Consider the following 67207-nt stretch of genomic DNA (forward strand, 5'->3'; position numbering starts at 1 on the left):
CTTAGTGAGTTTTAGGCTGCCCTGAACCAAAAAGAAAAACTCTTGTCTCAAAATGAATTAAAGACAAAAAATGATTTGAGAGGATTTGTAGGCAAATGGAAGTTACAATCTATTTTAAAACAAAGTTTGAGTCTAAAAATTGAAAAGTAAAATAAAGTCAGGTGTATATGAGTGAGACTACTGGAAAATTTGAGAAGGAAAACATGGTTAATATTTTATAAAAATATATTTTATATAAGGGTAACTATAATAAACATATCGACCTGCATGTAGTGAACATCAATAAGAAAAGTGGAAGACAATGTTGAACAGATTACCCCTAATGCAGTGCAGATGTGCATTCCTCACTGATTTCAGCATGTCCTGAACTCGTGTGTCAAGAGCCTTTACCAGATCTAGGCAGGGGAGGGTTGGGTCAGGGAGGTGGGGAGAAAAGTAGAGGGATGTATGCGTGAAACTAAGGCTGTCTGAAAAGGCTTACTTTGTAAGCTAAAACAAAACAAACCCCCAGTGTGGTAGTGGCGAGGTGGTGGCTCCCAGCACTCAGGAGACAGACAGGTGGATTTCTGAGTTTGAGGCCAGCCTGGTCTACAAAAGGAGTTCCAGGACAACCAAGGATACACAAAACCATGCCTCAAAAACAAAAACCAACCAACCAACCAAATAAAGAAGTGAACCCTTGAACAGTGGTAACCAGAGTAGGACTCCCAGAAGCCGTAGGCTGGAGAACTGCAGTGTCGGGGTGAGTTATCCTCCCCAAGTGCTGGGGTTAAACCTGGCCCTGTAATATATCCTTTTTTGAAAACCCTTAGTCAGTTTCAGCTGTGGATGACAGGTCTGAATGAGGCTTACAGGTCAAGGGTGTGGCGGTAGTGTGTAGGCTGCATACATTCAACTGTAGTCAGTGTCACAACACAAATGAACATCATTCATTCCTCCATCCCATTAAAATTAAGGTGAAGAAAAACAACGACTACTTTCTAAACCTTCAAATGCTCATCAAATAGATTCGATACCTCTTATTGAGGTCTGGTTCTCGGCAGCCACCTGTTGTGATGTCAGTGAGCATCAAAGTAACCTCTCCCCTGAGAATCAGAACAAAACTCCAGGCTGCCGGGGACTGCAGTAGCTAATAAAATATACAGGACAGTTGTGACGCTAGAAGGAAAAACCCACTTTAGTTATGACCAGTCACTTAGAAAATCCCTGAGGCTCAATAAGACCCTCCTTCCTCCCCTACCCCCCACCCCCCACGTGTTAGATTTGGACTCTTTTGACACCTGGGAGCCTGTTAATGTCTAGGGGCTACACAGAACTGGCTCCATGCCTCAGCCGCTGCAGCATATGGAAGTGGGCCCAGCACTTCCCTTAGGCAGCACAGTAGAGCCAGCCCCGAAGGCATGAGAAGTAAGAGCTGGCACTGGCCCCTTGCCAGCCGCAGCACTGGATGAGCTAGCTGGGGCAGTCAGTGCTGGAGAGCTTGCCCTGGTGGTGTGGGGTGCAGGAGCTGGCGGGCTGAGCAACTCAGCTACCATCCAAGCCCAGATCCAGGGCTTTGAGCTGGCCATCCCAACATCTATTCCATCTATGAACAGCTAGAGCACATAAAGGGGCTGGTTCTGTAGATCTAAAGTTGCAGGACCTTCATGACACAGGATAGCTGAGGAGTGCAGGTGAGGATCCAGTATTGATAGTGTAGCAGAAGCCAGAGGCCTCGAACCAGATCAATGATTTACTGCTGTGAGCATTTGCAAATAAAGATGGACAAAAGGATATACTAAGTGACATACTACTGCAGCTTCCGAGAGACTTATTTTCTTTTGGGGGTGTTGCAAGGGCGGAGGGCAGATAAGGTCAGGGGGATAAGTGGGATTGGGGTACATAATATAAAATTCACAAAAATCGTTTATGAAAAAAATCTTCAGAGTAGCTGTTAAGATGTAGGAATGAACTTTTAAGTGCTCTTTCATCAAGCTAATGTAACCAAACCCATTACACTGTAGATGACACATGCAGTGACAGCTACAGAGAAAAAGGCACAAGGGAAATGATCTGTCATCGTGCATGACTGGCAAGTTGCCCTGCACCACACACAAGTCCAATGAGCTCTGTGTTCACAGACAAGAGGTCAGACCAATCCTTACCACCACCTCCATGAGGGAGCTGTATGCCTTGCCTCCATACTGAGCAGAGCTAGTATAGGGAGCAAATGCCAGAGAATCATAGAACTTTCCAGAAAGTGTAAAATAATTTAACATTAAACATCTGCATGTAATAACTGACATCAATAAGCTATCCCAGTGGTCATAATGTAAGCCACTTCAAAATGTGCTTTCATAATAAATAAATACATTTCATTTACTGTGGAAATAAAAGTAAAGTTGGTAAGATGAATGCCAACTGTGTCTCTGGAATGTCCCAAGGCTCTGTAAGATCACTGGTAAATGCAATAAGGAGTAGTAAAATATTCAAAAGTGTTGGCACTGGATAGTTAGATGAGGCAGCAAGAGTGTGGGCCAGTTGATGGGGAAGGTTCCAAGCAAAGGACATATAGGCACAGATGGAGTGGTGCAGAGCTAGTCACAGCATGGCTGAGTAGAGGAAAGGTGACAGCTAGTGACATGGAGGCACTAGGTTAGCTCACATAGTCTAATCAACTAGTAATGGAGAAGACAGTGGTCAGGCTCTATGGTACACTAGCCTAGCTCTTCTCAGCAAACTAAACTGCTTGGGCCCAGTCCCTACCAAGTCCTCTGTAAGATGCACCCTTGTGCTTTTCTTCTGTCCTACACACAATAATGGAGCTAGGAGGGAAAATACATGGGAATGGCCACAGAACAAAACTAGAGAGGCAAAGGGAGCACACCACACGGTACACAGGTCTATGAAGAAAGTCAATTACATTTTCTGAAGGTACCTGATTATGTGGAAATGTTAAAGATTCATTCAACATGGGAAAGTATATAGAAATACCCTTGTAGAAGACCATTTTCTAAACTATGCTCCACTAAACATCATGTTACAAATACAATACCATAGGGTTTCTGACCCCATCTCCCCACAGTGAAGAACTGACCCAAACCCCCATTGTTGCACTGTTAAGAACAAATCAGGAAGCCAAAGGTGGTGGCGCATGACTTTAATACCACTTAGGAGGCAGAGGCAGATGTATCTGAGAGTTCAAAGCCAGCTGGCTTACACAGTGAGTTCCAGGACAGCCAAGGCTACACAGGTTGTGTCAAAAATTGAAAGAAAAAAAAAAGTACAACTTGTCATCTCAAGTCTTATGTTTTTAACTTCTGTCAATACATGCACAAACTGCCTCAGCAGGAGCACTGAGAAAGTGTGGTGAGTCGGCCCATACAAGCAGAATAAAATTTCTATTTGTAAGACAGAATACCATTATAAAACCATTCTACAAAATACCTTCTTGAAATTTCATTTTAAGATGAGGAAAAAAATAAATCTGTCATTTTATTTAACATTCATTCTGAAGTTACAGTTTTATCAGTACAATCTGCTTCTAAAGAAATCTTAGTATAATCCTAAAAGCATGCATTTATATACAGTAAGATCTACATTCCTAAATAAATTACATACATGATATATATTAAACAATAAAGAATACCAATTTGAGAATTCAGGACATTTATTTTTCTGCATGGGAATTTAACTACTATGCAACACACAGCAATTATGTTTACTAGGTAGTGAGACACTTATGTTTACTAGGTAGTGAGACACTAAATAAGCATACTCAAAGTGTCTAAAACAGACTTTGTTTTTTAGGCGACAAAATATTTTATGTCCTTAACATCTCCCTCACCTAGCACCAGATGCAAGGACTTAACAGTAAACATGTACAATCTCATGCTTAAAACCTAAAGCATGCATTGAGTCAAATTGATACCTTCTGATCTACACTACTATATATGCAATATATACTTCTTACAAATACTTTATACATTAAGTTACCCTGCAGCATTCTGGAACTTTAATATCTTTGAATGGTTTATGAGACAAGTTTTGAGGTTCATCTGCAGGCTGGCTTGGGTCAGGTGAGAAATGGCAGCAATCTGAGGTTTATACTAAAGGAAAATGGTGCGTGTTCCTATCAACCATGTAAAGATACCTATGTACATGGATGACACAGACCTGTGCAGCTGGAGCCACCAGTGCAAATGCATGCATTGAGGTACTTAGTTTTTCCATGGTCAGGTATAATTATGCAATCATTTTTCTCAAGCACTGAAGATTTAAGACTTAATCAAATGAAAAGCCTGAACTTTAAGTATGAGATATTTATATCGTTAATTTCCAACTTTTAATGAAGATTCACCATTATAGGCTTAGATATCTCACTGAAATGTTTAACAGTATATTTTCTTATTGTACAGAGACTGATTGGTAATTATACCTGGACAAGTGACAAATAGCATACTTGATATTCTTGCGGGACCTGTAATGAAATAGTAAAATACTTCATTATTGCTTCATTGGACTGAAAAACCTAAGAGGCAACAGCAGTGCTCGATGGTGAAAACTAAACATGAGGGCAGCGGTGTGCCCCTAAATGTCCTCTGTGCACTGTGAACTAAGCGTTCTCCACACTATCAATGCCGTTGGCATCCACGTGGATATCAGGCTCCACACAGAAAGAAGAAGGGATGAAGTGGCTAACAGTGGGACACAAACAGTTCTTAAGCTCTGGCAATTCTTGCTTCAGGCGCTCCAACTGCTCCACTTGGAATATATTTGGCTGTTCAGGCATCCAATCATATATCCTATGGTGAAAACAGACACACAATAAGAATAATGTAATTTCATGTTTATTAAGGACTGTCTGACTTAACTTTTTAAGAAAATCCATTTTAAAACTACCTGGAATATTCATTCTTATTGTATTTTATTCTACTTTAAGATAATGATAAAGATCAAAGCATTAGGTGAATTAATTCTCAGAATAGACTGTTCTTTTGTAACCCCGGTCATAAAACAATTCCTTGAATCAGAAAATGGAATTTGTAGTGCTCTAGTGATTCTTGAAGTATACAACTGGTGATGCCTTAGTTTACAGGAGGAAAACCTCCTGAGCCCTGAAACTTGTCCCCAGTGACTTAACTCACAAATGACCAGAGATCAGAAAGAGCCTCTGGTAGGTGAGGCCTGCTCACAGACAAAGACCAGCTATATATGCAATGAACGACACAGGGTCATGAGAGGGAAGACAGCATATGAAGCTGATCCTGCTATCCCCACCTGAGTGCTGGGATTACAGTCATGGGCCACCACACCCTTTAAACATGGTGCTGGGGGTGTGGCCAGCCCCTGTGTATGCTAAGTAGACACTAGAGCTATTCATCCCTGCAGCATGCATTTTTAACGATGAAAAACTACTTCTCAACAACAAGGTTAAAGCACAGACTATGCACATGGTACAAAGCTGTTACACTTTTCTACTTTATTTTCTAACATTTAGTTGGGAGTGGTTAATTTAGCTTTATCTTGCTTCTGTGCAAGCAGAGACTGCAGTCATGCCCCTCAGAGCCCAGCTTGTTGACTCATACTAGGGGCTCAGGAACACAGGCCAGGGACAGAGAACTTGAGTGGCATTGGGAATGGCCCAAGTTTAGTCCCAAGCATCACGATCAACTCCAAAAAGGAGCAAGAGAGAAGGGGAAAGAACAGACCCTTGCAGTGAGTGTAAGGGCAAGTGATCTTACGTTCTCACGTGCTCCTGTATAACCCCAGCTCTTCCCTCCCTTGCATTCCATCAACTACTTATTTTTTCTCTTACAAAATTTTAATCCTTAATAGGCCTTAAAACATTTGATGTTTGTATGAATTTAACCATTATACTGTTATGTTCTGAGGCTACAAAACAAAAACCAAACCAAACCTACACACTTCTATCACCATTCTCTCATAAATGCCCCTAAAGCTCCAAGTCACTCATTACTCAAAACTTTCTAAACTTGTCTATGTAAAAACACACTAGTAAATAGAATGAAAAAGCCCAAGAGGTCAGACAGCTAAAGGACTAAAGGCTTGTGTTCTGATTGCCTTAGAGAGCTATTGTTTATGTTATATGCTTACCACTACAACCTCCCTAAGTAGAGCCCATGTCAGGTTGGCCCTCCAAATGCCGCTGGGCCCATGCCTGAAATGCAAGTCCCACCAGAGCAAATCTGAACATCTGAAACTTTCACCTCTGCTCTTTCTCTTCAAAGAAGCGGAGCCAGGAGGAATCTACTCTCAGCACTTGTTATACCATCATCCTACTATTACATGTCAGCATCCCATCCACTTCAAGCATGAAAGCCCTCGAGAAGAAGATCTGTTCTGTAAGGAATTTGTATTCCTTAGCAGAGTCATACATGGAATTACCTTACACATTCTTTTCTTGTCCCCAAATATCTGTAGTCATTTCTTCTTCTGCATACTCACATAAAAATTCCCAATTTTAATGAAGTCGGTATTTTTATTAAATTGTTAATATGAAATTTAAGTTTTTAATTTTGTTAGTTGAAAACACCTATTTTTTTTTAAAACTGGCTAGTCACTCTGTTTTAGTCAAAATTAACCAACTGGTTTAAAAGCAGGCAGGTAGTTAAATAAGACAGCAGACCAGCTAGGCATTGCAGCACTCAACTGTAATGTCTTTGGGAAGCTGAGACTGGAAGACTGCAAGACTAAGACAGCCTGAGTAAAACCCTATCTTCAAAATCAAAAGAAGTAAGTGAACAAACTAGACCAGACAAAATAGTGGGAGTAAAATCTTTATTAAAGAATGATATAACTTAGTAGGACAAAGGGTAGTATGAATTAATCCAAGGAAAGCATATTTTTGTTTTCCCTTAAAGCAGGTCTGGTCAAAACACTGCTTCCATCAAGTCAATGTTTTTTTTAACAACCTAAAACATCTATATACTAAGCAACTTTCTAAGTATTAGCAGCTATTAAACTTACATCTTATATACCAATTCCTAGGAAGCTGGTTTTTATATCAAGTCAACAAGTATTTGATCCCAGTCTTTCTCTTACTGACCTAGCCTCTGAAGACAGTAAACAAAAAAAGCAAAATGTCCTGTCCTTGTGCAACCTACACTCTGTGTATGCATTAGGAAACAGGGAGGTACTAGTTCAAAGAGGCCAGGAAGGAAAAGACACATGGTATAAAGTTACATACATGTATGTTTGTTGGTGATAAATGATCGTGAGCAAAGTTGAGAAGCTCCCTGTGAACAGAAGCTACTATTTAAAATAGTGTCGTCCTTGTGCAAGTGACATTTCAGTGTACAGGAATTATTCTCTGAAGCAAAAAGAAATAGCCCATGGAGGGATGTTCTGAAAGGAAAGATCTCAGAGGAAAATGGGAGTGAGAGGTGAAAGACACTGCTATGGAAGATTCAAGGATTTAACTGGGAAAGCAGAATGAACAGTGAGGCATTTATGCTGAAATCAAGATGGTAAGGGACATAAAAGTTTTTAAAGTCAGGGAAATGTCCTGAGTTGGATACATAAAGTACTGTTAATGCATAAAGATATAAAAAGCCACAGAATGCAATGAGATCACTGAGAGAGTATGGTCCCCAGTTGGTAGACTATTTGGGAAGGATTAGGAGATATGTATGGCCTTGTATGCCACAAGGCAGTAAACTTTGAGGTTTCAAAAGTCCACACCAGGGCCTGTCTGTCTGTCTGTCTGTCTCTCTGCTTCCTGCTTGTGGATCAGAAGTAAGCTGTTAGCTACTACTCCAGTGCCATGCCTGCCTGCTGCCACACCCCCATGATGGGCATGGGCTCACCGTCTGGAACTGCCAACTGTCACCTTGGTCATGGTGCCTCTAGAAAGGAACTAAGACAACTGCAGAAAAGTTTTGACAGCAGGTGTGGGAAAGGCAGGTATCCTCACTCCAGGGGAACTACACATTTGGGTTAGGGCTTCTTAAGTGACTTTTGACATATCTCAACATCTGGGACAAGATCACAAGTGTCTGAATAAACTTTATATAACTACATAATTTTAACTTAACTAAATTTAATAGTTTAAAAGATAAAAACTACTATACTTTTTGAAAAATTCCATGGAAATTTTTTATGAAAAACAAATACCTATCATATATTAGACCATTTACTCCAAATTCCTTCAGTTTCCTTCTGTTTTCAGGATCGTTGGTATCATCACCCCAGCAGAATATGACCAATCCCTTAGCTTTTGCCTCTTGGACATAGGATGGGTTTCTAAGGAGGTCTTCAGTATGGGCATTTATCCCCTAGAACAAGAAAAATTCATTAAAGAAATGTAGTCATTACAGATACTAAATGATCAGGTTAGTGCTCTCTAAAGGAGATGCAAGAGGAAAAATATGGACACATTTTTCCTATAATTTCCCTTATTAATGGATTCTCTATATAAAACATTAATATATAAATGTAATTTATAAGCACATATTGAATGTGCAATCATTATCAATTCTCTACTTGATATTAGCTAAACCTTTTGCCAGTTGTTAGAATAGGAAATCTTATTTAATACTGTCTAAAACAAAATGAGAACTTACATACAAGCAACACACAATGTACTTAGCCAGCTGTGTTAATCTGTTCATCATGTATATGCATGTAACAATAACAATTAAACAAAGATCGCACCTTTGTGAGAGAGCAGGGGATGAGAGCACTTGAAGGAAATACAAGGCATTCATATGAAAGAAAGGAAACTGAAACACAACTTACCAAAATATTTTCAAACTGTGCAAAACTCATTGCAATGGGTGTTGTCCGAGATCTGAGGTCCATGAGTTCGGGGTAAATATCAGACTTTCCTTGGGTCAAAAATAATATGGGATATTTGTTCTGCTTCTGCCGAACCCTAAATTGACAAGATAAAGGTGAAAGATTGCTAGGATGATAACAAAATTACTTTGAAACTTTAAAAATTACTAAAAAGAAAACAAAACAGAGAAAGAGCTAGGCATCATGGGTCCAGAAGGTTGGGGCTGGAGGATCACTGTAAGCTCAAGGCTGCCTAAACTACAGTGAATTCATGTTCTACAGATTGAGAAACTCTAGAAGGCAGAACAAGAAAGACCAATCCATTACTCAGATACAACCAAGTCAAACAAAGATGTGAAGTTTTTACATTTAGAAACTGAATGTAATGGGAAACCCCTGGGGCTTACATCTGATATGGAGGATAAATGCCAGATATAGGGTTATAGGTCCCTAAAGGAGTGGTGGAGTGCACTTGACAAACAAGTGCCTCTCCCTTTTCAGGAAGAAAACAAAACATGGGCAACTGACTGAGAGGATGCCATCTGGATAACCTCCCAAAACTGCCTCCCAAATCCTAGCTACAAAGAATATAGAATCAATTTTAAAAAACATGAATATTACTTACATTGTACAAATATCTGCATCAAAAGAAGAAAACACTATTCTCCTCTTCCCAGAATTTTCTAAAACAGTTTTTAAAATTATATCCAAAAACACATTCATATCAAAATATGTTGATAAGTTGCCATCCCATACTCCATCCTATAAGAAAGGAAATTGAGGGGCTGAGATGTGCTAGAGCTGCAGTGTTAGAGAAAGCTTCAGCAACAATCAGCCCAACACTTAAAAATGTAATAATGTGTTTCCCAAAAGCATATACAATATTATAGTTACAGACAGTTAGAAGCAGTCGTGAGGAACTGGTGCTTAGAACTGTACTTGTATACTCTGTAAGAACAGTAAGTGCTCTCCAGTCCCAATAGTTCATTAACCAGTGTTCTCCTGGACTAGCATAAAACTCCAGAAAACCAGGACCTTATCTTGTCCTTATTCTACCTATGTTCTCAGCACTCAGAAAATGCCTGGTCTTTATTATCTTCCTTGTAAATATTTCTGGATCATGAATGACTAAACCTAGGATTCACAGACATTTCTCCTAAATTTGTATTACAATTTAAAAATAAATGTGTTTAATAATTCTAACATATGATTTGATGTAAAAAAAAAAAAGAAACAAAAAAATTAGTGAGAGTTTGACTATCTATTATCTACTTTTTAAATATACCCAGAAACTGTTTTTATGATGTATACTCAGGTCACTTAATACATCAAAACTTGTATAATATATATTTAGCAATTAAAAGTATTCATACTAGATTTATTTTGCTAAATAGCAAACTAAAAAAAAAAGTTTTTAAAACAGCAACAAGTTCAAGTAATGTCTTTGACAACTCAATTGTCACCACAAAAGACCCTTAACCTATTTATTAAAACTGTGCAAGGCTGGTGAGATGGTTTGGCAGGTAAAGTGCTTGTTACCCAAGTCTGAATTTGATTGATTCAAGTCCACAGTGGAGGACAGAAGGACAGGACAGTCCTTCCCAGCACACATACCCACATTCACAAATACACACAATAGTTTTTCTTCTTTTTTCAACTCAATTTCAAGATGTATGTATATGACCTATACATACACATATGACCTATATGCCAGAAGAGGGCATCAGGTCCCATTATAGATGGTTGTAAGCCACCATGTGGTTGCTGGGAATTGAACTCAGGACCTCTAGAAGAGCAGCCAGTGAGAACTATTAACCGCTGAGTCATCTCTCCAGCCCTTCTTTTTTCAATTCTAAAAGATCCATCAATCAATGTGCTTCAATGAAACAAGATTTCAGTTTTACTTAATCCCATTTAAAAAAAATAGAGTAACAAAAAAAGTACTTACCCTGTGTTGGCAAATCCATTTTATTTCTATATTAAATCCTACATTTTCTGGCAATGATTCTAAAACCTAGCGTTGTTTGTTGATGATGAATTGCGTTGTTTTTGGTAAAATGAATGGCAAAATAAGAAAAAAAAAACACGTAATTACAAAATCAGCTAAGACTATATTACCTACATTACCAATATGTCTTCCTGTCACTGTGAACTAACTTTTTTAACATCAAAAAAAAATTTTTTAAAAAGCAGCAGATTCAAGCAATGTCTTTGACAACTCAATTGTCACCACAAAGACTCTTAACCTTTTTTCCATCATTCCTTTAAAAAGAAATCTGAAGTGAGTTATAGGCAGTGAGTTATTGAAGAACCTGCCTATTCCTACATCTAACTCTAATCTTAACCCCCAACCCCAACCCTACCTATGTCATGTTTTCTGAATTATATTTAGGTATGTCAATAAATTAAGATTAAATGAAAACCATCACTTAAGCTTTTATTTAAAGGTGTTGTTCAACAAATACCATGCTGATTGATACTTTCCCCACAAAAAAATACACTATATTATTCTGAGGTTCATAAATCAAAAGGGCTAATACACACAGAGGGGAGCAGGCAGAATTTACAAGCTGCTCATCTTTTCTGAAGAAAATTATCTGGACACTTGGCATCTCACCAGCATCTACATGGACTTCCCTGAGACTGTCCAGATTGTCTCTAGCTTTTATATTATCATCATCGTTATTTTAAAAGCAAGGTCTCACTATGTAGCCCTAGCTGAAATAAACTATGAAGATCAGGCAGACCATACAGAGATCTGTCTTTGTCTCCCAGAGGGCTGGGAAGAAAGGTGTGACCAGCCAATTTTTAAAATCTTTACACTACTTTTTGCTTTAGACCTTTTCACGGTGAATTTCTGAAATGCCCTATTTTCAATAATGAAGTTTCTTATGTTCTCTCCAAACTATAGGTTTTAAATACTAGAGAAGCCTCTTCCATCATCACATCTCCCTTCCATCTCTTCCCCTGTGTCCTCTTTTTCCCTTTATACAGAAATATACAAACTTACTATTATCAAATTAGCCCAGTGAGAGGGAAGTCTTACTCAAGTGAACAGTTAAGCTATTCTTTAAATGCAGCACAGCCTCAAGGGTAATAGACAACACCCACAATCCCAGTTATCTGTGAGGAGGCAGAAAAATGAGGAGTTCCAGAATCTATGCAGCCTGAGCTATATGACAAAATGCTTCAATCACCCCACCCACCCAAGAGCACCTATAATAAGCTTACACTGGTGCTGACATTCACAGAGCCCTTTTAGTGCCCACTGAATATAAGAAAAATCATTCATGCAAACAGATATCAATGAAATAGCCCTGTCCAGGTGTCCCTCAAGGAACTTACCATCTTAAGAGAAGGAAATGGCTGATTTTCAGAAAAGAAATTTTCCTCCTCATACAAAGATTCTGAAATTTTAAATTATAGAAGTCTGGTAAGTAAAATGACCCTAGAGCAGATCTCCCAAACCTTAGGACAGCCTGCACACTGAAGTAATTACCAGGTCTTTTAGGCTGATTACTTCTGAAGACTTGCATTTGCTATCTTTAGCCATTAAGAACCCCATTTTCTAAATAAGCATCTAGCAAAAAGACAACGAGCTAGTTCATTTAAACACCATCCTTTGTGGTCCCAAAAGTGATTATTTTCATGTAAGTAACAGTTTAGATGACTCTGAATAGTAGCTAGTAGTAACTCATCTCTTGGTGGAATTTGGAGTTGTATCAAAGTCAGCTCAGAAATTACAAAGTAAAGAAAATCTAAGAGTTGGGGCTGTAGCCGGGCGGTGGTGGCGCACGCCTTTAATCCTAGCACTTGGGAGGCAGAGCCAGGCAGATTTCTGAGTTTGAGGCCAGCCTGGTCTACAGAGTGAGTTCCAGGACAGCCAGGGCTACACAGAGAAACCCTGTCTCGAAAAAACAAAAAACAAAAAAAATAAAAATAAACAAAAACAAACAAAAAAAGAGTTGGGGCTGTAGCTCAGTTGGTAAGGAGATAACCTGGCATCAATGAAACCCTGGGTTCCAGCTTCAGGGATGAATAAAACTGGGCATGGCATACACCTGTAATCCCAGCACATGGAAGGTAAAGATAAGAAGTTCAAAGTTATCCTTGGATATATGTGAACTCAAGGCTATCGTGAGCTACATGAAACTACCTTAAAAACAAAACTATAGCTACTTTTGTTATAATCTCTTAATCCAAAATAGATTAAGTACAGAAGTTTTTCCTAACACACACACACACACACAAAATCAACTCATGTGCAGTTCAAATGTATTTTAAAACTAAAATTAAGTAAAAACTTGAATTAAATAATTAAAGGTAAGCCTATGAAGTCACATATTAAGACAACCTTGGTGTCTAAAGCACTTACTAAGCCTTCACAAAGGCAGTTACTATGTGGTTTTCACAAAGGACATTTTTGAGTACCTGTCCTTTGTAGAACACTGTGAAAGTCAGTCTATGAAACCACTGTCCTACCTTTGAGAGATAACATATTCCAGCTAAAGAAGGGGGTTGCAAAAGCAATGGGTTTCAAGAGGTACATAAATCACAGAGCTCTGTTGGGAGTGGAATATAAAGTGGCACTAAACAGTGCTGTGGGAAGCAGGACACTCTGGGAAGACACTGAGGCAGGAAGTTGTTCAGTAAAGTGACTTGCCATCCAACACAGCTAGAAAGGATGGGGCTGATTCAACAACAACTGGCAGTGGAATCTGTACCTGAGAGGCACTCTACTTTGTAATGGTTAAGAATTTTTGGAAAGGGAGCTGGAGAGATAGCTCAGTGAGTAAGAGCACCCGACTGCTCTTCCGAAGGTCCAGAGTTCAAATCCCAGCAACCACATGGTGGCTCACAACCACTGTAATGAGATCTGACGCCCTCTTCTGGTGTGTCTGAAGACAGCTACAGTATATACAGTGTACTTACATGTAATAAATAAATAAATCTTAAAAAAAAGAATTTTTGGAAAGAACTGACATAAAACTAAGGAAGGTAGTAAAATGCTTATTTGCATGTAACACCTTTGTTGAAAATCAATTCAGATCTATGAAATTACATTCACATGGACCAATACTATAGCCATTAAAATGACCAAAGATACAAACGTATCTATGACAATCATAAAACAAAAACAATGCTTCCAAACTAGCACATACGTTTCCGGTCTTTGGTTTTTAATGCAGTCACATGAGAAAGCTGTAAAACAAACAACACAAAATGCAATTAGAAAAAAAAAATCTATAGTTGATGCAAGAAATTACATAAGGTAATTTGAAAAGTTAGCAAGCTAGAACAGACAATGTGAAATTACCAGTTTAATAATAAATACTAATACTTAGCTGTTTATTTAAGTATCTAGTAGGGATGAGATAAGGAATCTTACACAGTAAAGCAAATTATACCAAGATCCTAGTATATATAAAAACTATCCCATGCATGTTTAATGCAGTCATTCTTATGTGCAGAGAGCATTACTAAATCAGACAAACGTAAACCATACTAAAGCTGAAGGGATATTTGCATTTTGTGTCACTGTTAATACCTTCAATAACTGGAGTTGGTCAAATGTTAATTCTTTTACTGGGATTTCAAACAATTCAACTGGATCAGCTTCATATTTCTAGTAGAAAGGGGGAGAAATAAATCTGTTTTACCATTTTTGAATGTTTGCACTGCATACACCTACCTTCTCAACTTACTGAAGATGAGAGAGCTGGTAGGTATCAACCATTACCCCATGCAGAAAGGCCCACTACCGGAGCGCCTGTTCCAGCTTTGCTTTTTTTTTTCCTTGTAGTCCCAAAAAAGCCCACAGCCTTTCACATGCTGGGCAAAGGCTCTCATCTTTGAGCTTCTGTTTTTACTGCAGACAGCCAAAGCCACACCCTGAGCCCCTAGCTTCTGTTTTTACTGTAGGCAGCCAGAGCCTGGAAGAAAGAGGCATCTGACGGGGAGGAAGCACCGATGGCAGAGCATGATGCCAGGCGTTCCTCTTATTACTCTTAGTATTACTGCCTCCTTCATGCGGTCGGTATCCACTTCATCTGCCACTGATTCATGCTACATGCCTAGGAAATCAACATGCAAGTACTATAAGCAATTTAATGCTGCAAATCAATTTCTAATTTTTCTAAGCCTTTTAATATTTAAACTACACTAAAAGTGGCAGGTGCACACGCAAACAGTTCTATGAAAATGTGTCTGATTATCTATAAGCAATATTTAAGAACCATGATCTAGCATGTATCCTCCACAGGCAAATCTACATTTTAAAGCCATATCAAATGTTATACTGTAGGAAGTACCACTCTTTAAGGAAATGAATTAAGGTACCACCAATAAATCAACTCAACATTAAAAGTCATTGCGCAAATATATTCACTGATGAGCATTGATACAAACCTGTGTATGCACAAATTTTTTCTGGAAGGACACACAAGAAACTATTAAGAATAAGGGAATGAGATCAAGGGAAGGGGAAGGAAGATTTGTCATTCATTTCATCTTCTGAACTACTTGCATTTAACGGACATGGGTGAATTGTTTTTACATGAAAATGCTAATTAAAAAAAATCAAACTCAAGATAAAAATATATACAATTCATTAGTTTCATTCCCCCATTAGCTCATTTGGATTCAACTGCACAAGACAGTCTGCTGAAAACAAGGGATCAATAATACTCTTCAATGAGCTACGTTAGAAGTAACATTCTCTTGTAGCAAAGTAGATGAATCCTCTCCTTTTGCCCCCCTAAGACAGAAGGGTCCCCATCTGGGTCTGTTCTTAGAACCTCCTATCTGTTAAGCAGGGAGAGCCAGCTATCCTGTCAGATTCTATTGTCCAATAGCAGCAAACTGGCTAACTTTAAACCAGATCACTGAAAATGATATTCAATTAAAAAAAAAATCCAAGTTGAACCTAGTTTAAGTCCCTTAGAAAATACCAGTTTTGTGTACGTGCTCGCCAGCACTGACGAGCACAAGAACAGCAGCAGTGAATCTTCAGGACCCCACACGCGACTCTTCCCTGTATCATCACATGCTCCCCTCTCCTTACTGGTTCTACTGCAGCTGTGTCTCACTGCTCTGTAGTCCTCAAATTCCTGTATCTTCCATCTAGCCTGCCTTGACTGAAAGGCCTCTGCATACTGATGCCACAGCACTCCACCCCAGCTGTGCCAGCTGATTAATTTAAGATATGAAGCAGAAATAGATGGGAGTCATGGGGAAATGACCTTCCTCTTCTGCCTCAATACTGTACCAAGGGACCAATACAGAAAATACTTGACATGTCCATTCATCAGTAACATCAAAAAGAAAATCCAGTGGCACTGCTGCCCGACTCCAGGAAATCACTCCATCAAACCTATCTCTGAATACTATAAAGGCTTAAGAAGACCCGGTAGTAATTCACTAAGCAAGTGAATTCACCAACTGTAACAAATAATAAAAACAAACATCTTATCACAGTAAGCATAAACTACAAGGATGTCAACATACCCTCTTCATGGTCAGACAGCAGGTGAGGTCATGATACACCACGGGCACAAAGTCCTTTGAAAGGTGGACATCAAATTCTACAAATGCTGCGCCCTGACAGAAGAAAAGGAAGCAAGGAAGCAGACAACACATTTCTCATCACAGATCAAAATTTTTTAAGGTAAAATTATAATTTTGTACACAAAGCCATTATAATTTTGTACAATAAAACCACTTCATGAATATCTCGCTTCAAACTTCTCCAACATGGTTAACTGGTCTCTTACAACTTTCTGTTTTACAAAAGTACAACTTTTTCCTGGCCAAATAAAAAGATGTGTGTTGAGGTATTCCCATCCATTTGCAAACACTCACAGCACTAAAAAACAGTGAGAGAGCCTTCAGGGCAATGCCCCTGTCTGTGCACTGAGCAGGAGCACAAGACTCTCTCTCTATTACAGCTACACAACAGAGCGTCAGGAAGAAATGAGGGGAAGAATGCACTACAGAGCCTCCGCGCTCTGCTCCTGCAGTCACCTGAGCATAAGGAGTTAGGAGTACTCGCTGCTCTTGTGGAGAAGCCAGGTTCAGTTCCCAGCTCACAAGTCAGGTCACTCAGAACCATCTACAACTCTGTCACTCTTTTCTTGCCTCAGCAGGGGAGGAATGCACATGATGTGCATGCATGTGCACACAAACACACACACACACACATACATACATACATGCAAATTAAAACTCTTTTAAAAATACCATACTTTTCTAAAAGGGAACTACACTATTTCCTTGTAATTCCCCATACACATGAAGTCACATTTCCTTAGTTAAAATGGTTTATTTTACATAGTCACACATCTGAAAGAGAACTTTACCAAGATGCTGCTTAATTAGCAACAATAAACTAAAACTAGCTACAGATTATCAACTATGGATCAGTATGCCCCTGGATTAGTATATCCTTTCAAATAGAAGACAAAACGATGTATTAATTTTTTTGATACAGGATCTGTCTGTGCAGCCCTATCTGGCCATGAATTCACAGAGATCCAACCTACCCTCAACGCACAAGTGCTGAGATTAAAGATAAGTGGCACTAACAGTTTAAATTACTTTGGGAAGTGAAAGCCATTGTGAAAAACTGTGGGAAGAAATAAAATAAGATGCCCTCTCATCCCCCACCCCAGTTTAAGTGTAGAGCCTGAGTTTCTCTGGTGGAGGACAAAAAATAAACAATGATTGGATAAAAGAAAAAATTTAATATAATCGTTTATGTTTGTTTTTCTTTTAAAGTATAGAATAATTTATTTCAATATGGTACTTCATACAAGTACTGATATATTTTTTAAGTGTCATATAGAGGCAGCCAGATGATAATTCTGTGGGTAGATGTACTTGGCACCAAGTCTGATAACCTGAGTTTACTTTCCAAGACTCACATGATGGAAGTAGGGTACCAATTTCCAAGTTGTCCTCTGACCTCCACATGTAGACAGTGCCAGCAACTCCCCCACCCCCAAAGATACTAAAATGCAATGAGAGTTAAATAAAATCACTACCTTCTACTAGCATTGTTTCTAAAGTAAAACCAAGCATTAGGAACTTTTTATCTCAAGAAAGGAGAGAAGGGGCATGGTGGCTCATACCTGTAATAACTGCAACCCTTGAGAAACAGAAGCAGGGGACCCCCTAAGTTCAAGACCAGCCTGGCTGAACTAAATTTAAGCCATCTTCTGCTATTTTTTTTTTAGACAGCAAGAGTGATCACAAAGTGGGGAGAGTGGTGGGGCATTGTGTGCATGCGCAAGAGGTTTAAAGCTCTTATTTATTTTTTTGCTCTTTCAAAATATCTGTTTAGTTCCCAGCACCCACATAATGATTCTCGAATAGTTGTATCTCCAAGTGTACAGGATCTGACACCTTCTGGCCTCTAAGGAAACCAGACACACAAACAGTGCACTCACACACACGCAGGCAAAACACTCATATAGGTATTATTCTGTTATTTACATGTAAATCTTCATTATAAATCTAAATACAAATACCAAAAGGTATTTATTCTTCACTTAGAAACATTTTCACAATAGTTTTCTTTTTATCTGTTAGTACAAACTGGAAGAGATCCCTGTCTCTATCTCAACAATCTAAAGTTGTTTACAGAAAGAATACTTACATGACTGGCAGCATTTCTTAAAGAAGCGATAGTATTTTCCTGTACTTTAGCTAGCCTGAAATAAAGAAATACAGTCATCAGGGACTAAAGAAAAGAACATTGTAGGCAGCCAACTACATCGCATCTTCAACAGTGAAAACAGGACTATAATTTTACTATACTTAAAATATGATAGTGAACACTCTTGGCTGGTATGTGCACTTATTTCAAGCACCAGCTCTGTTACTTACAATGATATAGATTCCACATTAAAATACATAGCTTCCCTGTACTTGAATCTTTTCTTGGAAATAAGTGAGGTGCCTGATTAAGGAAAACAATCCTTTTCAAGGGAACAAAGAAACTGAAAAGAAATGTACTACTTATAAAGCCTCCAAATGACTTCATACTGGCAAAACATGGGGAACTGGGAATGACTGACACACCAACAGGGTAGACTGTATTAAAAAGGAGAGTAGATGAAGGAAGAGCTCAATAGGAAGTGTTTGCTGGGCTGGAGAGATGGCTCAGCGGTTAAGAGCACTGACTGCTCTTCCAGAGGTCCTGAGTTTAATTCCTAGCAACCACATGGTGGCTCACAACTATCTGTAATGGGATTGAATGCCCTCTTCTGGTGTGTCTGAAGACAGCTATAGTGCACTCATATACATAAAATAAATAAATCTTGAAAGTGTTTGCTGCTCAAGCCTAAGAACTTGAGTCCAGATGCAGCACCCATGTGAAAAAGCCAGACATGGCTGTACATGCCTAAACCCGTGGTGGGGTGTTAAGCAGGCACAGGAGGATTGCTGGGGCTTGCTGGCTGCCAGACTAGCTACACATTCAGTGAGTCACACACACATACATACACACACACACACACACACACACACACACACACACACACACGTATATAAGGAGAGAAATTATTAACATGGAACTTGAAAGTGCTTGCTTCTTACTTAAATGTAAGCTGACTTGGTTTGGAGACCTAAAAGATCATAACAGTAACCACAAGTCCCAGAGCACCTCAGAATCATTTATTTGTTTGTTTATTAGAAACCGAGTTTCACAACTGGTCTAAGTATGTAAGTGTAAGTAATAAGGGACAGCCTTGAGATCAGGCTGGCCTTGAACTCTAAAAATTCCACTTGCCTCTCATCCCAAGTGCTTGGATTAAAGGTATGTGCCACCACTGCCATGCCAGAATGATGTGGGGGCTGGAGATGTGAATCGTTGGTTAAGAGCACTTGCTATTCTAGAAACAAGTTTGCCGCCTAGCTAGCATCCACACTGGATGGCTCACAACAACCTGTAACCCCAGTTCTAGGTGATGTGACATCCTTCATATTCCATGAGCATTGCATACACATTAATAAATATATACATGCAAATATATTATATATATATAATAAATATATATTTAACATAGTTTAAATAGGATTACATTTTTTATTAGATATTTTTCTTTATTTTCATGATTTCCCCTCCGAAACCCTCTTCTCCCTATCTCTTCCCCCCTCCCCCTGCTCACCAACCCACCCACTCTCTCTTCCTGGCCTCACATTCCCCTACCCTGGGTCATAGAGCCTTCACAGGACCAAGGGCTTCTCCCATTGATGACCGACTAGGCCAACCTCTGCTACATATGTAGCCAGAGCCATGAGTCCCACCATGTGTACTCTTTAGTTGGTGGTTTAGTTCTGGGATCTCTGCGGGAACTGGTTGGTTCATATTGTTGTTCCTCCTATGGGGCTGCAAACCCTTTCAGCTCCTTGGGTCCTCTCTAGCTCCTTCATTAGGGACCCTGTGCTCAGTTCAATGGATGGCTGTGAGCATCCACTTCTGTATTTGTCAGGCACTGGCAGAGCCTCTCAAACAAAAGGATATACCTTCTTCTAAATTGGATTAAATTAAATTTTATAGTAGAAAGCCTAGAGCAATGAAATACAACACTGACAGTTTTACAAAACTGGGAGGGAAACACAACTGTATTAGGCTGGCATTTGTGTCTTATGAAGTCTATGCTGAACTCAATTCCTTGGACTTATACATGTCCACAGAAGCATGGCTATGGAGAAAAGAATCCCTAAGGACAGTCTTGACCAACCCTTCCATAGCTGAGGTAACCAAGAGCCAGAGGAAACAGAGCAGCCTGCAAGAGCAACAATCAAGAGTGATGACAAAGAGGCCAAAAAGCTTTCTGCATTGAAACTTTCCTCCTGGCTTTCAATTTTTAATGTCTTTTTCATTATGCAGCCAGTATATGGAAAAGATTGAACATTATCTCAGGAAAGCCGTTGTTTCTATTGAAACAGTAATTTCTTTCATCACCACTTTCATTTAATTCTACAGGTAATAAAAGGTACTTTCTGACATTTAGCAGGTAAAATTCCACCAAGTTTGGGCTACATATCCAAAATATCCAAAATCATATCCAAAATCATATCCAAATATAAATAAAACTTACTTGGCAGTCGTTGTTGAGTTCCCTGCACCACGATGTCCAACGTCCAATGGTATTCTTGGTTTCCAATACTTGGAAAATGAAGACTGCATAGAACAACTATATCCAGGTAATGGCTTGATGATGATAAAATCAACTTCCATAAGAAAAAGGGGGGGGCATGATTAAAAAGACAGCAAGACTATAGGCTCAAAGGCATCTGAAAAGTACTTAACCAGTTTTGTTAAAAAGAAAAAGATCAACATAAAATTGATTCAGAGTAAAAGCCGAAAATTCAGTAACTATGCTCCTTAAAGTGTTATTAAACAATGAAAGTAGACAGTTTACTTTTATCATTCACAAATAAAAAATTTGGCAGGCTGGTGAGATGGCTCAGTGTGTAAGAGTACTGACTACTCTTCCAAAGGCCCTGAGTTCAAATCCCAGCAACCACATGGTGGCTCACAACCACCCGTAATGAGATCTGATGCCCTCTTCTGATGCGTCTGAAGACAGCTACAGTGTACTTATGTATAATAAATCGGAGCGAGCAGGGACTGAGCAAGTGGGGCTGACAGGAGCGAGCAGAGGTACTAAAATTCAATTCCCAGCAATCACACATGAAGGCTCACAACCATCTGTATAGCTACAATGTGCTCATATAAAATAAATAACTCTTTTAAAAAATTGGCATAACCTTAGTTTAGCTGTAAGGGCCTAGCTGCTTCTCCCCAACTTACCTCTGACTTTGCCTATAGTTTTTCTGGAATTTCTGCTCATGATGGGAAGAGTAAGGATTCCAGCGCTTCTTCCACTCTCAGCAATGGTAGAAGACAGGAGGCATGCTGTGCCCACGTGTCCAGGAAGAACATCACCCTGAACTACATGCTCACTGAGATCTTCCTAAAAAAAAAAATGAGGTTCAGGATATCCTGAGTTAGTGTGTGTGGGAGAATGAGGATGTTTGGCAGGCAAACGTCATCTCATGTATGTAGAGGTCAGAGGACTTGTCAAAGGTGGGTCTCCTATTATGTGGGTGCCAGGGAGTGAACTCATGTCATCAGGCTTATTAGCAGCACTGAGCCATGCTTCAAACTATGCAAAAATCTATTACATTTTTTAATAGATTTAGTCATTAAATGAATGTGTGTGTGTGGGGGGGGGGGGTAAATATGCACAGTGCCTGTGGAGGCCAGAAAAGGAGGTCAGATTCCCTCAAGATGGAGTTCCAAGAGGTAATGACCTGCACCATCCATGCACTAGAAACTGAGCTCAAGCCACTCAAAGAATAAAAAGGGCTCTTTTAACCATTTACCCACCTTTGTGGGCTGCCCTGAATTTTTAAATATTGTTAATTTTCAGCCCCCTAAAACCTTCAAAGTGAACTTGGAGTCTACAGAAGACTACTGATAAAAAATCTAGGAGCTGAGCAGTGGTGGTACACGCCTTTAATCACAGCACTCGGGAGGCAGAGGGAGACAGATTTCTGAGCTTGAGGTCAGCCTGGTCTACAGAGTGAGTTCCAGGACAGCCAGAGCTATACAGAGAAACCCTCTCTCGGGGGGGAAAAAAAAAGAAATTAGGGCTAGAACTTAGTTGGTAGGTACTCGCCTAAGTATTCATGAAGCCCTAGATTTGATCCCCAATATGAAACCAGACATGGGTGTACATCTCTGCAATCCCAGCACTTGGGAAGCAGAAGCAGGATTGGGATTAGTTCAGGTCACGTCCAACTACAGCTAGTCTAAACTACATTTTAAAACCCTATCTCAAAGACAAATGTACACACCATAGAGTCAAGCATAGTGACACACATCTATAAGCAAAGGCAAAGCAGAGTGTGTATTTTTAGTAAGATCTTAAGGTAGACACTAAAGTAATGAAAATTCAACCTCATACAACATCTTTACAAATTCCCATCATCTTACAGTTAGATCTATAATTTTAAGAAATATGATCACAGAGTAATTACATTAGATCTTATGTAATAAGAGGCAATCAAAAAGTCTCTCACAAAAATATCTAAAATACAATCAAATTGAGTAATTCAAAGATTACAACTTTTAATTATATGTAACAAGTTGTACTTTAAGTCTAAGTCAAGTTTTAAGTCTACCTTGAATTCTGTTGCTAACAAGAAAATGTGGCTAAGTACTACCACTGGGCAGATGTTCTCTTACTTCAAAAACAGAAATCAGCAGAGGAGAAAGGAGGCTAAGAAACCAGTGCATATAATCTACAGGGCAGGCACACCTTGTAGGAAGCAAAGAGCTAAAATCTCTAATGTAAATGCCATTGGGTTGGGACATTAGCAGCACAGATTTTTCAAAACCTGACATTAAGTTTTACTAACTTTTTGGAAGCAAGATGGCTTAGCAGGTAAAAAGCCTGCTATGAAAGCCTAGTATCTTAAGATATTTTTCTATCGTTGAGATAATACACCATGATGCCCTGAAGTAAAGTAACTTGAGGGTGAAAGAGTTATTTCACCTTATAACTTGTAGTTCATCATCCAGAACTGTCAGGGTAGAAATCAACACTCGAATCTAGAGGCAAAACCTCAAGCAGAGGCCACACAAAAGCACTGCTTACCGACTTGCTCCTCACGGCTTTCTCAGCCTGCTTCCTTATACATGCCATCCAGGTCCACCTGCCCAGGGTGGCACAATGAACTAGATTCCCCTTATCTGTCAATAAGAAATACCCACAGACATGCCTACAGACTAATTCTACAGAGGCATTTTCTCTATAGCCTTCTTCCCAGGTATGGCTACATTTGTGTCAAGTTGAAAAAAATATTCAGCACATCTGGAAACCTGGGTTAAATAGCAGACCTACATACAGAAGGGACCAAATCTCTAAGTGGCCCCTGACCTCCACAGGAGCATGTGGCATACAAATCTCACCAATACACACCCCCACATATACACCATATACCCCACATACATACAATAAAGATTTTTATTAACTGTTGTTAATTTGTATTAAGTTATAAAATAAAGTTACCATCACAGGGAGTTTAATAAAGATAGGCTTGAAGCTATGGGTGTAGTTCACATGAGAGGCTAAAACATGCATGAAGCCATGCTCCCATTTTCAGCACCACAGAAACTGGGCATAGAGCTCATGCCTATAATTAAGGCCTTCCTTAACATCATACGAGTTCAAGGCCAACATGGAAGGGCTACAAAGTCCTCATTAGGAGAAAAAAACAGACCACTACCATGAAGGAAATTCGAAAGAAATTCCGTTTGGTTATCCATGAGTGGGTGCACAGCTGCCTGATCCTCTTTAATCAATCTATGGAAAGTTCTTTGGAAGATTTATATTATTACTTAATAGGCATAAACATCTTGTCCTGATTTAAAATATAATTCTACTGAAACTGTCTTATTCTGTTCTTCCAAATGTTTCTAAGAAGCAAAATCTAACCATATACAAAAATAAGTCCATGCCTTGAAGTCTCTGTCTGGTCCCTCACTGATATAACTACTCACCTCAAAAAAGTCAAAGATGAGCTCCAGATTATCTGGTTCCATTGTCTGTATGCTGTACTCTGTCCAACGATCGGGCTGTAAGCCATACCCACATTCTGGCTGTGAGTGCCTGCACTTGAACTCATTGTCACTTATTAAGGATATCTCCAGGCTGTTGGACATTTTGTGAAGAACAGTGGGAGAGACCTTATCGTCATCATCATCTTCATCTTCCTCCAGACCCTCGAGTGTGAGCTTTACCCTGTATTGACAAGAGAAAATGAGGCTAGTAAGAATGAGTCACATCATGTACATAAAAACAAAAGTATCTTAAATAACGAAAATCAAGGAATATCCACACTGCAAGTTTATTTACCATACTACCAACTCTATAGCTTGCTCTACATTTCTTAGCCAGGAACTCTTTTTTGGGAGATCTCATTTTAGGCAGATGATTTGAATGATGAATTAAGCTAAAGCCTATCAGTGCATTTTTAACTGTACATCATTCTGTGTTTCTATGAACAATTTCTTCATTTTTTGTTTTGCTCATTTGTGTGAAACAGGGTCTCATATTATGGTGGCCTGGTACTAGCTATGGAACCCAGGCTGAACTTAAATGCCGAGTAATCCCATTGTCTCAGCCTCCCAAGTGCTAGGCCTGAGCCAGGACTGGAGTCTCTATGCATGGATAGTACTATCTGCATGTGTATATTTATATGTAACATTTCTTCTTTTCTTTTTTTTTAAAGATTTATTTATTTATTATATGTAAGTACACTGCAGCTGTCTTCAGACACACCAGAAGAGTGAGTCAGATCTTATGGATGGTTGTGAGCCACTATGTGGTTGCTGGGACTTGAACTCAGGACCTTCAGAAGAGTAGTCGGGTGCTCTTAACTGCTGAGCCATCTCACCAGCCCTATATGTAACATTTCTAATCAAATAAACCAACCAAGAAAATATAATATAATAATAAGCCTCATAGCAAGAAAAACAAAGACCAGTTTCCTAATCCAAAGGGCCTCAAAGGCAAGTCTACTCCTTAAGAGAGGCAATTAGGGCTGGAGAGATGGCTCAGTGGTTAAGAGCACGGACTGCTCTTCCAAAGGTCCTGAGTTAAAATCCCAGAAAGCACATGGTGGCTCACAATCCATAATGAGATCTGATACCCTCTTCTGGTGCATCTAAAGACAGATACAGTGTACTTAGATATAGTAATAAATAAATCTTTAAAAAGAGAGAGGGGGGCAATTAGCTGCAGATACTTTATTGCCAAAAAGAACACTAAGGTCTGCAATATTTCTTCCATCAACTAATAGAGATTAACCAAATGAAGCACCACCATGTAGAAAACCAGTTATTGTAGAAGGTAACATTACAAAAAATGTTTACTCTATATTTGCTTTTACTTGATGAGAACTGAACCTAGGGTCTCATCCATTTAGCATTCTAGATTCAAATGGAATTTGACTTACAAATAGAACTTTTGCTCTCTCTGTCCCTGTCCCAACCACTTTTGCAAGCCATGTAGTTGAGGTCTCTTTGACAGGCTAAAGATGCAGATTACTCTACTAATAATATAATTCTGATATTGCATTATAGAATCTGTCAATAACTCAAAACAAAAACCAACATCTCCTCTCAGAAAGCAAATTCTGAGGAATTGTTCTAGACAAGTATTAAACACCCAGAGGTTAATAAACCAGGGGACCCCAGAAATGTACAAGCAGATAAGAGAAAAAAGAGGAGGAGGCAAGTTTAAGGAAAGGGATCTGTGATGGGAAAGAAAGGATTCCTTCAAACAGCTATACAATGCTGCAGTCCACTAAAGATAACAGTTTTCCACCTATAAATGAGGCAACCAGGAAGGGAGGGAGGGAGGGAGGGAGGGAGGGAGGGAGGGAGGGAGGAAGGAAGGAAGGAAGGAAGGAAGGAAGGAAGGAAGGAAGGAACCTTTATAAATTGGTGCTACTGAGTTGCATGTTCACTGTTATATTTAAAATGCAAAAGCTAAACCAAGTTTTCAAATGACTGAGGATCTTACAGACACATTTGTTTCCTAGTCCGTGGGGGCTAGGCCTATCACTAATATAAATTTTCCTAGTCCGTGGGGGCTGGGCCTATCACTAATATGAATCTGGGTGAAAAGGATGACCAGAACAGCCAACTATGTCTAGGTATACACATTTATTTCAACAGGAATCAAATCATTTAACTTGTAGAATCCAACTACATAGAGTTGTAAGAAAGTATTTCAGAGGCTGGCAGTGGTGGTGCACACCTTTAATCCCAGCACTCGGGAGGCAGAGTCAGGTGGATTTCTGAGTTCGAGGCCAGCCTGGTCTACAGAGTGAGTTCCAGGACAACCAGAGCTACACAGAGAAACCCTGTCTCGAAAAACCAAAAAAAAAAAAAAAAAAAAAAAAGGATTTCAGTGAAAGTCAAAACCATCAAATTGATTTCTATATAAACAAGATTGGCATAAAATTCAGTTTTGTTTGTTGTTTGTTTTTGAGACAGGGTTCCTCGGTGTAGTCCTGCCTGTCCTAGGCTATAGACCAGGCTGGCCTTGAACTCACAGAAATCCACCTGCCTCTGTATCCCAAACACTGGGATTAAAGCTGTGTGCCACCATCCATAGGCAAGATTCAGTACTAATTTTGCACTCAAAAAAGTGCAGCACAAAGAAAAAAAGTACTAGTAAGCCAACTAATGTCTTACTCCAATAAGCAATAAGACAATTCCCTAAATTGCAGAGCACTCAGAGCAGGCTGAAGCAGAAGTTCAAGTCCACTATGGGTATACATTAAGATCAAAATATAAAAACAAAAACAAAACAAACAAACAAAAAAACCCAAAACAAAACCAGTTTGAGTCCAAATAGCCAACGCACCCATACTAAATTCTATCTACCACAATAGCTAATATATTTCTTACCTGTGATTGGGATATGTATTATAACATACTTGGCATACTCGGGTAATTATAAAGATTTAGAGTAAATAATATCATTATAAATTTATATGAAAAAGATAACCTGGAATTCTTGATTCCAAAACTACATGATTAATGTTAAGAGTAAACATCTTAAATAAACCACCTTACTCAGATTTATGTTCAATGATATTACAGAAAAACTAATTTAACTCCTGTTGTAAAGCTTTTCCATCAAACAGGGGAAGAGAAGGAAGCAGAAGAGGAAAGGAAGAGGAGGAGGAAGAGGAAAGGAAGAGGAGGGGGAAGAGGAGGAGGAAGAGGAAAGGAAGAGGAGGGGGAAGAGGAGGAGGACGCGGTGGGAAGCAGCAGAGTCTGGAGCTCCCAGGATAACTTTTACTTTTATTGTCAAAAACATCACAATGTTTATCTCTGAAGGCCAATTCTAGCAATCCTTGCTGTTTGTCATTTTCCTCTCCCCAAAAATCACTTCTGTTTTTATCAGTTTGAAAGTAATACATGCACCTAGAAACTACTTGTTTTTACAAAAATGAATTTTTCTGGTTGTAAATTTTACTGTTACAAATGTGTAAAGGTAGCAATTTGAGAGGAATGAAACAGTTCATTATCCTAGAACCCTATAGATTGAAAGGTTAAAACCGTAAGTAAGAAATCTACAGTAATAAAAAAAAATTAGTGGCCTAATAAAACAATCACATGGTCATACCTAAATCTCGATTTTTTGAACTTTTTCTTGCTAATTGAAACAGGAGGTTTCTCAGAAAAATGCAGACGCAATCTTATTTCAGTCTGACATGTAAGCCATCCAGAATCCAGTGTTTCAACACCATCTGGAGGGATAAATAAGAAGGATAATACAATTATATATTTTTAAGCAGTCTGGTTATTAAGACATATGTATTAAGAATTCTAGTTCACATTTATATCTCAGTACTGATACTATGTAATACTGGTCCTTTCCCAACATTAAAACTTACTGTGTTACTCTAATTAAAGGTAATCTTAAAATGTATCACTGAAAAAGAACTTCCATTTGAAGTTAGAAGAACAAAGCTAAATGACTACTAATAATCAGCTACTTAATGACTCAAGTAAGTGAAGAAAGTCTATAAGAATTGCCACTGGGGTTGGAGAGACGCCTCTGTAGTTAAGAGCACTGGCTGCTCTTCTAGAGGACCTGGGTTCAATATCCAGCACCTAACATCAGCTCACAACATCTGTAGCTCTACTTCCAGAGGGTCTGACATCCTCACACAGACAGACAAGCGCAATAAATTTTAAAAAGAAAAAGATGGCTGTGCACATATTAAATTCCAGCACTCAGGTGGCACAGACAAGTTTGAGACCAGTCTGGTCTACAGAGCAAGTTCTAGGTCAGCCATGGCTACACAAAAGAAACCCCGTGTTAAAAACCAAAAAGAAAATATTGTCATTACAAGCCAGGAGTGGCAATACACAACTTTGATACCAGGACTCAGGAGACAGAAGTAGGCAGGGCTCCACCAGTGCCAGGTCAACCAAAGCAACAAACTAAGAGATCTTGCCTCTGCCTCTGTCTCTCTCTTTTGAGACAGGGTTTCTCTGTCTCTTTCTTTTGAGACAGGCTGGCCTCGAACTCAGAAATTCACCTGCCTCTGCCTCCCAAGTGCTGGGATTAAATGTGTGCACCACCATGCCTGCATGAGATCTTGTCTCAAACAAATAATAAAAATGAATTTATTGGGCATAGAACATCTTCCAACCCAGCACTCAGGAAGCAGAGGCAGGAGGATCTCTGAGTTTGAGTGAGACCAGCTTGGTCTAAACACACACACACACACACACACACACAGAGAGAGAGAGAGAGGGGGAGAGAGAGACAGAGAGACAGAGAGACACCAGTATTGAAGATGTGAGAAACAAGAAGGAAAAAAAATGAGTCAGCTTTCTGACTCTCACACTAATATGTGCCACTATAACAAATGGTGGAATAACATGCTGTCAACACTGCTTAACTTGAAGTTACCTACTATTAAAGGTAATACATTTTCATAAATACCAGAAGTGCTTAAAAAAAAAAAGGCTTTGTTCCTGAGGTATATCTTAAAATGCCTTACAAATCAATTTTCAAATATTATTTAAAAAGTGCATAAAATCAAAGAAATGCTTTTTTATCCGAAAAACTACCTAAAGCTAATTTAATATGACAAGGGAAGTGAAAAAGATAGAGACAAAGTCAGAAATGCTACAATTTGTAAGCATAAAAAGTAGTTAACATGACAGATAATATGTCCTGTATTACAGCTCAAGAAAAAGCCATTCTCTGCGGGCTGAAGAGGGCTTCTACCTTTACTTTGTCTCAACTACCTGTAACTTGAGGGAATTTGCTACCCTTTTCTGGCCTCAGAACACCTGTACTCAGATGCACAATCATACACACAATTAAAATTAAAATAATCTTAACTGGGTGTGGTGGTACAGAGGCAGGCATGCTATGAGTACAGTGAGCCACACTGTTTCAAAAAACTAAAACTAAAAAAAAAAAAAAAAAAACCACCAACAAGACATTCTCTATAAAGATCTAAGAAAAGAAAAAAACAGCATGTTATCTTTTGTTAATAATGCAAGACTTTACCGCCGGGCGTGGTGGTGCACACCTTTAATCCCACCGCAAGGTGGTGTACACCTTGGAGGCAGAGGCAGGCGGATTTTTGAGTTCGAGGCCAGCCTGGTCTACAAAGTGAGTTCCAGGACAGCCAGAGCTATACAGAGAAACCCTGTCTCGAAAAACCAAAATAAGAAATAATAAAAGACTTTAAAATATTAAGCATTAAGGCCATTCAAGCATTTTAGATTATATTGCTTTATAATATAATACTTCCTAATGAAAATAATGGAGAAGGTTCAATTCCTTTTCAAATACTGCCATGGTATATACACTGCCTCTGTGTTTAATGCATATAGGAAATGCTCGTCAAACATTCTTGCCAAGAAAGCACGCTTGCCACCAGCAACTCATCTCTGGTCTAGGGTCAGACCAAAGGCACTTGTACCCCTGTCCCACTTCCAACCAAGCATGCGACAAGGCAGCACAGCAGCCTGGTGGACTGGGAGACATCTGACCACCAGAGGAAGTTTGGATTCTGAGGATAAAGTACTAACCAGAGCAGAAGAAGGTATAAAAGACAATTAACATTTTCACATATTTTGAAGATAATTTTCAACTTAACTAAAAATTAGTTTTGAAGAGTCAGCCAGAATTACTAGAACATTCTGGCTGTCTGGATTTATTGTAAACACATTATTTAAACATACAAAATATACAAATTTAGCCTACAAGCAACATTTAGCTCTTTGAATGTTCTAAAGAACCATTATATTTCAACATAAGAGTGTTAAATAAATGGTATGCTAACATTTCCATACTAATATATAAAAATTTTATGCATATACACCATGTGTAATTACATCAGTGACTAGCTAGCATATCTACCTCCTTTACCAGTTATGTCTTTATAATTACATAAACTCAAAAATCTGAAATGACCAAACACTGCATACAAAAGTTTGAAACTATTTATGATTTAACAAAATATACTTGTCTGTTTTCAACACTGCACTGTGTTCTCAGTGGGCTTCATTTTTCTCAATGAGATGTTAACAGGTCAAGCATATTAAATGTTTTCAAAATTCAGTCTCACTTACTGTGGATGCCAAACTGTCCATCGTCAATAATGATTTCACTTTCTAGAATTCAAGGAAAATAAAAAGCCGAGTTAAAACTTGATGTGTACAGAATGAACAAACAACTGAGAATTTAAGTACTGCTTAAAACAATATGCCTATAACACTAAGCAGCCTAGAGTGAACAAGCATGTTTATTGTGCCTCTACATAAAGTATTTCCTTTCAGGAAACTAGCAAGCAGTGTTGGTCCTCCAGCCCTGATTGCTCTTACACAGAAGGTCCTGAAAAGGTGCCCTCGAGGATTGGGGGAAGCTCAGCACCCGCCATATGTGCGCCTAAGGAGCAACTGGACAAGAGATCCTTGCTTATGTCTCAAACCAACAGTCTTGGCACAATTAGAATGCTTATTTTTAGGTGGTGGACTTCCGGAACTTGGCTTAAGTGTGAATTTTCTCAAGCCCCAACAATGTTACAGCCAACAGCATAAACTGTGCATAAAGAGCTGTTGAGAACTACCAAGTACTTGCACAGCCCCTCACCATTTCAAGATCAGAAAAAAGATGCAAATCTATCTGTCTAGTGAAACCTGAGATAGGCTTCCTCAGCCCTCATCCCGGCCTATTGTAAGCAAGCCTGAAATAACTGTCCAAAGAAACGGGGTGTTTCCTAAAGACTGTCCAGGAGACTGCACATTGTCTGTACATTTACATCGCTTTCCTCTAAAGCAGGACGTTAATTTCTACAAGAACAGAAATAAAATCATTTTACTTCTCACAACGCCAAAATATATTTAATTTCAAGATGCATCCAAATGCATATTGTTTTAAAATACCTAATTTTCATAAGCTCTGACTTCAATAAGACTATTGTAATTCTAAAGATGCTGCCATAAAAATTATCAAAAACATATTAAAACATATAAAAAGAAAACCCAAAGAATGATGGAATAAGACAACTATAAACAAAATGTGTTCTTTAAAAAGGGCAAAGCAGAAACTCCCACCACTTCCTCATCTAAACTACAAAACCCACAATCTCAATTTTGATTTTTTGTAGGAACTAAAACAAGCACTTCTCAGGCTAATTCAATTCACAAATACAAGTGAGTAGTTTCATGAATGTGAAATGGGTTAAGATTTTTCAGCATAGAAAAAAGTGAAAAGAGAAATGCTATTTCTTGTCACAGAATATTGAATTAAAAAAGCAAAAACAAGACAAAACAAAAAGACAGCCAAGAGGGAATTTAAACCAATTAGAGGAATATATGTCAAAGAAATGCAAATTCATTTAAGTATTTACTAGTATTTAAAAAACAAGTATGATAACTTTATTAGCATTCAAAGCTGAACTTTTAAGAGATTTTGTTTTGGATCAATTATTTCTTAAAATGTTCTCTAAACTTGAACAAGAAATCTAATGATGCCATGACTCCTCAGACAAGAATGTAATTACCTTCCAACTCCAGATTGAACTAAATCTTATAATAATCTAAAGCCCCCAAACAAAAGTAAGTAGACAAGCATTTCTAATAGTTTATAAAGAAAGGCTATAAAAACTGTTCAATTTGAACAAGATCCGTGAAATGCTGGTGAAATCTGGAGCACTGACAATGCATTACTCCCCTAAGCTCCTGTGCAGCAAATTAGTAACTTTATGCATATGCCTCAAACAGATGCAGTTAATGCCCATACCTAAAGGGGTTATTGATCGTGGTTGTAGATGAGTCTCCCACTTGTGAACTATGACTTGACATGGACCACCGATAGTCTGCAATTTAAAAGTTAAACGTCTGCAATAATTTCTTATATCTTATTTTCTACCCATGATTCCATTAGATGTTTGAGGCCTATGTCTTAAACTAAATGAGACCAAGAAACAAGAAAGTCATCTTGCTAGTTATTCAATACTATATGTCCCAAACTAGGCATGTACCCAGGTCACAAAACATGATGAAATACTACCAAAAAAAAAAAAGTTAAAGCAATAAATAAATTAAAAAAGAAACTAGATGAACTGGCACACAGAACTCTCTTAAAGCCATTTGCAAATTTATCCATAATACTTTGTGGTTTGGGTTTTTTTTTTCTTTTAATTCTACTGTAAATTAAAATGAACACCAATTATACTTTCTTTGGTATGTCAAGGGGTGTTTCTAAGTACTTTCCTGCTCTCCTAGGAAAGACTGCATGTTTAGAAGACAAGCCTATGAGAGCAGGGATGGCAAAAGCCAAGTACCTCAGGATCACTTAGCACAGGCTACTGCAGGAAGCCAGAGGTATAACAAAGTCCTCTACATTTCTCAATAACCCATGACTGCAAAGAACACAAGAAATCCTAGAATACAGGACAGCTACATTTGAAAAACAAATGATGGTGATAAAATTAACATCAAATTTGAGTTTTATGCTTTCAAGTTGAAAAAAAAATCATAGTATAACAACTCCCAATGTTGTTCTGTGTCCTTTCTAGTAAAGAAAATGCTGTGCTGCTGCTGACACACAATTTTACAACAAGAATGAACAGACAGCAAAGGCCTCTGAGCAAACTCAAGGAAGAGTAAAGAAACTTATATTTAAAATGTGCCAAAATGAAGCTGCAATCTTATGGATAGAATTATTTTTAAATATTCTGATAATTTTAACAAAATACAGAAAAACAAAAGGTAAAAAGTATCCACTATTGCACTACTTCAGGATTATCACAACCAACATAAATCTGTGAACCTGAATATAAACTCCTGCATGTTTTATACTCCTTTAGATGCCCTTCCATTGTTGATCTGATAAATGTAAGCATCCAACAAAACAGACATATTTATTAAACACATAATTCCAGCACTTAAAGCAAACAAGTTAAATTATTTTCTCAAATTTATGAACAGTTTAAAAACTACAATAGCACTGGAGGTTTATTCAAATCACTAAAATTGGATATAGTAAAAGAGATGTTCTTTGTCAGTACCTCTTTGCCATTACAGTGGCCATCTTAAAATATGCTGAATATTATAATTTCTAGTACACTAAATTCTGCTATATGCTTAAAACTGTTAACTTTTAAAACATTTTTTGGGGGATTGTGGGGATGTGTGTGCACATGCAAACACAGAGACACACTTCCATATATCATTTGAGCTTCAAAGAAGTAAATACATTTTAAAAAGGCATGTTTCTTAACACTGAAAGCACAGACTGAACAATTTAACTCTACTGAACATTCACTCTACCTTTCCCTCACACTCTTCTTCTACCTCTTAGCTGTCAAAAATTGTCTTTCCTTCAAAGACGATTTGGATTTAGATTCTTAACAAAAGTCAGTAACTAAATGTGAACTAAAGCATGCTATGAACAGGGGTAAAAATTACAGTGAGAAAAGGACAGTTTATTTTGCTTCAGAGAATAACTCTACAATAATGACTACAGTATCTACATCACCTAAGAATAGCCTTGTGAATTATATACTTCATAGGAAAACTATTTTAATAATAATTTTAATATCTTGACTTTCACCAGTTTTAGCAACAAACCCATTACTTACACAATAAAAATGCACAGACTTGAATAGTGAGGAGTAGTCCAAAGGACCAGTTTAATAAGATGATTTCTGTCTATAAGCATTCTCACTATAGATAGATGTATGCTGGCTGGTACACAAAATGTTAAAGTGTAAAAAGCAAACAGCACACCTTCAATCCTAGCACTCAGCAGTCAGAGGCAGGTGGATCTCTGAGTCGGGCCCAGCCTGGTGTACACAGCAAGTTCCAGACCAGTCAAGGCTACAAGGTAATACTCCTGTCTCAAAAACAAACAAAAACAAAAGCCCTAATTTATAAAAACAGTGATTTTTTTCTAAGCTGTTGACTATGGCTTTTACAATAGACAAAGTAATTTTCAATTTAAATTTCACTGATGTGCTTAATAATAAGGCTGGAATATTTTAAAATTTAAACTCTTAGTGATGATTCAAAAAAAAAGCCTGAATCCTTTATACTAATATGCTAATCTAATATGCTAAAAATCATTCATTCTTTAAAATTTTGAGAAAAGAACTGTTCCATTCTGCAAATGACATGATAAGCTTAAGCTTTTGGAATAAAGTGCAAGGTTATCTTTGTAGAAAAGGTAACAAGCATTTTTATTAACAGTAAAATACCTACAGTTACTTCATAATTTAATATATAAAATTATACGACTATGGAAATATCTCTAGACATGTATTATTAACAAAATATTTACAATATTTTCTGAAAGATTTACTTATTACTTTTTTTAAAAAATATTTTTAATTATGTGCAGGTATGTCTGCATGTGGGCGTGTCCTGCAGATGTCCTTTAAGGCCAGAGGTGTCAGATCTCTTGAAGTTGTACCCATAGTTTTGAGCCACCCAATGTGGGTCCTAGGAATCAAACTCAGTGTCCTTAACCACTGAGCCATCTCTCCAACCCTTTTCTTAAATACTTGGATACCACTCAATTACACCAAGTACCAGGAAAAACATGTAGACGTGTTTAGTTTGTGTCTTTAATACATCAGTAAGCAAAATTGTAAGTCAGGTAAACTGCTTGCAGACAAACTTTATAATTTAATTTTTACTGATTCCTTTTTTCCTACAGTTTGAAAAACAGGATTTATTATTTTATTTTATTTTTTTTTTTTTACTTTACAATACCAACATTTCTAGTAAGTCCAAGAAGGAAATGGTTATCCTGACATGATTCAAATAAAGGAAGATGGATTTTCCTAGCAAAGCATTTGGCATCCAGAACAATATTATTGTATTAAGAAGCTACTCTACAAAGGACAACGTAAAAATGAAAAATTATTTAATACCTGACTCACTTGTTAAAGAATATTAAAAAATAAGAAATGAACAACAATGAGATTCAATAATGAATTAAATTATGAGTATTAGCCTTAAAAGTGTGATACTTAATACAAAATGGTGTTTTCACAAAGAAATTTTTGAAGAAATTCTCAAAAATTATATTCAAAAATTGGGTAACATTTCATTCTGAAAAAAAATCCATTAATTCCTTCAATTTAAAATCTAATTCCTCAACAAAGTAGTTTAAGGCTGGACAGATAATTCAACAGTTAAGACACTTTTTTTTTTTTCCACTGAGAAACTGAAACTTCTAACATCCAGACACATTAGCTCACAGCCAACCACAACTCCAGTCCCAACTGTGATGCCCTCTCATCTGTCCTCTGGGTGTACCAGGCACACACACAAGGTGTACGGACATACAGACACACAGGCAAAATACTCATAAATGAAATAAATCTTTTACTTAAAGCGTATTTAGTGAAGTTGTGCGAAATCAATGGACACTGCGTGGGTACACTGTTCTATTCTAGGACTGTTCATCTACTTTGTTTACTATATTTAAATAAAGGAAACAGTTGCTACCTATAAAATTATTAAAAGTTAATATAGCACACTAACATTTTAATATATATATATATATATATATATATATATATATATATATATATATAAAAAACACTTCACAACTTCTAAAACAAACATGTAACTTTGAGAAAGGAAGAGGAGGGGCTCACAATATGCTCCCTTCCCTGTGTTCCACAGATTGACAATGTTGCTACGAATAGATGTTTTCTTTAGTGGTCTAGACACTGCCAGTGGTTCATTCTCCCATAATAACCCTTTACCTGTGCTCCTGTAAGTAACTCCAATTAAACTCATTGGCATGAGCATGCATGCACACACACACACACACACACACACACACACACACACACACACACACACAAAGAAAATAGAAAAACTGAGAAAAAGGACTTTACAACTCATCAAACTAAAAATGAACATGTCAAGAAGAAGTATGGAAAAAAAACATATGACTTGTGACCCTGTATTTGCTTACAATAATATTTAGTGATTAATGGGCCCCAAGAAGCCTGCATTGCAAACCCTTCACTTTATGGATAAAGCTGGCACCCATCTAAAGGGTGAAGAGCTAACACAAGTTCAGCTGCTAAATTCTGTAGCTGCCTAGCTAGACTTCCCACAATTCCTGCCCAGTGACCCACTCTTATGGCCCAGTTCAACTTTCCTACCAACCCTAATATTCATAAAATAAGGAATCCACTAAGTTGTATACTTTCATGATTCAAGATTCCTTGTGTATGTCTACCATTTTTTGCCAATATACCCTTAAGTCAAAGTTTCATAATTATAATAAAAAATGTTTCATCTTAAAAGCACCACTAACTTTTAGAAGTGTCACTTTAAACTGGCATGAGGGGGAGAAAATGTAGCCACATGTGTGGGGTTTTGTGTAGCTATTTACTCTAGTCCATGAAAAACATACTTACCAGGGCAGCCCCTGCATCACACGGTACATGTGTGCACGATACAGAGCAAGCACCTACTTGAAGAAACACACTCACCAACATATACTGTAAACTTTTGCAAGTATTACAAGGGAAAATTCTGTTACTGTTTAGCAGATGTCCTGCCAATTTTCTAAAAGGAATCAGTGGACTGATTTGTTGCTTTCAGTTACGTAGTCTATGAAAAGAACAACACTACAGGTTGGTCTACTGTGGCCTGTGTTGACAATAGTTTTATGTAACTATGCCCAAAGGACTTACTGTCCAGATTCCCTTTTCCACATAAAATTTAACTTCCCATTACACAAAGTTTTTCTATACCAGGCCTCAGACTTCTAACAATAGGAGTGATTTGATTATCCACACATTGTTCAATTTGAACTGGAAGACCTGACCATGAGGTACAACCCCTAGACCAAATAAACAGATGTTCTTTGTTGCTAGACTATTGTCAAGATAAGCCAACACAATGATCACCCATAATGTAATTTAAATTCAATTACTGGATATTTACATAATATTCTTAATAATAAAAAACGTAATAGGTGCAAAAGACAGCTGGAGTGGATTTGTCAGTTTTTATGATAGCTAAGAGAGTGAGGTAATGGTGGTTGCTATTTAATATGTAATAAAAGTATCCCATAATTCTCAAAGAAAATATAATTTCCCAAAGGCCTAGTCCATATTTTGTTCCCCACACATGCACAAGTGAGGCAAAGGTAAAAATCCGAAGGGAGAGAATCTTTTTATTAAATAAACTGATGTCTGTAAACTAAGGAAACAAGTTAACATTTTCCTCCTCTGAAAATGAAAACAATCCTAAACTAATGAGCTGTGGACAGGCAGACTGAGGACTAATAGATGCTCAAAGTTTTCCAAGACCCTGCCTGATCAGCAGCAGCATTTATGGGGAAGCTCCAAGAGGAATCACTCTTGTTTGGTAAGCATTAAATAATATAGCCACTAAGGAATAGATGGCTGCCATGAAAAAAATTTAAATTAATATGTTTCTCTAAATGTATTTGTACCACATAATAAAAACAAACTTTAAAGCCCTATAATTTGTAACTAGTTGACAAAGTTACAGAAAGTGCACACATGAGCTAACCCTGGGAAGACTGCAGCACATACTTACTATTTATCAGTCTTTCAAAAACCCCAGGAAAATGTCTGAACTATGTACTTACCTGGTTCTCTTTCTTCCTTCCTTTTTTTTTTTTTTTTTGGTACTAAAATGTTAAGAATTCTATTTCTTATTTGACCAAAACATACTCATTTTATTTCTAATGTTTTCAAACTTAAATTTGTTACTATGCAAAGTCCTACAGAAATAAAAAAATATATAAAGAAAACATACCTTTGGTTCTAAAAAGCAGCCTCTGAAGTAGCGGTACTTCACTGACACTCCTCTATTGAGAGCAATCACTGCTTTCCACAACACACTGAGTGGTGAAGACAAAAAAAAAACCAAAAAAAAAAAAAAAAAACCATTAATATCAAAGTAAAATGTATGAAGAACTCTTAATTCAGAAAACTTCCCAAACAAGGACTCTACCCATGACCTAACTCCAGGCTTGCCCACCAGGCAGTGGGAATGCAGCAATTAGCCCATCCTCAAAGAATTTCCTTTCCCGAGTGGGTGGACAAATATATAAGCAAGCCACATACACTAAACTAACAAGGCTAGGTGAGGTGGAGCAGGTCTGTAATCCTAGCATTTGAGGCAGAAAAATTCTGAGCTCAAGGTCTAAGTGGACTGCAGAGCAAGTTCAAGGCAAGCATGGGCTACAAGGTAAGATCCTGTGTTTAAAAGAAAAAAAAAAACCAAAACCTTTTTTTTCCAGAAAAAATTCCAAATTTGATGAAGCTCTGGAGTAGAATCCCCAGTGAGAAAACTGAGTTTGAGACTTAAAAGATGAAAAAGAACCAGACACACATATCACCACATGAATTCTAAAAAACTCAAAGCAAGACAAGAGTGAATCCTGTCAATCTCCTTTTCTTCTAACTTACCCAGAGATGCTTCATGTTATTACAAAACTTTGGAGTACACCCTTCAGGTCATAAATGAGCCATAAACACTGCCAAGTTAAAGTCTCAAGCCTAGCTGTTCTTTATTCTTTAACTTAAAAAATCACCTCAGCTAGTATTTGTCATAGGGACACTGGATGTATGCATGTAGTATTTAGGATAGCCAGTAACACACATAGCCACAATTCGAATAAGTGCCACCTTTATTGACATCTTTTCATTCTATCCTCACCACTTTGCTGTGGAGATTAGAAAATCAAGGCCTGACTCCATGAGCTTGACTCAAGATTACAGCTAGCTGCATACACCTAGACCTGTCCTTTCCCTGTCCACTGCACTAGCAACAGATTTACACTGAGCTTCCTTCATGCTGCTAGTGACTACATTTCTCTTTGTAGCTCAAGAATCAAAGTGTGTGTTCTAATCACTAACATCACATACTTCCCAGAAGGTGGTTACAGCTAAGCATGGCAGCCTATACATGTGATTGATACTGGTTAAGAGGCTGACATCAGAAATTTGTAAGCTCAAGAACAAAATGGGCCTGGACTACAGTGTGAGTTCAAGTACATTTTGAGTAAGTAGTTAAGATCCAGTGTTAATCTACTGGGTGTTGGGATTTGAATTTAGGTATGTGAGAGCAGATGTGGTAAACTGGGGAATGGTAGGGCACACCTTTAATCCTAGCACTCAAGAGGTAGGGGCAGACAGATCTCTGAGTTTAAGGCTAGCCTGGCCTATATAGCAAGTTCCAAGCCAGCCAGAGTTACATGCTGAGATCCTGTGTAGTAAACAAACAAACAAACAAACAAACAAAGAGACAAATAAGAAGTTTAGAAGAGCTGGGCGTGGTGGCACACGCCTTTAATCCCAGCACTCGGGAGACAGAGGCAGGCGGATTTCTGAGTTCGAGGTGAGTTCCAGGACAGCCAGAGCTACACAGAGAAACCCTGTCTCAAAAAACCAAAAAAGGGGGCTGGCAAAATGGCTCAGTGGGTAAGAGCACTGACTTGTTTTTCCGAAGGTCCTGAGTTCAAATCCCAGCAACCTCATGGTGGCTCACAACCATCTGTAATGGAGATCCGATGCCCTCTTCTGGTATGTCTGAAGACAGCTACAGTGTACTTATTGCAAGGTGGATCACGCCTTTAATCCCAGCACTTGGGAGGCAGAGGCAGGCGGATTTCTGAGTTTGAGGCTAGCCTGGTCTACAGAGTGAGTTCCAGGACAGCCAGGTCTAATGTCTCAAAAAAAAAAAAAAAAAAAAAAAAAAAGAGTAGGTGTGGCTCTTGTCCAGAACCTGGATTCCATTACCAGCAGCCACAGGATGGCTCACTTCAGCCCAAACTCCAGCTCCAGGGGATTCACATTCTCCTCTGACCTCTTTGGATACCAGGCAATCATGTGATATACCTGCCATTCCAGCTCCAGGAGATCCAAAGCCCTTGTCTGGTCTCCTTGGGCACACAAATGACACACACAAACAACACATAAATTAAAAAAAAAAAAAAGAAGTTTAGAAGAAGCTAGCAAAATGGCTAATAAACACACTTAGCCGGGTGGTAGTAATACATGCCTTTAATCCCAGCATTCAGAATGCAGAGGCAGGTGATCTGTCTGAGTTTGAAGCCAGCCTGGTCTATAAAATGAATTCCAGGACAGCCAGGCCTACACAGAGAAATCCCTTCTCAAAAGAATAAAGACACTTGCCACCAAGCCAGATAACCTAAGTTCATTCTCTAAGACTCACATGGTAGAGAACTACTCCCAAGTTGTCTACACGCGCCACGGCATGGGCGACCTTATACACATATGTACACATGAAAAATTAGTAAGTACATAAACAAATACAACTTTAAAAGAAAACTAGAGAGTGAAAGATCTCAGCAGTAGAACATTCCTCTGGCATGAACAAAAAGCTGTAAGCTTAAGCCCCAGTACTTCCCCCAAATGAAAAATAACTTCTCATACACATGTGCATGCATATGTCTGCAATCCTAGTGCACAGAAGGCTGAAGCAAAAGGGCCAAGTTCAAGACCAGCCTCAAAGTAATAATAGTAATAATTAAATGGCAGTATGCATGTTTAGAATGTGTATGAGGGCCTGGACACACACACACACACACACAGAAAATAACAATGGAATGAGAAGCCTAGAGATAACACCTAGATTTTGTTTTAAACAAGACAAGCCTGCTACCTTGAAACACGGTGGTAAAGCTAATGTGGTGGCACAGGCCTGTCCTAATAACTAAGGAAGCTAAGACAGGAAGTTCAGGGCTCAAGACTAACCCTGGGTAACTCAGCAAGATACAATCTCAAAAATCAAAAACAAATGGTTGTGTGTGTAGCTCAGTGGCTTAATTCTTGCTTAGCTTATGCAACATCATAGGTTCAGTTCTTAACTCATCCAAAACAGGGTGAGGGCCCTTCAGGAGAGGTGAGTTCTTTGGCGTGGCTCAGTGAGTAAATGAGTTTGCTGCCAAACCTCTTATTACACAGTGGCATACAAACAAACACATATAGATATACATATATATATAATACACAAACACACATGCCATTAAAACGTAATAAAAGAGAGATGAGGATGGCAGGAGTCACAAGATATCAAGACATCTTGAAGAGTTTTGAATGGGCTGGTGAGATGGTTCAGTGGGTAAGACCACTGACTGCTCTTCCAGATGTCCTGAGTTCAAATCCCAGCAACCACAAGGCAGCTCACAACCACTGGTAATGAGATCTGACGCCCTCTTCTGGTGTGTCTGAAGACAGCTACAGTGTACTTATGTATAATAATAAATAAATCTTTGGGCTGGAGGGAGCAGGGACCAAGTGAGCTGGGTCGACCAGAGCAAGCAGGGTTGGCCTGACCTGATTTAATCCCCAAACAACCACATGAAGTCTCAAAACCATCTGTACAGCTACAGTGTACTCACATACATAAAATAAATAAACCTTACAAAAAAAAAGTTCTGAATGGAAGTAATAAGAAACCTCCCTGCCCTATGAAGTGATTTTAATTTTTTCGTAAAAATTAAGCTAAAGCTGGGTGTGGTGGCACATGCCTTTAATCCCAGCACTCGGGAGGCAGAGGCAGGCAGATTTCTAAGTTCGAGGCCAGCCTGGTCTACAGAGTGAGTTCCAGGACAGCCAGAGCTATACAGAGAAACCCTGTCTCGAAAAACCAAAAAAAAAAAAAAAAAAAAAAAAAAAAAATTAAGCTAAAAGAGAAACTATATAGATAATACTTCAGCAGTCCCTACGTTTATAATGTGAATGTCACAATTACTCTGCAATCTGGCATTTCTGCACTCACCTGTCTCCTGTCTCGTTTTCATTAATAAGAGCCACAGCATTTTGAGGATTCCAGTTTCCCAGGGCATCACAGCTTCCACATATTGCAAAGACCTCTCCTAAAGAAACCAGAGCTGTTAGGCTTTTCCAAACAAGAAACACTCCAATTTTAGGAAGCAAGAAGAGGAGTTTCAGTTGTCTTTTGTTTTTGATTTTGTTTTTCGTTGTTGTTTTCTTTAGTCTCCCTGAGTCAAGAAGGAGGAGAAGAGCCTCAGGCAAGACTTGACTCCCAGCCACTCTACCACCTTGTAAGTTAACTGGACTTAACTCTCAATACCAGAGGCAGCAAAAACAGGTACAGAAACAAGCTTGTCTTTATCTATTCAACTATTAAGCAAGTAAAAAGCATTCAAGAAATGAATTGATCAGATATGATCTAATGTTTTCGAGAATATTGGGGACTATCCTGGCAGTCAATTGTCTGATATTTCTATAATTTTTGGAAGCTGTGTATCTGCATTTCCTGTATAATATTTATTCAGTCTTAGGTATCTGATGGGGTTGAAGACTAGATAGTCAGTCTTACTAGAAGCTTAAGTTGTTTAAGGTTTAAGAAGATGTTTTAGGGCTTGAGAGATGGCTCAGCTGTTAAGAGCACCAACTCTTCTGAAGGTCCTGAGTTTAAATCCCAGCAACCACATAGTGGCTCACAGCCATCCATAATAAGATCTAAGGTCCTCTTATGGGGTGTCTGAAGACAGCTACAGTGTACTTGCATGTAATAAAGAAATCTTTGAAAAAAAAAGATGTTTTAAGTCTACGATGTTTTTAGGATAGTAAACAAATTCGGATAAAAATTATTTAGATATAAAACTCTAAACTCACCAGGATAGGATAGATAATAGAATGTTTTCTCCTGAGTTGTCAAATACAAGAAGACTGAACTTTTTGAATGTAAATCTTATCTAATAATTTCCATAATTATTTCATAATTGTTCCTATTATATGTTATTATTTTAACAGAAAGAGCCTTTTTATTTAGGAAGAGGGGGTAATTGTTGAGGTTTGGTCTGTTGCTTCATATTGTAATGCTAAATTCTGTACACTAAGGTCTAATTGCCTATGAATCAATTCTCATGTTTACCAGCTTTTGTTGTGCTCCTTAATTTAAAACTATTGGTTAATATCTATAGCCTACAGAAGAGAGGTAGCCGGAGCTTCAGAGCTTTGGTTCCCAGGCTTGGGGTCTGACGATAGACCACTGGAGGGAGAAGAGGGTAGGAAGGAAGAAGACTCCACGGGGTACGTGGATCAGGAGAATATGGTCATGAGGGCTGGCCAGTTGGAGTAGGAGGAGCCGCCCAGGGGGAACATGGCAAGTTATATCCAAGGGTTATTGATAGGGAAATAGACAAAATAGTATAGCAGGCTGATATCTGCCCAGATCTAACGTATTAAGGCTAATTATAAAGGTTTTGTGTCTTTTATTTGGGAACAAAGGTGATGTAGAAACCCCCAATTAATTTTTACTACAACACTTTGGTAATATATAAGACCCTATCCCAAAAAGAGTACAGTATAGGGCTGGAGAGGTGGCTCAAAAGAGACCTGCTCTTCCAGGTCCTGAGTTCAATCCTGAGCCACCATATGGTGGTTCACAACCATCTGTAATGGGATCTGATGCCCTCTTCTGGTGTGTCTGAAGACATCCACATAAAGAAAATTAAAAAAAGGAAAAAGTACAATGTAGTCAGTCTAGTCTCTCCAGAAGGTTACGTATAGGAGCCAAGTGAGCAGTGAGAAGCTACATACCAGCTAATGGGCGATAGTCATCTGAAGAATTCTACCTAGGTTTCTGGCTGAACATAAAGCATGCGCACATGCACGCACGCAAGCACAGTCAGCTGCTGTGGCGGTTGCTACAACAGACATGTTAGCTGTACAGAAGGAGTCAATCATGGAGTCTTTGGACACATTTACTCTACTCCTGATCTGTACCAAGCTCTGAGCTAGGTTCCAGAATTCAGCATCAAGACATGACCATGTTTTCATAAAGCTTAGCATTTGTCACAGGTCAAATTATTCAAGTAATTTAAAAATCTCTGGAAGATCTACAAAAACAGTGCCAGAACCTGAGGAAATTTCTCAGAAGCCCTCTCGCCGTCCTCACCTTGATAATGGTGAGAGTAAAAGAAGAAGAAAAGAAAATGCTCGGGGCTGGAGAGATGGCTCAGTGGTTAAGATCACCAACTGCTCTTCCAACAGATCCTGAGTTCAATTCCCACAACCACATGGTAGCTCACAACCATCTGTAGTGGGATTTGATGCCCTCTTCTGGTGTGTACTCAAAGATAAAGTAAAATCTTTAAAATTAATAAAATTTTTAAAAAAGAAAAAAAAAGAAAAAGAAAATTCTCAAAAGAGGAAATGGGGAGAGGAACAGCAAATCTGAGGAACTGAAAGGCAGCCAATATAAGCAGAGCACAGCAAACAGCAAGACTCACACCCAGGTGTGGTAGTATTTGGTGTAATGCCTTACACCAATTATTTCACAGTACTTTAACAGGCAACAGAAATTCTGAAGTAGCAAATAATTCAATTTTAGCCAAATATTTCAACTTCTTACAGAATACCCATCTCTATCTGTGAAAAAAGTTCAGTTTTCTTTCTTTTTTTGTTTTGTTTTTTGTTTTGTTTTGTTTTGTTTTGTTTTGTTTTTTGAGACAGGGTTTCTCTGTATAGCCCTGGCTGTCCTGGAACTCACTCTGTAAACCAGGCAGGCTGAAATCTGCCTGCCTCTGCCTCCTGAGTGCTGGGATTAAAGGTGTGAGCCACAATGCCCAGTGAGTTGTTTTCTTAACAGCAATAAAAGATACCTTGAGGGGTGGGTGCACTCTTGAAGTACGTGTCTGACATACAAGGCATTTGAAAATTGGGCCCAAGAGGAAGTGTGACTGAACCAACACATGTACACAGGTGTGGACCAGCACACCCTTGGACTAGAAAATAAGGTATCAGGCTTCAATTAGGATAGCTGGTAGTACTGGCATCAGAATTTAAAATGAGTGGAGGATTTCTGAGGAAATCCTCAGGCTAGCCGGGAATACAAAGTAAGACCCTGTCTTTTAAAAGAGGTAGACAAGATAACATTTAAAAAGACAAGGTCTTTGTGACATTTTGGAAAGAGAAGGCAAACACAGGACTGCACCAAATTGGCATGACCTGTGTGACAGAAAACAATTCAGGCTTCTGGATTCTTTTCTGTGGATGCCAATAAGAGCATAGGTATTACCTGAAAAGAAAGTACAGCGATGGACAATGCTTACAATACCAAAAAGGACATTCCTGAGGCAGACATGATTTTTGCCGTGATAAAGAAGGGTGAAGGCTCTGGAGAGATGGCTCGAGTTAGGAGCACTGGATGCTCTTCAGAGGCTCAAGCTTGACTACAGGCTTCCACACATTAAGGATACACGTTACACACACTAGGGCTGGGGAGCTTTTCAAATGACTAATTTTAAAAACATCTGGCAAAGAAAAAAATGTCTACTTTAAAGAGTATTTTATAAAGTAAAGCTTTAGTTTACCTGGTAAAAGAGTTCCTCTTATTTCAAAAGTGACCTGAGAAGGTGTCATTCTGATGGAATTTTAGGATTTCTGCTAGGAAAGAAAAGAAAAAATTTTACTAACTGTATAGAAAAATAAGTTATTTTAGCAGCAGTACACAATGGAGTTAGGAGTATAGTCCACTCATAGTGCTTGTCTAGCACACACAGCACCCCCAGCGCCACATAAACCACATAAACCTAGCATTCGGGCACTGACAGAGCAGAAGCTCAAAGCTATCTAGACTACACAGTGAGTTGGAAACCAACTTGCAAAGCATGAGTTGTTGTCTTAACAGAGAAAGCATTGAATACAACGACACAGAGGGCAACTCAGAGCAAATGCACTTGATGACCCAAGTTCAATCCCCAGTCTACAATAAAAGTGGGGAAAAGCCAATTCCTGAAAGTTGTCCTCTAACTTGTGCTCCCCACATACATACACTTTAAAATTTTTAAAACTTCATTGGTTTGGATGGTAGTAGCTCATGCCTTTAAGGGCAGCACTTAGGAGGCTGAGACAGCCTGGTCTAGAGTTCAAGGCCAGCCTGGTCTACAGAGCAAGTCCCAAGACACCCAGAGCTACAAAGAGAAGTCTTGTCTAAAAACAATTTAATTGGTGCACACTTATAATCCCAGCACTCAGAAAGCAGAGGTAGGAGGATCTCCAGGACAGCCAAGACTACATAGAGACCTTGTCTCAAACAAAAGATGTGGCCGGGCGCCTTTAATCCCAGCACTTGGGAGGCAGAGGCAGGAGGATTTTTGAGTTCGAGGCCAACCTGGTCTACAAAGTGAGTTCCAGGACAGCCAGGGCTACACAGAGACAGGGTCTCTCAAAAAACCAACCCCCCCCCAAAAAAATGTGTAGACTTTTGTAATTCTGTTATAAATTTCTTTTACTTTTTAAAATTTCAAATGTTTATACAATTTGATCATATTCCACCTCCTCACTCCAACTCCTCCTAGTGCCTTTTCTCCCAACTTTTTGCCTTCCTTTATCTTTAAAAAAAAAAGTAACTTTGATAGTAAGGAATAAAGGGATACAACTAAAAATAAAACATTCAAGTAGTCATTTCAAACTCCTTATATACAATTGATTGCACTAAGTATCTATTAAGGCTCATGGTTTTGTTACATATTTCCCAAAAATCAAAGACTACATGGACCAGAAAATTGCAAAGCAGATGTGTCCAAACTTTATTTTTAGGGAGTCAAGATTCTCTTGGCACATACTTTCTCTTCTGATAAGCAGCTGTGCTAAGTCACCATTATCTTTCTTAGCCAGGCCCAGGTGAGGGTGAAAGGAAAAGAGTCCACAGACAGAGAAAAGGCTTAAGTGGAGACTTCGACTTGAGTCAGAAAAGCAACAGGACCCTTTCAGCTCCACTACAGAAACTAGCTTTGTTTAGCAACAAGGTTCCGAGTCTATTTCTAATATATAATGTAACTGGCTACCCACACAAATCCTCTCAAAATTTAGTCTTCTCAGTTTTATAGGACCAGCATATTAAAATTCTTTAAATTTAGTCTCAACTACAAACTATTACAAAAAACTTGACCTGATGTTCTTATGGCCACAGCATTCTTTCTAGTTATCAATATCATTCAAAAATCACACAGCTGCTCTGGCTTCTACTCTCTTCTGACACATGAAGGAAAACATTCGTCTTCACTTTGCAGATTTTCAGAAATCCACACTTCTTAACACTGAAATCCTTTGCCTTTTTAGTCATATTTTCTAATTTTTCTTCCCTACCTTCAGACTTAGCCAAATATATTTACCACAACCTACCTTAAATAACTAAGAGATGACAGGAAATTACTTTTAAAATACATATATAGGCACAGACACATATATTTCAAGATAGTTACTAAGTCTAAACTAAGAACACATTCTTTATACTGTGATACATTTTTATATAACTACTCAAATAATTATCCAAAAAAAAAAAAAAAAAAAAAAAAAAAAAAACCCTTTGTGCAGGAATGTCCGGGCTCTAAAAGAATACCAATCACACTTTTATTCAGCATCATGCCCCCTTAATTTACCAGCTACATTTCATTTTATTTATGAATACGGATGATAGAATCTAGTGGGCAGAGGCCAATGGTATTGCTAACATCATATGGTGACTGAGGAGTCCCCCATAAATAATTGGTCTGAGGTTCAAAAACCTGATCTATAACACCTAGAGAAGGCTGGTAAGTAATGCTTAATACCTACTAACTATGGAGCCACTGTCACATGTACATCAATTAGAAGATGTAATAGTGAAATGTTATTTTATAAATGTGTAAAATGCTGAATGTTGTTTTATAAATGTACAGTATCATATTTACATATATGTAAAACAAAATTAATAATGTCATATAATGTTTCATTTGGACAAACAGTATCGTATATGGCAACTCTACCGTTTTTGGTTAAAAACTCCAAGACTGTACAAGAAAAAAAAAACGTGTTCATGAGCAAAATAATTTATTTATAAGATACCTTATTTGATTTTGTGTCTAAGAGTAAGCAAGATCTATTCATGTGTATACATCCTGTGGTTGTTCTAGAATTGTTAAAAAAAAATCTTATATAAAAGTTGTAGATTAAGCCGGGCGTGGTGGCGCATGTCTTTAATCCCAGCACTCGGGAGGCAGAGGCAGGTGGATTTCTGAGCTCGAGGCCAGCCTGGTCTACAAAGTGAGTTCCAGGACAGCCAGGGCTATACAGAGAAACCCTGTCTTGAAAAAAAAAAAAAGTTGTAGATTATCTGAATATTCAATAGTTCTTTTAGAATAGCTGACAAAACCCTGAGCATACAAGCACTTTCTAATGAGTAAAATGGTTCATTGAGATACTGCAACCTTCCATTTAACAGACCCAAATCTAACCAAAAAAGCTTTAAAGTTACTGAATGAATTTAAATGTTGTTTTGTTTCTTGAGACAGGGTTTCTCTTTGTAGCCCTGGCTGAATCTATAGACCAAGCTAGTCTCAAACTCAGAGATCTGCTTGCGTTAGCCTCTGAGATTAGAGGTGCCCACCACTACTATCCAGCACACTGAAATAATTTTAAGAGACAGACTAAACCCATAACTCAGCAACTGACTGAATAACCAACTTCAATTTCTCTTTGTGTTTTAAGAGAGAAAAGGGGAAAGGGAGGGAGGACCAAGGTACACACATGACGGTCAGAGGCAACTTGCAGGAGTTGGTTCTCTCCTCCCATGAACGGTCCTGGGGATCACACAGGCTCTCAGCAGTGAGGCCCTCAGGCCTCTCAGCAAGCTTCCTTTTCTGGTGAGTCTAACCAGCCTATAAATCTTACACTGTAATCTGAACTTTCACCCAGTGTTTACAATTCTAAACTAAGGTCAAGCTCATCTACAAGACTTCAGAATTGGTATTCAGCTAACTACTCGTTGGCTATAACCAATTCAATCAAATGTAAGTGATGTCACATGTAATTATTTCCATGTACTCACACTAACAGTGAGTACAAATTTAGCTCTAAACATCTACTTCATTAGACAACCAGGAACAGTCTGGATATTTAATAAAAGAGAAAACAGCCAAGTTTTCTATCTCTACAGTTGCGAGATCGCGCTGACAACTCAGCAGTAACAGCTGCAGCTGGTGCACTACACAGAGACAAACACATGGAAACACAGAACAGTCCAGGAGACAAGTGCCATCGTCCACTTGAATTGTCAAAAGTCAGCAATCTAGTTCAATTCTCACCCCTCAAAAACTGTAGCACCATACCAAGCAAACCTGGGAAGGCGCTGTGCTGGCAGCTCACTTGACCATGGACAGAGGCCAAAATTTTGGTGCAGGACAGCTTCAGCACCCAACCGCCTCCAAAACAGCAGTAACAGTGTTTTAGAAAGTACCTGTTCTACTGAGGATCTCAAAGTTTACATCTACCTTTATTCTTCTGCTAAACAAACAAAAATATCCCAACTTGGATGAAGGAGGTCTTTCAGATACACATAAAAGGTAAGAGTAAAAACTGCTAGTAACTGCACACCCGGCTGAGACAGATAACCAGCTCACCTACCGCCTCACTACGGAGTTTGTTGTTTTGGCTTTGGTAATTCCTTTCCCAATGCAATTCCCAATTTGTACTACCTAAAGATATATACTACACAGCACGTTTAGGTAAATTTGAGCTGTTAATTTAATTTGCTTACTTATTTTTGAGGCTGGATCTCACTTCAACGCCCTGGCTGTTTTTTTGGTTTTTTTTGTTTTTTGTTTTTTTGTTTAAAAAAAAAGTGTGCATTGCAGCCTGTGTCTGGCCCATTTGAAGTTTGTTAAAAGACTCAAGGAGTTTTTAAATGTCACCCACCATAACTTACTGACATCAAAACTTTTCACAGTTCCTCCTGACAAAAAAGTTTATTCTTTTTTGCTGAATGTTTTCAACTGTGGACCTAGCTAGTTTCAGACCTAGCTGGTTTATCAGCTTGAGAAACATACTGGAAATTTAAGCTAACCCCAAAGGGACAGAAACATTTAGCTTACAGCTGAACTGAAAGTGGGTATTTTTAGCTAAAGCACATATTTCTGGCCAAAAAAGAACATCTGTGTTTTCCTTTAAAACTTTTCAAAGAAAAAAAAAGCTGTTTCTAATTCTCCTCGATTCTAGCAGATTCTCAGAATATCCTATAATTAAGAAGCAGGTTAAGTGACCACACTGATGTCTGCCCGTGTTAGTGGGGGGATCACTATGGCCCCATTTCTCAGACCTCCATATACTTTCAGCTAATATTTTAATCAAACATATGCAGACAAGAATGGGTTTTTCATTAAGCAAAGGCATTAGCCTTTGGACAGTCCTTAAGCCAAATTAACATCTCATCATCTTTAGACATGCAGTGGGATTTTTTACAAATGCTTTTCATTTCGTGTTGATATCATTTTCATATGCATTTATTACACGTTTTTATTATATACAAATAGTTGACTCACCCACCAACTTTTTATACACACCAAATATTATTCAGTTTTCTTGTGTTTACCAGTTCTCCGGGTGCAAATTTCCTGTATCTCTCTTTACAGATTTAAATTTTGTTTAGAACACTGATTTCCCCTAGTATGTAAGCCACTGCATGGGGTTTACCAGTTTTATTTTGTGCTGTGTGTTTCTAGAACACTGAGCAATTTGGGAGAGAGGGGAGGCTGACAGCTTGTATTTATTCTTTTCCTTATTGTGTTAGAAATGTAGCAGGCAGCAGCTTGAAGGGCAGAGTTAAGTGGGCAGGAGACCCAGAGTGGCAGGGGACAGGAGTATAAGAGGGGACTCTAGACCCGACCATGCTTGCTGCTTGCAGAGTCAGAGAATCGCTAGAAACCGGCAAACTCCAGGCTTCCAAGCCCTCGGGCTTCTGGCCGGACCCGGCAGATGAAGCAGCACGGGGCAGCCACTGCCTCCAAGCCGGCGACGCCAAGGGGACCGCAGCCCTAAAACGTCACCGAGGGCACGGACGAGGAGCTACACAAAGCCCTGGGTTCCCCCCGCCCGGCTGTACTGTCACCCGGAGTTTCTTTCGCGGGCACTAATTTCTAGGCACTTTGGGGAAAGAAGCAGCTGTCAAAACCGCGCGAGTCACCAGTGCGGGCGCGAGGTGACTGAGGGGGCGCGGAGGAAGGGAGGCACCGAGGGCTTGGGCTCCAGCTCCGCCGTTTTCTTTGTTCCCCTATTCTCCGCCCGGGATTTCCGTGGCTGTCCTGGGTCACGCCGCTCAGTGGGACCGCAGCCGCGCGTGGCAGCCGGGGTTCCAGCCGCACCGCGGCTCCGGAACACCAGGCCGCCCGCCCGCCCGCCCCTCCGCGTGAGCGCCCGCCCGCACCGCCGGCCCCCCTCACCTGCCGCTCCGGGCCGCGCCGAGAGCCTGGGCCGCGGCCGACGGAGCCGAGCGTCAGCGCCTCGCCAGCGCTCCCTTAGGTGGCCCGAGGAAGCAAGGAGCCCAGTTACAGCCGCCTCTCAAACCGGTTTCAGCTGCCCTAGACTAAACTGCCAGCCCACCCCGCGGGGCGGGGTCGAAGGGCGGCGGGGCGGGGCCTGACGTCACGCCCGGTCCGGTCCTGGCCAATCGGCGGCCGCGCGCCGGGGGGCGGGCTGCGTGTTCCTGGAAGGGCTGCCCAGAGACCTGAGGTGGCCCGACAGCCTTAGCCCATCTGGCTGGGGTCAGCTGAGGTACTGAAGGTCAAGGTGGTGCGCCTGTAATCCCAGTGTTGGGGAGGTTGAGCCAGGCAAGTAGACTCGAGTTCGAGGCCAGCCAAGGCTATAAAGTGAGATCCTGTCTCAAAAAAGAGAGCTGAGGGAGCCTGATGTTTTCTGGAAACTGCATTCCTTAGGAAACAATCACAGACTAAATCCTTAAAGCTAAAACAAGGAGCTCAGAACAGCTCAGTGGATAAAGGCATTGACCACATTTGAAGATCTGAGTTCACCCACTGGAATCTACATGGTGAGAGAGACCAGACTCCTGTTGACTTCTAGAAGCCTGCTGTCACAAACCCCAAATAAATAAAATAAGTCAATAAATAAATAAAACCAAACTAGAGTTGTTCTTTGCTTTCTAAAACTACCCTTCCTCTTCTTCCTCCTCCTCCCCTCTCTCCTCTTCCTCTTCCTCCTCTTCTATCTCTGTGTGTGCCTCCAACCCTAAATCAGCCCAAGATCAACCACTAGGTAACTTCTAACACAACATTATGTAATCGGGTTTCACTTCAATTGAGATAGTGAGCATCAAGCAGAATCACCTTTTCGTATTGAAGGTCCACTGCTCTACATCTGCTAATTGCTCGCTGTGACTTCATTTCTCTGCTGTTAGTCATACTTAAGTGGTGTTTTTCAAGAGTCTACTTCCTTTGAATGTTTTTAGTATATCTCATCATTTAGTCAAACTACCATTTGTGCAATATTTATGGTTCGGGATGGTAGATCTAACTCATGCCCCTCCCTAAATCCTCTTAAAATATCAAAAGATCTGCACCTGATACAGATCTGTAATCCTAGAATCTCAGAGGTTAAATCAAGGTTGATATGAGTTGGAGGCTTGCCTGCCTGCGTAATGGGTACTAGACCAGCAACAGCTTACATTACAAGACATTGTCTCAAAACAACAATAAAAGTATGGTTGACCCAACGTATCCTTGAGTTCCACATTGGCAGATTCAAGCAATCACAGGCGAGAAATGGGGGGAAAAATGTATTCGTATTAACATATAAACGAGGGGGAGAGGGATTTAAAAATAAAGGCATATGCTGGGTGGGAAAGATAGCTCAGTAGTTAAGAGTGCTTATTCTTGCAGAAGACCTGGAATTGGTTCCCAGCACCCACATGGCAGCTCACAACTTTCCATAATTTCAGTGTAGGGACTTCAATGTCCTGTTCTGTCCCCGAAGGGCACCAGTCCCATATGTGGTGCATACATACATACACATACATACATACCACACATACATACAAAATAAACTTAAAATAACCCCTAAAGTAAGGGGTATGCATTGCTTATATGAAGATAGTATATTAATCATATAAGAAACCTGAACATTTTGGAATCCTAGTTGAGCTCTGTAACCAACCCCCTACAGATTCTGGGAGATAACTTGAATCCACACTTGAAGGATGGCCTATGGCCAGAAACAGAGGTTTCTACAAGATAACTAGCTAGTAACAAGAGATGATTTACAAAGAAACCTGAATCCATGAAAGTCGAAAAGGGAAGTGTTTACTGTGCATGCCTAGAAACTCTGAGAGCAACCCCTCTATCAGTCGTGGGACTGGTTCTGCCACCACAGCTCCTAAAGGAGGGCTGGGCAAGCCGTGTGTCCCCTCCTCTGGCTCCTGCTCTGTACATGGGATGTTATGGGATGTTATGGTTCCTCGAACATATCGTTAATGAGGTTAATCTGAGAACTAACTTTATTATTACCAGAAGGGCACTGAGTATTTTAAACTTCACAGAAACCCTTAGCATGTGCCATCTCACTGGATTCTGAGACGTATTCTTGGTTGTCTGGGATAAGCACACGATCTCATTTTCTAAGTTTTTAAATGTGTTCATGGGAAAGGTTCCCAGTCTAAGAGCTCAGCCTAGATGTGTGTTCTGCCCGTTACTGCCTGTGACATTATGAATATAAATCTTCAGCAAATGACTCGTTACTACTAATGGACTTTGACAGAGAATTCCAGGGAGCCCACTTACTTTCTGAATTTTAAATTTCCAAGAGGTAAAGTTAGGCTGTTTGATGCTAAAACTGCTCCAGTTCCGGTTTACTGAAATTAGTTTTATTTGATTCAATTTCTCATATGCATTTTAACACAATTACTTAGCAGATGGTGCTTTTTAGGAAACAGCCCACTGGTTATCGCTCCCACCATTGCATATTGCTTTGTGGCCACGATGTTGCTGGATTTAATATTACAAGTCTGAACTTTTGTTACAAATAATGTTTCTTTGGAGGAGGGCGTGTAGCTTTTTTTTTTTTTCTCCCTTGGTAGTTGTAGCTATTATCAGCTTTGTTTCCTGCACATTTTTTCCTTAGAAGTACTATGGCTTAGATGAAAGGCCGATACGTGTCTTGTGTCCCACATTCTACTCTAGCTTCACCATCAGCATCTTTACCATTCTCGGTGATATCAGTTGTGTGGTTTGTATACCTTGTGGTAGCCCAAAGAGTCCTAAATCATAGCCTGGACTCTGTCGTGCACCATGTAGGTCACAGCCTCCTGAACTTCCACTTATGACCTCTCTCTACTTGAAAGCTTTACAAGGCCTTGAGTATATCGCTCTAGAAAAAAAAACGTGAGCACGTTCTGCCAACGTGTAGGGAGGTGAGGCGTCCTGCCGCATACTCCCACTAACCACAGAGCCACCCGCCCATGACTTTCCTCTAGGAAGGTCTGTATCCCCTTAAACTGTGAGCCACAATAAGTCCCTCCCTCCTAAATAAAATAAGATAGATATACAAATCAAATATTTATCAAAGTAACCCTTTGGTATTCATATAGTTTTACTATTTATTCAAGACAAATGAAAATTTATTTTTACACAGATTTAATCTCGAGCTGAGTATACTTTAATGCTTTTAATCCCAGCATCCCAGAGGCAGGAGGATCTTTGTACATTTGAAGCCAGCCTGGCCTACATAGAAAATTCCAGGATAGTCAGGACTATATTTAAAAAAAACAAACTCAAAGAATTCAATCTTGGCCAGGCCTGATAGCACAATCCTAGCTACTTGGGAGGTTGAGGCAGGAGGATGACTGGTTTAAGGCCTGCCAGGGCTGTAAAATAAGTTCAGGACCAGCTTGAGCAAGTCCTTGTCTCTAAAGACTTCAGGAGACCCAGCTTAGTGGTGGAGTGCTTTCCTGACACATGCAAAAGCTTTAGGTTCAACTCCCAGTACCACAAATAAATAGCTAAAGGGAGGCTTGGCTGATTCTGAAACCATGGGATATAGAGTACCTTAACATTTCTCAGAGTTTATTGATATTTTAATTTTATAATTGCCAATCTGAGAATATTTTTCTTTGCATGTATATATGTGTGCTGTGTGTGATATGTGGGGGGGAGGGGGAGAGCGTATCATAGCACATGTGTTATGTCTCTCTGCTACTAAACTGTGTACTCCAGGCTAGCTGACCATAAACTTCTCTGCTATTTTCCTTTTGCCTCCTGCCTCTCCTAAGGAGTACTAGGAATACAGATGCTGACTACCCATCTGGTTTTAACAAAACAAAGATAAAACATCAATATCTCATCAAGGTTGCCAGGCTTGTGCAAGTCCATGGACCTACCAGCCCCAGTCCCAATATGATTAGATTGGTGGGACACTCCTGTAAGCCCAGGTCATGGCCAAAGATCAGAAATTCAAGGCCATTACTGGCTACAAAGGTGTTATAGGAGATCTTGTCTCAGAAAAAAAAAAGTGTTAACAGTTCAGCAACAGTGTTTGCTTCACATGCACAAGACCCTGGCTTCAACTCCCAGATCTTTTGGGGGAAACAGTTCTTAAATGATTCAACGGTTGACTAGCTATCTTTTTTTTTAATGGAAAATACTGATAACTTCCCACAAAATGAGCTACTGTTTTCAGGATATATCCTGCCTGTGAACAAAAGAACTCTTAAGAGTGCTGTTACCATGCACTGGGTTTAAATACCCAGTTGCCAACTGCAGCCTGGCGGCCAGCCAAAGCAAGCTGGGACTGGACTCGGGGAGGCAGGACTTCTTGGCAGACATGGTGCATTAATTATGTGCATGCTTTTGATGAGAAGATTAGAGGCCTTGTTTCTGCACTCTGTCTACTCCTGACTTGCAGATTCACACCCCTCCTTTATTATTTTACCTATAAAACATAGATGGGAGTGAGAGATGACAGGGCAGGTGTTTATCTGTCGTGTCTGCAGCTGGGCCCTCCTAGAGTCAGTCTGCCAGAGCAGGACCCAGGGCATGTACCATCATACCCAGTATCATGTCTGGTACATAGCAGCTATAAACACACGTACAGAGAACAGTAAAAAGCTCAGAAGTGTTCTGTGTCAATTCGGGCTGTCATTTTATTATTTATTATTAATGTTAAAGTAATGGTGACTTGATCTACTGTCTGTCTTTCTTCCCTCTTTTTTCTCTTTCTTTCTTTCTTTCTTTCTTCCTTCCTTTCTTTCTTTCTTTCTTTCTTTCTTTCTTTCTTTCTTTCTTTCTCTTTTTCTTTGTTAGTCCCTTGAGACAGGGTCTCACTAGGAACCTTGACTAACCCAGAACTTGCTATGTAGAGCAGACTGGACTGGAACTCATGGTGAGTCACTTGCCTCTCTCCCATCAGTGCAGAGATTAAAAGGCTTGCTCTGGTCCATTCTAGCTTTGATCAGAAATAGTGGCACACATCTGTAATCCTAGCACTTGAGAGGTGGTGGCCGAGAATCAGAAATTCAAGGCCATTCTTGGTTATGAAGGTGTTTGAGGCCAATGCAGGTTATAGGAGATCTTGTCTCAGGAAAAAAATTAAAATCTCTGTGTGTGTGTATATCTGTAAATGCATGGCTCCACTTAACACAGACCTCCACTATGCTGTGTGAACTTGCCAACTGCCCTAATGTATTTCCTGCTTGACCTCTCCAGTCTAAGCTTGACTTCTAAGCTACAGAAACAAATTCCTGCTTGTCCTTGTACTGGAAGAATTAAAGGGAACCGGACCCTTTAGACTTCGGGAGCACATCTGTTCTGTTTCTTTTTGCATTTTCCTGCTGCAGACAACAGAGTGGGAATTATCCAAACCTCTTAGGATTTATCAATTTTACCAATGAATTCATGTGACTATATATAAAAATATGGCATAAAAAATCGTTCAAATACTGTCCTAAAGAAAAGGAAAAGAGCCAGGCCCAGTAGTGTAGCTATTGGAGGCTGTGGGAGAAGGATTGGAAGTTCAAGACCTGACTGCTTACAATGAATTTTAAGCTAGTGGGAGACCTCAGTGTAGAGTGCAAAGGCTCAAAGTTCCACAGCCAGAACTGGGGGGTGGCATAGACCAGAGAGTCCCAGAGCCAATGAGAGCAATGATGGAATTCTAAGGCCCTCTTTGCTGCTCCAGATGTAGCTACTGGGCTTTTTTAAACTCAGAAAAAGGATCGGTGTGGTGGCTCACACCTTTAATCTCTTCACTTGGGAGTCAGAGGCAGATAGATCCCTTGTGAGTGGGAGCCCAGTCTGGTGGTTCCAGGAAAGCCGGGACACGTAGAAAACCCCTTTTGTGTCAAAAACAAAAATCAGAATACATAGTTTCATTCCTTGAATACAAAGATTATACTTATGACTTGTGTTTAGAAGATTATAGTGTGTATAGTGTGTCTATATTCAGCAAAACCAAAATCAGAACTGGAAACTGAGCAAGGCATGGTGACGCATGCCTATAATCTCAGAACTCGGGGTGGAAGCTGGAGAATTACCATAAACTCAAGGCCAGCCACAACTGCAAAATTACAGATTCTCTCTCTCAAACACAAAACAAAACAAAAAGAAAAAGAAAAACCTGGGCATGATGGTGCACAGCTTTAATCCTAGCACTCTGGAAGCAGGTTCATCTGTGAGTTCAAGGGTTCAAGGCCAGCTACACTACTTATCAAGTTCCCTGCCAGTCAAAGCCACACAGTGAGAGGGTTTTTAAAAAGCCAAGCAACTTGGACTCTCAACACCCTAAGGCTCAGCCAAGTCCAGCCCCCTCCAGGGCTGTGCCTTCCACCTCTCATTTAAAATCAGACTGGAGCATTTCCTCTGTGCTCCTTGGGCAAAGGACTTGTCCACCCTAAACTGTACTGTGCCTTTGTGGTTCCAGAAGGCTGGCCCACTGCTTGCGTCCCATAATTTCCTTTTTTACATCCCTGATACATCCTGATACATTTGATGCAGAGGAGGAAGTGAAGTGAATATTTATCCTTTATTCCTGCTGCTCACACCCTGCAAGAGAAGTCCCACCGTCCTTTCTGAGGTCCTCCAGGGAGCACCGTACAGCAGTCTGGACTTAGAAATACATCTACACTTCCTATTTAATTATGAATTTAACTCATTTTTCTCCCATGTTCCCTACTCACAGAAAATAGATACCACCATGCCCCTATGTGTCCCAACATGGTTATTAAATGCCCAGAGCCTTGGCTACGTTGCTTTTCCTTGTAACTCTCTCCAGCAAGCAGATGAGATGGCGTGGCCTATAAAGCCTGGCTTGTCACCAAGCCTGAGAACCTGGGCTGAACCATGAGACCCATCTGGAGGGAGGAGAAGTGACTCCAAGAAGCTGCCCTGGGACTTCCACGTGCCCCCATGTTTATTCACATACACATGCACGTATGCAAAATAAATACTTTTTCATAAAGAATTAATTTTTTTATTGTGTGTATGGGTGTTTTGCCTGCATGTATGTCTGTGTACTACGTGTGTACCTGGTGCCTGTAGAAGCCAGAAAAAGAATCAGCTCCCCCAAAACTGGAGTTATGGACTGCTGTGAGCCATCACACGGGTGCTGGGAATTTACCTGGGTCCTCTTGAAGAGCACCTAACTGTGCAGCCCTCTCTCCAGCCCCTTAAATAACATTTCTTAAAGTTGGCAAGCAAAAGTGTTTCATTGACTGAGACAGTCCCTCATAAGTCATAACATGCAGCCAAAGAATTCTGTACTAAGATCTTTAGCAGTAAAGAACCACTTATAGTTTTTCCTGATTGATTAGTATTTCCTTACAAAGGACATTTACATTGCTTTATGTTTTGTTTTGTTTGTTTGTTTGTTTGTTTTTAAATTTTCAATGTTTGGCTTTTTGAAACTGGATCTCTGCTGTCCTGAACTTGCTGTGTAACCTAGCCTGGCTTCAGACTCCTGGTAATCCTAACTCCGCTCCCACATATTAGGATTTCCTGTGTGCTTCTCTGTCTCTCAGAGAACAGCCGCACAATGGGCATCTTGTGGACCTCAGTCATCCTCCCAAGCACCCTGGAGACAGTGTTAGCGCCCCACTCAGCAAGGAAGAGCGAGGTAGATGCTTAGCTGACTTTGCCTGGGTGCCTTGCTTTAGACACATTGCTCATTCTCTTCAGATTTCTTTTTGTTCTACAAAACCACGATAGTATCTGTCTTGTCAAATGTAAAATCAAAAAGGAATGCCAAGTGTGAAGGAGTTATTGCATAAAGTCCTGAGTCTGGGGAGGGGGTTGTTTATTTACAAGTGTCAAATACAATTATAAAACACTCCTGAGCAATGGTTTTCTGGAGGTAGCTTAGGCGCTGACTGGATACACTTCCTCTAACCTCAAGTTCACTCTCTCAGCACTGGCCTCGATAGGGGTGAGGACCCAGGAAATACTACAAATTAGGGCCTTTCTTCCTGAAGAGTCTGTTGTTCAATATTTACGGGTTACCACACTTCCTAGACTGAGGGACTGCATACAATTCAGATTTTTTCCTTTTGAGTTATGCACTGATTCATAACTTGGCTCTGCTTGTTATGAGGCCTGTTTTCCCAGCTTTAATACAAAGTAATTCCAAGCATGGAAAAAACAGCCCCGGAAAAGGATTCTCACTTTACAGCTGTTTCAGTCTGATTAGGAAAACACAATTTACTATAGACAATATATCTGGATTTGATTCAAACTTTAAAACATCCACATTGCACAGGAGGCAAAAATCTCTGTGCTGCCTATTGCTGTCCCAAAGGACCCAGACTGACAGTTTTTACCATGACTGTGTCATGCTATCCCTTACAGTGGCTGTTTATTAGCCAGGCAATAGAATGGTTGATATAGAGAAATAAGATATTTTACTAGAACAAAGCAGTGTTTAGCTAACATCTCAGCTCTTGACATCCAACCCCTCCAACGTCTATTTTCTTGGTGAAGTTCAACCCAACAGGGGCCAAATGGTAAAAACCCTACTCCAGCAACACATGCTTCAATTCTCCAGCCCCATTCACTGTCGACCCCCAGTGCTTGGAGCCTATAACCTTCAACGGTGTAGGTCTAATTGAAGCAAAAATAGACTCTGGTTTCCGACCATCATATAATTATCCATGTCATCAGAAGGATCAGCCATCTTCACAACTTTAACTAGGCGAACATGTCAAGACTTCTTTATCAAGTACCACATGCTCAGAGGTTTAAAAAGAAAGAAGTGAGTTCTGTCCGTTCTAATGGCAGAAAGTTCAAGGTCAGCAGCAGGTGTACCCTCGGAGGGCTCTAGGAGACCCTCAGGCCTGAGGCATGGCTTCAGGTGATGCCAGTGGTTTGGGGCACTCTTTGATTTGTAAAAAGTCACTTCAATCTCTGTCCTTTGGCAGCATTCTTCTTATGCATCTGTACTTGTGATTTGTTCCCCTACTGTGTGCCTGCTTCTTCCTCTTTTATAAGGATAGCAGCCATATGGAATTATGATCCACCATAAAGGTCTAACCTTAACTTGGTTACATCTGCAAAGACCCTGTCTCCAAATAACAGCACATCCCCGGGCATGGGAATTGGGACCCCAACAGGATGTTACTCGGCCCATAGCAGATACTACGGGGTCCTCAGTAAAAGCTGTACATTTGAAGAGGAGGCTGTGAATAACTGAGCCAAATCCACCATGAGTCAAAAGGAGACACTGATCACCCCTGGTGTGGAACAAGACCTGAAAGCCGGAGAGTATGGTTTGCACTCCAGTGCTGCGGGAAGTCCACACCTTCTTCCATATTACAAAACCACTGGACCTTGCTGTTTCTTAGTGCGTCACTATGACCAAAACATTGACTAAAAACATCTGGAGGGAGAAGAGACTTGTCTTGATTCCTGTTTCAGAGAGTCTATGTATTAGTCAGGGTTCTCTAGAGTCACATAACTTATAGAAGGTCTCTATGTATTAAGGGAAAGTATTGGAATGACTTACGGTCTGCAGTCTAATGAACCCAACAATGTGCAGCGTGGATTGGAAACCCAAGAATCTAGGTGTTCCAGCTGGTCTTCTGTAGAAGCTGGAACCTCGAAGAAGGGCTGACAGGTAAATGCAAGCAGAAGAATGCATCTTCTCCATTCTTCCAATGTCCTTATATGGGCCTCCTGCAGAAGGTGTGGCCCAGATTAAAGTGCGTACCACCACCTAGATCTGGAACTTCCTCTGCCCCAGGCTAGCCTTGAACTCAGAGATCTGCTTGCCCTGTCTCCTGGAATTAAAGACCTGTACCACCCTATCGGGGCTTAAGCTTTTCCTGGACACTATGCCTCAAGAGTTGGATCAAAGGCATGTGTCTTCCAGCCTCAAGATCTGGATTGTAGTTCATTCCAAATGTAGTCAAGTTGAAAACTGGGAATAGCTGATGGGGAAGGATAGTGGAAGCAGAGGGTCTGAAGCAGGACTGAGGTAGAGGACTGGTCCTCTGTCTGGGAAGCAAAGGAAGCTAGAGAAGAGCCAGAAGTCGCCATAACCTACAAAGGTCCACTCTCAGGCACCATCTAGTCTCCATTCCTAAGAAGCTCCATCAATCAAAACTTCTGTCAGAGACCTGAACCTTCAAAACACAGGGCTGTAGGGGACATTTCAGACTGATATGGTTATATTAGTCTTTGTCTAAAAGAATAACTGCCCAAAGTCAGTCCTCAGCCAAGGAGAAGAACTAGGATGCACAAGAGGAGTAATAAGTCTTCATGGAGATAGAATTGTTAATTCATTGGTGTCTGTTAGAGGGACATTCACATGCCATATTGAACATATGACAGCCAGAGGACAACTCTCAGGAGTGGATTTGGGAATCTGAACTCAGGTTGTCAGAATTTGGTGGCAAGCACCTTTAACTATTGAGCCATCCCACTGCTATCATGAAGATAAGTTTACAGCATAGAAACTATTCTTTGTTAGGTGACATTTATCTCTATTTTTTCTGGGAGTGGGGGATGGTCCTTATTTGCTTGGAAACAGGGTCTCACTATGTGTAGCCTTGGCTGCCCTTGAACCTCCTTGATCCTCCTGCTTCAGTCTCCTGAAACATGGGGAAATTACAGAACTGTGCCACAGTGCATGGCTTATCTCTGCTTTTTTAAGAGGGTCTCACTCTGCGGCCTAGGCTGGCCTGGAACTCACTGTATACCCTAGGCTAGCCTCTAAATCACAGCAATCCTTCTGCCCCTGCCTTCCAAGTCCTAGGATTACTGACAGGAGCTACCATGCTCTGCTATCTCCACTCTTAGAAGAATAAAATGTCCATAAATAAATAAATGTCACTATGGAAGTCCAGTATGGTAATGTAGGCCATCTAGTCAGGAAGCTCAGGAGGGAAAACCACAAATTCAAGGCCAGCCTGGGTCAAAGAGTAAGTTCAAGTCCAGCCTGGGGAACTTAGAAAGACCTTGTCTCAAAAATTAAAATAAAATAAAATAAAATAGGGCTGAGGATGTAGCTCAATGACAGAGTACTAGCTTAGAGTATACAAGGCTGTAGATTCAATCCTTAGCCTCACCCCCCCCCACACACACACACACACGCACACAATAGTGGGGGGAGGGGGAGAGAGAAAGAGCGAGCAAGAGAACTTGAAATGAATGTCAACTTGGTAACACACACCTGTCATCTCAGTATTTTACATGTTGAGGGAGGAGGATCATGAAACCAGGCCAGTCTGGCTACCTGGTAAAACATATCTTAAGAGATGAAGTGGGGGTGGGGGGAGAGAAGGGGGTGAGGCTGTTTTTAAACCCAGTGTGGTGATACACACCTGTAATCTCTCTGCATTTGGGAATGGAGGCAGAACGATCTGGTGCTCATACGTAGGGATTCCAGGCCAACGTAGGCAAGAGACTGTGAGGAAGAAAATAACTGGGTGTGGTGATGCACACCTCTAATCCCATCACTAAAGAAGCTGAGGCAGCCAGATCTCTGTGAGTTACAATCTGCAAAGTGAGTTTCAGGCCAGCCAGAGCTACACAGTAAAACCCTGTTTAAAACAACAACAACAACAACAAAAAGGAGGTGTATAAATCAACAGTTTGATGGTATGTATTTAAGAATGTGTTCTAGAGTCAGGTGGTGGTGGTGGTGGCACACATCTATAATCCAAGCACTCAGGAGGCAGAGACTAGGTGGACCTCTATGAGTTCGAGGCCAGCCTGGTCTATAGAGTGAGTTCCAGGAAAGCCAGAGCTACACAGTAAAACCTTGTCTTCAACCACCCTCCACTCTCAAAAATAGAATGGGCTCTAGAAAATTAAAGCATCTGACGTGTAGCATGTGCCCGCCTTCCTGGTATAAATATTCCCTCCAGCCATCTCCAGCCACCAAGACAGCATCACTGAATGCTGGGCTTGAACAAGCTGCAACAGTTCATTAAGTTTTTTTTGGAAAAGGCTATTGGCTCTGTCCCACTGGATAAGATAGAGTTCCTGCAACAGGAAGCTGGAGCCATGAGGAGAAAGCTGTGGAGCAAAAAGCCAGAGCATTTATCCTCTCACGTCAACCCTCACTGTTAGAGGGCTAATTCCAGGGGTATAAAAATCCCACCTGCTGCCTTGCCTCGGTCAAGGCAGTGAACAGAAGATTCTTCTGGACAGACAGACAAAACAGGAAGCCATAAACATTTAAGAGGGGTTGTGTTCTGATGACTTCCAGGGCAGGGTGACAGAATTTACTTCCTGAAAAACATGGTTCCCTTCCCAATAAATGGTGCTGGGAAGAGAAGCCAGGACCTTGCACGGGCTAGGCAGGGCAATGCTCCCAGTTCTGAAATCAGGAGACCGGAGTCAAGGAATGTCTGAACTAAGTCCTGCTAATGGGGAGTTTTGACTGCACTGTGTTCCTGCAGCTCCCAGGTTGTGTGGTTCTGAGCCTTTCTAGAGAGCTGAAACAAGAGATCACAGAGCATTTGAGTGCTGTAGTTTCTAAAACCTGCCTGGGGGTGGGGCGGGGACTGGGAGTCTAATTCCGTGGCTTGCCATCCACGGGGTGGAAGGGAGAGAGACACAAGGCTAACAAACACCCTAAACCTCTGAGACCTTCAACTTGAGGTACTGTTTTCTGAGCCCCATTCAGCAATGGCTGATTCACCCGAGGTCTCCACAGCTGTGACATGGGAAAAGACCAGTGAAACAGAAACCAAAGGCCAGGCTTTGGTATGCACACCTTCAGTCTCTCAGCACTTGGGAGGCTGAGGCAGGAGGATTGAGAGTCAAAGAACAGCTTGGGCTAAACAAGACTCTCAACAACCGACCTGCCTAGAGCAAGAGAATGAGAACCAAAGGTGTTGAGTACAGTCCCAATATTCGATATGCGATAGTCACCTTTGGGTAAATATTGTCCCAGAAAGTAAAAGTGACTTTCTAACTTTAGAGAATGGGTAGTAAGATAACCTAAAGCTGTAAAGGATGAATTTTAAATCTGGAATTGCTGCCCAGCAAGTCTAAGCAAGAGGCAAACCAGAGATTCTCTCTCTGTTGCCTTGGCTAGCCTCTAACTTGCTATGTAGACCAAAGTGACCCAGAACTCACTGAGATCTCCCTGCCTCTGCCTCCCCAGTGCTGGATTAGAGGCATTTACCATCATATCTGGTTCCATGGAGAACGTTTGAAAACAGATTGCCCAGCCAAAGAACTAGACTCAGGGACTAGATGGGACATTACTTGGAGCTCATCGAAGCTGCAGAATTGCAAGCTGCACCTTAGCACAATCAAGTCACAATCATGTCTAACAGGAGTTGCCAGGGATGCTCCTACAAACTGAAGTTGGTAGTATGGTTGTATGGTTTGAGTATTCAGGTGTCTCAAAGCTCACAGGTTGAAATGCCAACCGGAAAGGTGATGGCGTGGCTTTTGGAAAAGTATTAGCTTCTGAGGGAGGAGCCCTCACACTGGGGTTAGTGCCCTCATAATAAGAGGCTCTTGAGAGCTATCTAGGAACCACGAAGCAGACAGACCTCATCAGCCAGCCTGGTTTTGTACTTCTCTCCTCCAGAACAGTGAGGAGTAACAGGAGTGACTCTGTAGTTCACAAGTCACCTGGTCCCTTGTATGTTATCACAGACACCCAAAATAGACAGGCATCAGAATCTTCAAGGAACTAGAACTAGCTACAGAGAAGCTAGTGGCTGTACTTTTTTTTTTTTTTTTTTTTTTTTTTGAGACAGGGTTTCTCTATAGCCCTGGCTGTCCTGGAACTCACTCTGTAGACCAGGCTGGCCTCAAACTCAGAAGTCCACCTGCCTCTGCCTCCCGAGTGCTGGGATTAAAGGCGTGTGCCACCACTGCCCTCTGTTGTACTCTTAAATTGACGCTTTTAAAGGAATGTGGAAAATGGGCTTGCTGCTCACTTCACTGCTTCACAAAAATGAAACCACCGCTTCCCGACCCTTAGCCCCAGGCCTTCCTCAGTTAGAACTGGGTATCTCTCTTTTCATCTCTGTCCCACATCTGTCCAAAGGGTTCTGTCGGTACTTGGTGAGGCTACGAAACCCTTTGTGTGGCCATCTGCCTTAGCATGTCTGTTCGAAGCCTGTTCCAGTCAACACATTCTCATAGCAAACCTTAGATGCTGTTAAAATTCCTCTTCTGGTTCTGGGAAGTCATAGCAGCTTATCAAGCTGAATGGCTCCAGGCTGTTGTTGTGGCTTGGGAGTGGTGACTATGCAGTTTGTCATTTTCAGCAAACATTGAGACTACTTTCACTTGATTGAGACATGGGCCACAAGACTATTTACCAATTAGAACAGCTCCAAAGAGGTGTGTGGAAGGAAAGTGGCTATCAGGGGACTATCCTGGTACCCTAGCATCTTTTCCCTGTCTTCTGAAAATCAATGGCTAATTCTTAGCTGTTAGTAGTAGCACCCACCTGGCCATGCTAGGGTTATTCAGCTCCATTCACAGGTACAACATCTCTTTGTTAGCCTCAGGTCCTTGCTGAAACCTCACTCACATTGAAGAAAAGTACCCCATCCTTCGATACATGAAGAATAAGCTTTCTCATCATGACTTAAGATCCTAGATTAAATTATATAACTTTAAGTTTTTACTAAGAACTAACAAGGACAGGGGTTTGATCTGACCAAGAAGGCACAGCAAAGTGACAGAATACCAGGCCTAGAGGTGTAACTCAGTGGTTAGGCACAAGGTTCCATCCCCCGCACCATATAACAAAACAAACAACTACAAGACCATGGTGACCAATGGTGGTTTTTGAAGTACACAGGACTGTTTCATGTTCAAGGAAAAAGTTAATGATAAAACCAGTTGATGTTTCTTCTTGAATGTTAACGTTAACCATCTACGTACTCTCCTTGAAAGCCTCTCTGGCACGGAGCAAAGGGCTACAAGATGCTCAAAAGCCCCTATGGATGCCACCATCTCAAAACACGGAATAACTCAAGTGCCTGAGTGATTAAGTTGAAGAGATACAACTATACATAAATCAAGGTGGTTGGGAGATAAGAGGAGGAAGCAATTGTGATCAGTCATTA

General features: G+C 40.0%; 1 protein-coding gene across 22 annotated transcripts; it reads right to left on the reverse strand.

Moving 5' to 3' along the window:
• Nucleotides 1-3123: 3123 nt before the first annotated feature.
• Nucleotides 3124-52290, reverse strand: Gpcpd1 (glycerophosphocholine phosphodiesterase 1). Of its 22 annotated transcripts, none has more exons than NM_001355650.1 (21): nt 52110-52290; nt 46227-46296; nt 42662-42758; nt 38669-38753; nt 32649-32724; nt 30977-31018; nt 27999-28122; nt 24356-24596; nt 21599-21761; nt 20883-21015; nt 18434-18488; nt 16285-16377; nt 15187-15207; nt 14327-14404; nt 13941-13980; nt 12124-12185; nt 10727-10792; nt 9404-9540; nt 8740-8875; nt 8116-8276; nt 3124-4784 (listed from the first exon to the last, which is right to left on the reverse strand). In NM_001355650.1, exons 2-21 carry the CDS (start codon nt 46273-46275, stop codon nt 4595-4597), a joined length of 2049 nt encoding a protein of 682 aa, NP_001342579.1. In that variant the 5' UTR covers nt 46276-46296; nt 52110-52290; the 3' UTR covers nt 3124-4594. The 22 variants fall into 22 exon arrangements, 20 of the variants coding, with proteins under 20 accessions (NP_001342579.1, NP_001342578.1, NP_001342581.1 ...); NM_001355649.1 differs by having other exon boundaries at nt 46227-46299; NM_001355652.1 differs by lacking the exon at nt 42662-42758.
• Between the last annotated feature and the right edge of the window lie 14917 nt (nt 52291-67207).

The sequence above is a fragment of the Mus musculus genome, chromosome 2, assembly GCF_000001635.26.
Source record: "Mus musculus strain C57BL/6J chromosome 2, GRCm38.p6 C57BL/6J".
In the NCBI taxonomy this organism is placed as follows: domain Eukaryota; kingdom Metazoa; phylum Chordata; class Mammalia; order Rodentia; family Muridae; genus Mus; species Mus musculus.

Coding starts and splice junctions, on each gene's coding strand:
- Gpcpd1 (NM_001355650.1), bottom strand. CDS start 46,275: ATGACACCTTCTCAGGTCACTTTTGAAATAAGAGGAACTCTTTTACCA. Junction 15,208..16,284: donor GCTGTCTGACCATGAAGAGG/GTATGTTGACAT, acceptor GTGTCCTTCCAG/AAAAAATTTGTGCATACACA. Junction 14,405..15,186: donor AAAAATTTGTGCATACACAG/GTTTGTATCAAT, acceptor CCTTTCTACTAG/AAATATGAAGCTGATCCAGT.